The sequence below is a fragment of the Grus americana genome, chromosome 9, assembly GCF_028858705.1.
Source record: "Grus americana isolate bGruAme1 chromosome 9, bGruAme1.mat, whole genome shotgun sequence".
In the NCBI taxonomy this organism is placed as follows: Eukaryota; Metazoa; Chordata; class Aves; order Gruiformes; family Gruidae; genus Grus; species Grus americana.
Window position 1 is genome coordinate 28670123 of NC_072860.1, and position 70300 is coordinate 28740422.

At 50.6% G+C, this 70300-nt stretch overlaps 3 protein-coding genes across 3 annotated transcripts; all 3 read right to left on the minus strand.

Moving 5' to 3' along the window:
• Window positions 1–3319: 3319 nt before the first annotated feature.
• Window positions 3320–10725, minus strand: LOC129210059 (uncharacterized). Its single transcript, XM_054835511.1, has 5 exons — window positions 10691–10725; window positions 9830–10123; window positions 8979–9247; window positions 6418–6540; window positions 3320–5824 (listed from the first exon to the last, which is right to left on the minus strand). The coding sequence occupies exons 1-5, from the start codon at window positions 10723–10725 to the stop codon at window positions 5517–5519; spliced, it is 1029 nt and encodes a 342-aa protein (XP_054691486.1). The 3' UTR covers window positions 3320–5516.
• Window positions 10726–25067: 14342 nt separating this feature from the next.
• SUCNR1 (succinate receptor 1) lies at window positions 25068–29576 on the minus strand. The gene is made up of 2 exons (XM_054835324.1): window positions 29417–29576; window positions 25068–27405 (listed from the first exon to the last, which is right to left on the minus strand). The coding sequence occupies exons 1-2, from the start codon at window positions 29525–29527 to the stop codon at window positions 26461–26463; spliced, it is 1056 nt and encodes a 351-aa protein (XP_054691299.1). The 5' UTR covers window positions 29528–29576; the 3' UTR covers window positions 25068–26460.
• An 11721-nt stretch (window positions 29577–41297) lies between these two features.
• On the minus strand, window positions 41298–52805 carry AADAC (arylacetamide deacetylase). The gene is made up of 5 exons (XM_054836081.1): window positions 52182–52805; window positions 45142–45364; window positions 44833–44902; window positions 44314–44485; window positions 41298–43166 (listed from the first exon to the last, which is right to left on the minus strand). The coding sequence occupies exons 1-5, from the start codon at window positions 52317–52319 to the stop codon at window positions 42558–42560; spliced, it is 1212 nt and encodes a 403-aa protein (XP_054692056.1). The 5' UTR covers window positions 52320–52805; the 3' UTR covers window positions 41298–42557.
• Between the last annotated feature and the right edge of the window lie 17495 nt (window positions 52806–70300).

Below are 70300 nucleotides of genomic sequence, written 5' to 3' on the forward strand. Positions count from 1 at the left end.
GTGACCAAGATGAAGAGCTGCAAAAATGAAGGGGAAATCCTGTTGTTTTGTTAAGAGTAATAAAAGCGAGAAACAGGGCCTCAAAGGTACACATCACCACCGACATCAGTCCCTGGGTTTTTTCAAATTTTCAAAGTATTTATTAACAAGAAATAATCTGAATCGGGGTGTGCCAGCCACGCCATGCCCCGACTCTGCCCACCCGATGGGTCCTGGGGACCCCGAAGGGACGGCGGTGCTTCGGAGGGGCCGTGGACGTGCCACTCGCGCCCCGGGGAGGTGGGACGGAGCCCAAGCACACCGTCTGGCTAAAGCAGCCACCGGAGCTGGGAAAAACAAAAGGCAAAGCTGTGATCAACGAAGTACACGTCGCTTTTGCAGATTAGTTCCCCAGTCCGTGACGCACCGCGTGCTGCATGACAACCTGCTCGCCTTCAGGCTGTGTCCTGCCCTCTTCATGGTGTCCTGCTTGGACGTGGGGAATCGAGGCAGGAAACAAAGCGAAGCAAATGGGACTTCCCACCCTGGCAGCAAGGAGAAGCCGCGGCGGCAGAGACCACGCTGCCGGACCCTGCCACGTGCGAGGTGTCGGTAAGGGCTCGACAGGCAGAGGAATTCCGACGTTCCCAATTTTCAGGCCTGGAACATTTTTGTATTTTGAAAATTAATGATGAGAGTTTTTGAAAACAGACATTTCTGTAATCATTGACTAATTTTTCTTTATTAATATTGCTTGGGAATACGTTATGGTGAATGCTACTCTTAAATATTCTAAATGGAAGAGGTGACCTTATTTAGGCAGTGCTCTAAATCAAAGAACATTTTGCTTGGGTCATTTTTTCTCCTAGTGGTTGACCAAATGATTGATGAAATGTTGTCCTCACCATATATATGGCTTGTCAATCCCCAAATCTATATTAAAACTACTAGAAAACTCAATATTTAGGAAGAGGGCTTTGTGCTGTTTGACGATGGCTGGGGCAGTGCAGCCGGGAGAGCTTTGGTTTGGCTTCTGCGGATGCAGTCGTTATGGTAAAGCCTTGAATTGCGGAATCTCACACTAAATACTCTTGTTAAGGTGATGAAAAATCTACTTGTTGAAAAACATTTTCTGTGCAAGCTACGGAAGGCTGCACGAGGATGCAGGGGAACGCGTTGACTACGTTACTGCAGACGGTAATAGAATTACTTTCCAATTACTCGTAATTAGAGGTTACAAAACATTGCCATGGTGATTAAACCCCTAAATAACAGTCAAAGCTCTATATGTGCTGGACACCAGTTTTCGACTTTCAGAAGAGTGAATTGACTGTTCCTATAGGTCAGAGGGGCTGTCCGCACCGATGGAACGTGCTGCCGGCACATCAGCAGCAGTTCACAGAGCCTGCCCCGAGAACGGGTGCTGAGCGGAACAAGAATTAGCAGCCTGGCTTTGGGGTCTTTGAAATTAAAATAAAAAAATCTATGTTAAAACTGATGTTTTGTCATAGCAGTAGTAGATGGCAGGAGTCCTTATTATGAAAATAGTAAAAAATGTGAGAAAAAGACAGAAAAAGAGAACAAAAGAAGAGAAAGGAAAAAAAAATGGTTTCTGTATCTGAAGAGCGCAGCAGCAGATCACCAGTGCTCTGGAGGAGGCTGTAGACGTACTTTCATTTTGGCGTTATCAGTCCTAGGGCCGCCTGCCTTAGGACGGGGTATTTCTCCCAGCGCACGGGAGCGTCCCCCGGGGCACCCTGCCCAGCCAGCCCCTTCTCCCCGGGCAGGAGCGCGCTCCTCCAGCCCCCAGCAAAGAACGCTCTTATAAACAACGGTAATGCAAAGGGCACGGGCTCCACTCCATCCTCCACACCTACGGTCATCTGGAGACAAAAAATGATCTTTCAGCCTAGGGAAACACACCAAGCGAGGGGGAGAAGTCGGACCGCGGCAGCACGAGGGAATGGATAACTCTCTGCTCTGGGACCGGATCCTTCGTGGGAGATGGGTTAGACCGGGGCGTTGCCATAAGCCCCCGCGGAGGAGCCGACACGGCCGTGCACGTCCCCGCACCCCACAGCCCTCCCGGCCAGCACCACCCGGAGCCGCTGGGAGCAGCCGCAGACGGAGCTTTTTGCTTTACAGCCGACGGCGGAAAATGGGATCCCGGGGCTGAAACCAAATATTCGGCCGTTACTGAGGCGTGCCATTGCAGGTTTGAAGGGAAGCGCTGCGGTGCTGCGTCGGCTCTTCCACCCCCCGTCCCCGGGGTGCCAGGGCTCAGCTGCGGCTCCGGCTACCGGCGCAAAAGTTAAACCAAAATCTGATGTCTGTAGGAAATTTCTCGGTCGCTGCTGGTTGTAAATGCAAATCCCAAGGTGTTCTAGTTCACTCTCCTTCCCACTCCAATCCCTGCCGCCTCCCCTCCAGTAACTCACTGTCTCCTCAGTAAAGCAGAGTCCTCAGTTTCTTTAGAGGATGCTGCTAATTCTCACGGGTCTAGTCGAGACCTACTTTCAAACACATCATCTGCTATGAAATGCCCTCCAAACAAGCCTTTTTATAGCACATATTTTCCTAGTCTGAGGAATTTACCAACACAGATAAAATATTTTGAGGTTGGCGTTGGGTTCACAACATCTCAAGAGGCCACATTGCTTCGTTATGGCAACTCCCCCGCGAACAGCCCTCGTCCATACACACCCACACCCATCCTTTCATCCCCAAATTAAAAGCTATCAGATCAAAAAAAAATGGGAAGACAACAAAAGTATTACTTCTTTCTTCCTCTCACCTAGGATCTGAGTCTGGCCACATCAAAAAATACAGTTTCAGGGATTTCCTTCTGTAATCGCACGTTGCTTGAGAACTACAAACAGGCTGATGTACCAGAACGCGGCGACAAGCACAAACCCCAGCAGACAGGCAGGAAAGCGAGAGAAAACGCGTCGTTTGCTTCACTTTGACGCAACCCAAAAAATTCCGTGATCTGTTTTTACTATGACACAACTATTTGGAGAAACAGCCCTCCCGTTTGTAAAGCGTGCGGGCTCGTGACCGTACTCTGGAAGCGCTAGCCTTTCCCCAGCCCGCCGTGCCAGTGAAATAGAGCCCGATGCGCGCTCACGCGGCGACGTTCGGTTGATGCAGTCGCGCCCACGATGGGGCAGAGGGCAACGTCTCCAGAGCCTTGGGTTAATGATTAGCTTATTCTGTAAACATAAGCTGGATTTTCTAACTCAATATTTAAAGCTGTACTCTTTATATTTAAGTAGTAAGCATAGAAGCGTGTCATAAAAATCATATTTCAGGTAAACAAATGTTAGGTCAACCATTTTTATTTTTTTTTTTAGTGAAAGAGGGGCTAGTCTTTGGGGGATACACAGACCTTCACACCCCGTAAGGCTCCACGCAGCACCGCTGGGGACTGGGCTACGGCAGCGCTGCGGCCATTCACTACCTAAATTGTCAGAGGTATTTCTTCCAGCTGCGAATTCCCATTTCAAAAGCGTCGGGCTCCTCCGCTCCGGAGGGACTGACATTACGGATGCTTTGCCAGCCTCCTCCCGCCCCGGCGAGGCGCGTCCGACGCTGGTGTACGCTGGGAAATGGCCTGACCACTAGACCGATCAGCCTTCTTGCCAGGCTCAGAAATCATTTTGCAAGCTGAAAATAAATTCTCACCTTGAGTATGACCGGAGCGCGTTTGTGTCTCGGTCTGGCCCTGTCCCAGAAGCTGCAGCGATGCTGGCGGTCACCTGGAGCAGTAACAGTGCTGTCAGCGGGACGTGAAGGACAGCAGAGCGGGGGGGCTTCGAATTTGTCCTCTCGGAATAATTGGGTTTGAAAGATTTTGGCGTTTCAGGAAAAAAAAAAAAAAAGGAGCTTCTCATGAATCCCCCACTAGCCTGTCGGTATACTGATCCTGTTCCTGCAAGATCTGTGCTGGACTGTCTCTGCAGATCGGACACACCGCGGCCGATCCGATCAGCTCAGCTGGAAGGAGTCCCACTTTGGAACAATCGCTAATCGGAAGGAAAGGAAAGGTATAAGGAAAAAACCACACCTCAGAGAAGTCAAAGCACATGAGCTAAGGCTGCGTGTCAGCAGGGGAGCATCGAACTGGCCGGTCCTCACTACTTGTTATTGAGATTTGTTATCGATGACCACATTAGGTCAGAACTACCTGAAAGACGAACGTTTGAGTAAACTGGTATACACGGTAACTACCAAGCTGCGGCCAAACAGCCCTGTCGCTGCACGGCAGAATACCGACAGAGCGCGGGAGAGAGCAAAGGTAGATCTCAGGTTTGCGTTTCCATGTTGTCACTCTCCCGCTCTGACGAGCCTATTAAAAAGTACAGGCTGGGGATGCTAACACCGTACTCATACGTAAGTAGTTTTAAATATTATTTATGCTGGGATTTTATCCAATCCTGCAGGAAACAATAACATTCACGGCAGGGTTACGGAGAAGCAAACCCTTTGCTCCTGAGCACAAGAAACTGCTCAGCCGCACATTTTGCGTTCCACGCTCGGTAGCGGCGCAAAGGTGTAACCTCCCGGTTCCTGTGTTTCTGCAGCAGCTGAAGCACGTGCAAGAAGCCGGGGAGCGAGTCGCGATGGGCAGGGTGAAGGCAATCCCAGGGAGCCCAGCAGGGAAGCGATAACGCCGTATCACCAGGACGCACCGCGTGCCACTAACCGCTGACCTGGGCATTAACCAAATCTCCGTACAACCACCCCAAAAAGCAAAGCACAGCGGTAGCCCCGGCAAGCGGCTGGGAGGGGGCAGAGGGCTTTCCTGGAGGAACGGGGTGGCCAAGGTGAACGGCTACGCCGGTGAGCCGGGGGGAAACCTGGCCACCCCCAGCTCAGGCAGCCGCGGGGCAGAGGACGCAGCCGAAACGCCGCCGTTTAGGGTGTTTTAGGGTGTTTTATGCGGTTACCGTTTCAGCCAGCCGGGGTTGTCTCTCGGAGGTGACGGTGGCACCGGCAGCATCTTCCGTCAGCCCGCAGGAACCACGGACATCAGCTGTGGGAGAGCAGCCTTAGAACGGGAGTTCAGCAGAGCGCTGGGTGATGGAAGATGCATACAGGTTTTTTAATTCTTTTGTTAACTCTGTCCCAGCCCAAACCGGCACATTACGCTATGAGTAGAGGGATTTAATAAGCATTGACTTATTTCCCAATATTCCCATTAGCGATAAAAACACCAGTCAAGCTGTTTCTTTCTCCGCAACATTTTTAAGCGTTTAGCTTCCCACTGCCTATTAATAATTATTGCAAGCTGAATGGCAGAAGATCTGGCAAAGCCAGTGGACAGTGCATTTTGCTCGGTGAGCTAAACATGCAAGCATCTGGGGTTTGCTATTTATTTTATAAACAAAACAAAAATATTTATAGCATGAATGTAAAAACCAATTTGCTAGAGTTTTTTATTCCTGAAGATACACTTTCTGTGACTGAATCTGCAGTTATGACGTTAATGGAAGTTTACACTTCAAACAGTTTAAATAAGGTAATTAATTTCTTTCCTATCGTATCGCAATACATTTATCCTTTATTTTGCTATGTGACATGTAACTCGAGTACGTCACGTTTAACATTTCTGAGCCGTCACGGTTTAAACACAGAACAACAGCCTGAGGATTCACAGACCGCAGGCTTGAGTTCGCCTCTCGCTGCCAGCGTGACCTGGACACCTCTCCCGCTCTGTTTGCGGATGCACCCAGCCGCCGAGCCCCCGCAGCCGCGCTCGCGTCGCCCGTCTGCGAGGTCGGATGAAGGCTCTCGGGAGGGGAACGCCTCTCGGGGCGCGGGGCTGGCGGTGGTGCTCTCGTGGCTGCAACGAGAAGACACAGTAAGTGTATTTCGTTATTAATCACGTCTCGGTTCCGTGACTGAGGTTCAGTCTGAGTTGCGCCGAGAAGGGCGAAGCAGGCACCGAGCACGACAAGATCCGCGCCGCCACCCTTGCGCCCACGCCGAAACCTGCCCTGCTCGTGCTTCCTCCTCTGCTGGCTGCGCTGGCCTGCTGCAAGGTTCATATCAACAGCAGGCAGTTTCATTACAGTGTTAAATAAAAAATAAAAAAAATCAGGATTTGCACAACGCAAATTTCCTGTTACTTTATTTAAACATAAATGGATATTTTTCCGACTTTTACAACACTTTTCCAACTTTCTCCATATAAAAAAACCTGAAGAAACACTCCCCAAACCTTCACGCTACCGTAGCGCGTTGTGGTACGAAGCGGCATGGCGGGAGCGAGAAGCCAGCTGTGCGGAGGTGCTCCTCTCGTGGGTCACCACGTGTCACACCCCCCACTCCAAAACACTGGCAATGCCCTGCTGCTTAATTAACAGCCTTCGGCTGGCTGAAGGGAAAGCGGTGAACACGGACGAAGAGCAGGGGAACGTCACAAACGCGCTGTACCTCTCGCCCACGCGTTAACTCGAGCTTCCGGACGCTGCGTTTCCAGGCAGGTCGCCTTCTCCCTGTCCCGGGCTGGTTCGCCTCGTCCGTGGCACAGAGCCCCGAATCGCGTGGGCATCGTTACTTGTACCGTACGTTTTAGAAACGGATGTGAAAAGGTATGAAAGATCAAATGACAGAAAGACACACAAATAAATAAAAATTGCACATCCGGACAGTACGCCCATTAAAACGGATTTACAGGTCGCCTGTTAAAGGCACAGAGCGGAAACCTTCTTTAAAATCAGAAATACGATTTAAGTCCAGCACAAGGAATCAAATTGAAGTACTTCATGCTAAGAAATACCGTTTGAGAAAATTATCTGCAACTACATCAGTACATTAATGCAACAGGTTGAATCATTGCAATGACATGCAGCAGCTTTCATAAAAAGGCTGATTCCTCTGATGTAATTCAGATTAGGAATAAAGCAGCTAAGAGGAAGCATTTAAGTCTGTTTATTTTGATCTTTGTCTTGTGGAAAGCAATTCTGACTGTTAGAGAGAGCAGTCTGAAAACCGCTTTAAGACGCGTGCAATCTTCTTCCTTGCACAGGCAGCAGGTCTTGAAAAGCTGCTTTCATAAATATCACGAGTCACACAAACCTCCTTGGAACCTCATATATTTTACCGTGAGCGGAGGAACTGTTAATGAGAACAGGATAATTATATCTAAACATTAATTCCCCTCTATTTATTTTGGTACCAAGGTCAGTTCCGATGTTATTTCTTCCCTTGCCAAGTTGTACCAAGCGCTACGCCCAAAGGTATTGCAGTCAGGAGAAACCAAAGGCTGTATTAACCGCTGACGGTAACTGGAAAATCCATTTCTGGCTTCTTTGAGGATACTGCGGAAATCACTCTAGGAAAAACCCCAAAATTTCAAAGGAGAGAGAATCTTCCCACTGAACTTCTGCTCCATGCAGAAGATGAAGAGGAAGATGAGGGATGCTGGCCCTGGGTGAAGGCAAGGACGAGGACTGGGACAGGCATGCGGGGGTCACAACGCTCAGCCTAAAGACCATAGACGAAAGCTGTGAATTCCAAGTGATTTTATGGAAATCAAGCCGCCTGAAACCTCTCATCGTGCTTCTCTAAGAGAAGCAAAACTAGCAGCGAGGAGCAGCGCCACGCCGGCAGTCCGATGCCTGGGGCAGGCTGTCCCGTCGGACATCCCCGTGCGTCCCTCCCAGCCGCGCTCGCACCCTTGCCCTTGTCACGCCGACGCCGCGGCCGAGCCGCACTGGCCAGGGCTGCAGGTCCGGCACCTCCGCGGGACAGAGCCCACCCTGCCCTGGCGCGGGGGTCCCTGCGGGCAGCGCCGGCGGGACTCTGCCCGTCCCCGTGTCCGGCTTCTCGGGAGGGATTTACGACAGAACAAGCGGCATGCCGTCTTCACGGCCCAAACGTCAAGTGAAGGTTTGGGATGAGATCTGCAGGCGTGGAGCAGATGAACTAATAAAATACTCTGTCGCAGTGGACAACACCGGCTGGTGGAAAGAACCATGTATCTGCATTATTTAAGCGACACCCCACTGAAGTCTTGGCCTGAGTACATGGAATTTGAATTAAAAACCCCAGAAAAGCGCCTGCCGTCCCCCCAGCCCCGCTGATCGGGGCACTGCTGCGTGCTCCGGGCTGGAAGGCGGCCCCAGCTCCCCGCAGGATTTATTTCCGACAGAGCGGGATGCTCGTCCGGGCAGCTGCCAAGAGCGGACATCGTCTGCTATGCGACGCCCCAGCACATCGCTTTCCCAAGTGGCCTGAAGATCACGTTTCACAGGGCATCATCGTATTGAAACGGAAAACTTCACCACGTGCAGGAAAGCAAAATTAGGAAAACTATCACTACCACCGTGCTTTTATGTTTTAGTCCTTAAAAAAATGTGGAAACAGGTTTCCTGTTCGATTAAAGCAGCTCTCTGCTTTACGCTGCCGTATTTCAAATGGGATAAATCTGCTGAACGCCCACAGAAAGATCCTCCCTCTCGTGCTCCTCTTCCAGCCGCCCCACGCCAGAGCCAGAGGGCTCGGCGGCAGACTGGGACGTGCCAGCGGCCGATCTCCCGATTTGGGTTCGGCAGTAGTTTGGTTCCCAGTGAAGTTCCCCTCGGCGGTGCCCAGGGATCAGCGGTCCAGGCTGCAGCTCCGGCTTCAAACAGGCCAAATTCTTTGCTTAGGAAAGAACCCAGCGACCGGCTCAGCTGCGTTTTTAAAAAAACTATAAACATAGAGGGAAAAAATGTGTCCAGATAGTCAGATAAAAAGGGAAAAACCAGAAAAATCACCCTCATTATGCTATTTCAATTTTCAGGACAGTGGTCCATCAAATCACTCTCCTCAAACGTGGGTACTGGCCAGAGCCCTTTGCTGTACGGCAGCTACAGGGGGAGAGGGACCGACGCACGGAGCACGGCCGCCCCCGCAGCGGCTGCTGCTGGACCCCGAACCCCACAGCACCCCCGGGACCCGGGTGTGCCGGAGCAGCACCCAAGGCGTGCTGTGAACTCAGGCGGCTTTACGTGCATTACGGACGAGAGGACCGCGTGTGCGCCCATCAGATCCTGGAAGGGCTGTGCGCTGACGTGCTTTCGCCGTATTTGAGTGAGGGTTCGCTGCCCTCTCGCAGGCTGCAGGACTCGCCCAATGGACGCGGCCTCTGACGGAGGCAGTCTGGTTTGCAAACACATCGGCCGGCACAGAGCTCAGCGGCGGCACGAGGCTTCCGCGCAGCCTGCTGATGTTTTTTAAAGGCACCGTCCGTCGGTCCTTCCCAGCACCTCTGTTTTCCCTGCGCAGAGATGGTAAAGTTTTCCAAGAGAACTCCCTGCAGAAGCGCTCGTCTCGCCTCCCCTCTCTGCGGAGCTGGGCCAGGAGCTCGTGCCAGGAGCGAAATTCCTCTGCAGGGAGGCTCCAGCCTGCGGGTCCCCAGGACGGCAGGGAGCTGCTGCAGGACCTGCCCCGGGAGGGAGGCTGCCGCGCTGCCCCGCGGCCGTTCAAAGGAGACCTTAAAAAAAGGTGCCTTCGAAACCACGGGTGTTAGCGTGCAAACTGATGCTAAGCTGATGTTACAGCCGTAATAAGATCAAGAGTTGGTGTTTGCACGCCATTCAGCTCCATTTTCACAGGGAATTATTTCCTGCTGCCTTTATATTCACGTCCAAAAGCCCCGTGGAACCGGAGGCACCTTTAAGCCGCCTTCATGCAAATTTCAGTAAAGTCACCCAAAATATCTTCGGGAATCACATGCAAATCATACTCAGCAGCGAGCGTGGCTACTATACAAACTATACAATAGAGCCCCATTTTGACCTTGCAGCGTGACTCCTTAACAGTTTAATCGCCCCGCAGCAGCACGTACGGGGTTACCCACCTTTCCCACGCGCGCCCTCGCCTCGCCGCGGCACAAAGCTGCTCTCTTCGCACCGCGGCACCGTCTCCCCCCGTGCGAGGCGCAGCCCACGCTGCAGGTGTCCTTTGGTCGGACGCCGAGGTGGAGCTCCGCAGGGACCTGCCTTCCGGCGCCGCGGGATGCAGATGTCCCCAGCGCCGGTGCTGCTCCACCTGCTCGGGGCGTGCGGGCGGCTCCTGCGACTCGGTTTCCACCGCCGCCGGGAAGGGCTCTTCTGCAGCGTGCACAGCCGAACCGGGGCGACGCCGGGCTGGGCTTTAACAGGAGGCTTTCATCCCAGCCCCCAGGCGCGGAGGTCAAGCAGAGGAACGTCGTTGGTGCCGGGGAGAAGAACGCGGTGAAATAAGTGAAACCGAGTTCTTGAAGATATGTTGAAACTTGCCACAGGGTGGCTAAATGCGTTGTTTGCGATTTCATAGTGACCTCCCTAAAATGCACAAAAAAGAATTAAAAGGAGATAAGAAAATAACAACCTGAAAACCGAATAGGCACTGAAAAGAAATTGCTCTCTCATATCAGGAAAAGGTCATTTCCCTGCGACAGAACTGTATATGCCAACCTCAGACAAAGCAGTGTTGCTCAGGGTGGTTGATACCTAAATCGCTCCCTGCAAATACACCGCTTTTGAGATGCACAACAGAAACCAGAATTTCTCCATGCACCATAAAGAGAAAAAAAAAAAAGAGAGAATGATAAAGTACTTCCTCTCCACTCAAAAATGTATTATTAGATATAAAATTATGGTAATTGAACCTCATACATAAGCTTTTTAATTCAGGCCTTTGTAGAAATGTACTATAACAGGATAATGTTTGTTTTTACTGGCTGCTGCGCACCCTCGAGAAATCACCAGCCATTGTGCTCCTTCAGGAGGAGGATTTCCTCTAGTAAACCTGCCAGTAAAAGAACAATCAGGCATCCCGATAGCTTTACGTGGTTAGAGGAATGGTAAACTCACAGTGCCGTGAGCTATTCAATAGAAAAAGATGAGATGTGAGCAGCCCAAGGTTCATCGTTTAAAGAAACATCAATTTGAAACTTGCCATTAGCTGATTAGAGGAAACAAGATGCAGGGGGTTGTTTGTTAGTTTAAAGGAAAAAAAAGAGAAAGTCCAATTTTTCTAAAGCTACCTTGCATCAGCTCCCGTTCCAAGGATGGAAAAAGCACACGCGAGTGAGTGACACACTTGGAGTCGCGTGCCCCAGGGGCAGGGGCACAGGCACACGCGTCCCCCCGAGCCCAGGCAGACCCGCTCCCGGCCGGTGGCGGGGTCCGTCTGCCGTTCATGCTTCCATTCGCACGGGATGTTTCGGAGTATTTTCACTTGAAAGCCAGCTCTGTGGAACAGCGGTTTGGCACGTTACCTCCCATTTGTTACATCTGCAGAAATGTACGTGCTGAGGAAAGTGAGACCTTCCAGAAGTTATGATTAGAATAAACATCTGAAGCGTGCACCGGGGACTTGTTGCTGGAAAGGCAGAAGGAAGGAATATACCATATCAAAGTACTCTTACTTCTAAATTTGTACTGAATTTCATACCAATATGCTTATTAAAGCAGTATTTTCCACTGCAAGATATACAGCGCATAATTTTGTACCAAAAATCCTAAGCTTCTCTAAAAAACCTTTAATAGCTTCCTAAACACTTCGCACGCAGCCACGTGTTTCGCAATGTAGAATCCTGTTAAATCCCTCTGCAAATATCTCAGCAAATCATTATTAATCATTATTAATCATACATGAGATGACTAAGTAGCAATCGGCTAAGCTGGATACAGTGCCCTTACATGTTAATTTTCACTGTCAAAAAATAATAAAAAAAAATTCCATCGGAGAAGAAACCGAAGGAGGTGCGCAGGAGGCAGGGACCGTCCTTTTGCCAGCCCAGGGGTTCTCCTCCTTGCCCCACAATACACCACAGCGGTGTCTTCCGCTGGGATGGCTCCGTGCGTCAGGAGATTTATTGCACGTTTGAGTGACTTGCAATAATAACCAAAAGAGCGGTCTCATTAATTGATGTTTTCAGCTATACAAGTGTAAAAATTTACCCAGAATATTGAGCGTAATGACCATCAAGCAATTATTTACAGTTTCCCAGTTCTCTGCAACCTGATCACAGCTCTTCTTTCCATCCTCATTCAGGGATTCCAAAATAGCTTTTTTTTTTTTTAACCTTTGCTCTGTATTGTCACTTTGAAGGTTCTAGAACTGACTAAATTATGTCAGCGGATATGTTGGCCCTCTGTAAAACTGGGTTACAGGCCAGGTAGAGTTTAACACGTTATGCTGTGAGTATGAACGCTGCCTGTGCGCACCACATGTGTCTTGAAAATTCAGGTGTCATTTTCAAAATGCTCCTCCACACGTGAATTAGACAATGATTTAAAATAAATATTTGGAATTACTGCTGTTAAAGCACATGCAAAACTTACGGTCTACAGAAATAGAAAGCAAGCTAAACGTGACTGACAAGCTTGAGCCCGGGGCAATATGTTTTTCTGCCTAATTCAGAAACCTGTAAAAGTCCGAGTGTTGTGGCAATAGTTGCCGCTGCCACCGCCCACTTTACTGCGTTGGGTTTTGCCCGTAATGAAGCTCCTTTCCGAGCTTCGCACTGCGCAGCCTCACAGACCGATGGTAGCTCCATCTCAAGCTTTAGGGTTCAACAAACACCGCGTACCGTGTTTCAACTCCTCTCTCTTACGGACAAAGGGAAGAGGTTCCTCAGGACGGAGCTCCTGGTCACCACGACGCGTGCTTCCAGCCGCGGCCGAGCCCCCGCCGTGCCCCAACCCGGGCATCACCCCACATCCCTCCTCCAACAGCGCCGGCTCTGCCGCTGCTCCCGAGCCCAGAGCTGCCAGCTCCGTCCCACGCACCCTTATCCCGGGGTTCCCCCGACCCTGCGGTGCCAAACCGCTGCGGGTCAGCCCCAGAGCGGGCGCGGGCAGGGAGCGGGCGCAGGCAGGGAGCGGTCAGCGCTTGTCTTGGCACACACACAAAAGCCTAAGGGGAAGAAAAAATAAAAAGCATCAAGTTATTACCACCAGGCATTTAAACGGGCAGAACGGCAAGGGTAACAGCAGTCAGTAGCGTTAAATGACCCGGCTGGCAAACGCTTGGTGGGGCACTTCTTTTTTCTGTTTCCTAAGCATCTCTCCTGTAACGCTGCTGGTCACGACAGTGATGTTAATGGTCGCGTTGGCAAGAAAAGGTTTTTAAATCTGTTTTATTACAGCCCTCCAGTTACAGAACAGCACTGTGTCCTGCCGTCCTCTGGGGCACACCGGCACACCAGGGTTTGCTTCGCTTACAGCACAGCGAATATCCACAGTTTACTTCCAATGCAAAAAAAAAAAAAAAAAAAAAAAAAAAAAAAAAGACTTCACATGGCTAATCTAAAAATACAGTAACATGTTCCCAAGTTTCAGACATGAACATTAGCAAATTCCTTCAACGATATCAAAATAAAACATGCTCCACACTTACGTACGTCAGCGCTCCCCCGATCCAACCAGATCTGATGCTGTTTGACCCCAGCTGTTTTTAAAGGTTTTCAAATTCAACCAAAACTTCATTAGCTCTACAAATAACAGAAAAACTGCTCGCTTTCAAGGTTTCAGATGTCTTTGCAAATTTAGCCCAAGCAGTAATGCCGTGGGGAAGGGGAAGGACGCGGTGTGCCAGCGGCCGAGGGGGGACAACGCCCTGGAAATGCCGGTCGATGCCGGCGTTACCAGAGAGCTCCTGGGCGATGCTCTGAGTGTCCCGCAACAGGGATCTGAGCCCTCCGCTGCGTTTCCAGCGCACGACACGTGTGTTTTCCTTAACCCAGGCTACTCCCTTGCCCTGCTCGGGGATCTCCTCTGCTTCGTTACCGTCACGTTGTCAAAGCCACGAGGCAGTCTCGGCAAGACATGGAAAGAGCACGCGCCGGCCGGGCCGCGGACAGCCTCTGAAACGTTTGCTTTGCTCGGTCGCAGCGGCTCACCCAAACAGCAGCGTTGCTCACGCTCATACACTCACACGTGTATTTCTCAGTTTCACTTTAGCATTTCCTCACCCGCACGCTCAGTTTCTTGAAGACGGTAACAAATCTTCCCACTCCCTGACCCGGCGTCAGACAAACCCGACAAACTCAGTTTGCGTGCCACGGTCACCGCTCCCGTTGAAATAAGCTCAGCAGAAAACGGCACGGGTTGATGTACAGAGCAAGGAGATCAGACGGGTGCTAAACCCGCTCTCCCCTGCTCGCTTACGCCTGGCACGCTGCAGCGGCGCGCAGGCGAAGCCGTGGGTGGGAGCCGTGCTTCAGCGCGACGCTCCCAGTACTGCAGTCCCGACGGCAAAACTCGTCCTCGCCCCAGGGGAGCGGCTCCTGGTGCCCAGCGCGGGGGACGGTGCTGTCTGAGGGCAGAAAAAAGGCAAGTGATGGGCTTAAGAGCGCACTGACCATCGCTCGCCCTCCACTCCAATGAATCGTTCTAAATATTCAAATGGCTCCCAGGACAGATTCTTTTTGAAGCGATTCCTCAAAGGCAAAGTAAATCCATGGAAGGAAATACTCCTTTCTACTCTCTTCCCCTGTACCCATGACAGCATCTTCCCAAGAAGCTGTGATGTCACAGCCACTCAGCCCAGGTGACACGTTCTTATTACGGACACATTACCTTCCTACAGCTTTTATTACAACCTCTGCATCTCCCCTCCCAGGCACGGGCGAGACATTTCGGCTCGGATCTCGGGCCCGCAGAGGGGCTCGCCGGGGCCGCGGAGGAGGACGCCCGGGGACTCCCAAACCGCACGGCACGGGTATCGCCGTTCTACAACGGCCACAGGCCGAGACGTGCCGCGCAAAGCACAGGCCAATGTTTTAAAATAAACCGATGACACATCACTAAGGAAAAGGAAGGGCAATAGCCAAGGATGTTCTTAGTCAACGTCAGATGATAAATCATGGAAAGGCCAATACATTAACAGATCAATGCTTCATTTACTGATTTGGGCATTTATGTTCCATTTTAAGCATTCGCAGCCGAAACACGCTCGAGCTCAGTTTTACACCTGAGACTTGCATCCTGTGCACAAAACCCCTTTCTTCTGCCAGCACCGCCTGGGCACCATTTGCCATGTGCCCTTCTAACAGAGACAAAGGCAGGCATGACACTGAAATACCCTGAAAATAGATCTATATATCGAAATCTTGTACTGTCAAGGTTAAATCTCTAAAATCTTAGTTTATATTGAATACTACCAAAAAAGAAAAAAAAAAAGAGCAGCTACATAAAGAAACAGCAGATTTCAGCATCTTATTCTGCACGAGGGAAAAAAAGCCCAAATTCTTCAACAAGTACTCAACTTAAACATTCTTTCCTTCCTAAATTGAGAGTGGAGAAATCTGTACTGAACAAAAACCTGCAAGTTTAAGTCATCCTCACCCTATGATAAAGGGTTATCATTTTCAAAGAAAGAAGTACTTTAGGCGCCCTTTCCACATAACTCGGTAGTGCATCTTTTCCATCCCCAAAAGCTGCACCTGCACAGGCACTTCAGCTTCTCCGTATCCCAGAAGCAGCCAAGTAATCAGCACATCATCGATCTCTTTACTGATCTCTTTTTATTGTCAAGCCCTATAGCTCAAATCTGGTTCCTAAGAATTACAGTCAATTTTAGCCTTGGCTCTTTCAGTTCCCAGCATCGCAAATAGGCAGCGTAATTCAAGTTAGCAGGTTAACAATTTAAGTGTGTCATTAGAGAACATCAAGGAGCGGTTTCTGTTCTGTCGATATGAAACAGTAACACAGGCGATTACCCAGATTTAGATTATCTTGTTGTTCTGTCAAGTTTTTTCAGGGAGCAGTGCAAGCAGAGGCCAAGCTGCCCTCCCAGGGGCTTCTCCTCCACCTCTCCCGTTTGCAGCGCAGACATTTCAGCAGGCGGCTGAACTGAACTGCCCCCCGGCTCGGCACGAGCGCGCACGAGCGCGGAGCCGCTGCCCTTGCGACACCGCTTCCCCCAGCTTCGCTCGGAGCCCAAGGCCTCTCAGCCTAACCAAGGATTTGCCCAAGGCAAGCGTATGGAGATAGAGCTGAGAGAAAAGCCCCAACACACACCACCAAACAGCCCGCTTACGGAGCGGCGTTTGCGCCTGCCTATTTGTCCACCACCAGCGATGTTAACGGGGACCAAGAGCTCGGAGAGGCTGCAAAGCCACCTCGAAGCACGCTGCCTGCCTGGCCACCTCACAGGCACCTCGACAGCTCTCGGGGCTAGGTACAGCGACAGAAAATACAGCGTCCGAACTGCTGCCGCTGCGTCCGAGCAGCGAGATCATTCCTTAGGCGCCTCTCCCCTCGCCACCCGAGCGCAGGTGCATCCCTTCGGGGAGCAGCTCCTTCACGCCATGCCGCAGGACGCCAGGCTCGGACGCTGCCCCCGGGCTCCTTCTGCTGGCGCCTGCAAGGGCGGCGAGAGCGGCAGAGCCCAGTCCCCCGGCGCGGGGTGGGACAGACGGCGTGTGTGTGCTGGGACGGCATTTCTGACGTTCCCCGCTGGCGCGCAGCCACCAGTCAGAGGCGCGGGCCACCAGTCTCCGGTCCTTTTCACCCACCGCAGGGCCATCTCGTTTCCCGTTGGATAGCGTTTTGACGTAGCGTTGGAAGACTAATGGCCTTACGGTTTCCATCACACTCGCCTCAGGACCACGTTGAGGAGAGGATGCCTTTGAAGGGACAGCCTGCGCCGTCGTGCAGGACTGATGCAGCAGAGACTCAGCCAGCAATATGCCTCTGCAGAAGACCACGGGCCCTGTACGCTAACCCCACTTTCGCTTCCACGTACCGCATTTCACAGTCCTCCCGCTTGTGTCACAGCGAGCATCTTAGCAAAGAGCGGTTCCCGCTCACGTTGCTGCGCAAACACTGAATATATATTTCCGTTGCTAGATAAACCAAACTGGGTCACTTTGTTTCTCTATAACAACCCATATTTCCATCTGATGGTTCACACCACAACCCCCCACACAAAATGCTCATACGAGCTTTGTCTCTCCAGCACATCACCTAACAAGGCTTTTGCAAGAAATGCCACATGCAGCAGTGAAATTTCCTGCTGCAGTTCGTCAGTAAAAGACATTTGAGAAATGTAATCTCATTCTCACCTTTGCAGCTGGCTCTTTCCTCGTGCACAGCTCTCTGGGTGCTCCCACCCGCAGCTTCAGGCGGCGTCGGGCTGGGGGTCCTCGTGCACGCAGGCAGCCAGCATCGCGGCTCCTACGGAATCCCCGCCGAGCTGTTACGCCCTGTCGGACGGGGAGCCCGCGGCGCTGGGCTCGGTGGGATTCATCCCCTCCTCCGGCCGCCCCAGCCCCTCACCCAGGCGGCGGGACGCTCCCCAGCGCCCTGCCCCAGCACTTCGTCCCCCGGCCGGGCAGGGTGCAGGCAGCACCCGCAGCGTACGGCCCCGGCTGCCTGCAGAGCTGGGCTGCGCAAGGCACGGGCTCCATCTGCCCCTCCAGACGGAGGGAATCGAGCCGCCTTGTCTGCTTCCCAGCTGCGCTCCCCAAAACAAAGTGGGTCGCCAGGAAGGAAAAAGAATTCGTGAGACCAAGCCTTACAGTAGCTGAGAGTGCAGAATTTATTTCAAAGTCGGCACGCAACAGCCAAATTGCTTTTATTTATCAAATGACTTAATTATTTCAACTGGCAGGTTATCCATCAGACTTTCCATCCTGCAATTCTTATGTGACTACGTCAGGAAGTGAAGTAAGAGTGCAGGAATAGACAACGCGAGTCAAAAGCAGCAGTCAAATGTTTGGTTTCCCTTATGTGGATCAGAACCAAGACAAGGCACAGAAAAGTACAAAGACGAGTCTAGCAGCCGCCTTGCGCATGACATCGGTCACCTGCAACATCCCGTCCTTAGGGTGTTCGCGCATTTGGGTCAGACCCCTGTGCTGCTGACCGCTTGCTACAAAGCTGCTTCGAACACGCGTGTTAAAATAGAAGCATCTCCGCACGCGTTGTGCTGCGCCCTCAGGTGCTGTCCCTGGACCTGGGGGGTGCTGTCGAGGTGACAGCATTTAAACAAGCGAAGGAGCGCGTTTGGCTGGCTTACAGACTCTCTTACAGAATTAAGTTCCTCCTGGGCTTCAGGAAGCTTATTTAGCTTAAATATTTTTACAAAGTGGAAACCTAATTGAAAACAAGCAGAAGTCAGTGGAATTGATCTCGCTATCAACACCAGTAGTTAAACATCTCCAGCTGCACTGGCAGGACTACACCGGCGTGACTCTTCACGCAGGAGGGTGCCAGCACGCGGCGACGGGAGCGGGGCAGCCACCCGGCACGGTTAAATCACAGCGGGGCACAGCTCGCGTCGAGTTTCCAGGACGTTTTGTTAACGCTGCAGGCAGCCAGCCTTCGCGTGGCACGGCACTAACCCCACAGCCACTGCGGCAGCCTGCGGGCAATCCTGCTCTTCTGGAAAGATATTCTTATAAATAATGATTAAAATAAGGCAGAGCAGAAGCTGCTTTGGCGTAGAGCCCTGCCGGAGAAAGGAGCGGGGCTCCTGTCCCCGGTGCAGGTGTGCCAGGGAGCGGCACTGCCGGGCAAGAGGCAATGGGCACAGAGGGAAATCCTGGAAATTCCCGCAGAATGCAAGAAAAAACATTGCAGGATATTTTACATGTTCTGAGCTGCGGAGGAGCTCAGCTCTGCTTGGTTTTTGAATGAATAAAAAATATACTCATGCATTTTTCAGCCTCCTGCTCTGACAGATGGGTCCGGAGCCAGTTCTGATTCCCATCAGAAGGTGGGTCCTTCCCCTAAAGCCAGGCGTATCCCGAAAATCAACTCTCCCTCTGTCAGACTGACACATCAGGCACCTAAAAACAGTGAATGAAGGCAGCCCGATACCTTGGCTTCTGCATTTGACTGGGAAAGCAGACGGCTCGGAGCATGCCCCAGCGCTGGGGAGAGCCGAGGTGCTGGGACGGGACCCCTTGCTGTACCCAGCATTGCTCCTCGCAAGGAACATTTATTTTTAGATCACTTACCGCCACTAAAACATACTTGGACTGTTTTCAGTCTGACTCACAGCTGAATTCCTCTTCTTCTGGAGGCTGAGTGTTCTGTCCCCACCCAAAACGAGGGAAGACAAAATGAAATCAAAACCCCGCAGCTGGACCCAAACCAAAGCCCGGTGCCGGTGTTTCCCACCCATGCAGGTGCTGCTGCTGCTGCGCCCAGGCGGGGCAGGAGATGGCCGGGACGGGGCGCTCAGGGCAGCACCAGCGTTGGTCCAGGGCCACGGGCACAGCAGTGGCTCTGCCGGGGGGACCCGCACCCACAGCCCACCTCACCTACCCCACACCTGCACCCGGGCTCAGCCCCGCTCGGCTCAGCCTAAGCAATACTTACCCCTGAGAAGAGCTTGTGGTTTGGGTGTTTCTGGGTACATTTGTCTGCACGTCACTCGGTATACTTGTACTAGTCAGTACAAAGACAGAGCACACACGTGCAACTTCAGCATGGAGATTTTTATCTCAGCGTCACCGAGGATGTACAAAACAAAGCCAAAAAGCCTGCAAGGACTCACAGAGCTGGAAGCCCCCTGACACCCCAGGCTGGGGGAGCAGGGCTGTGCCCTTAGGCTGGTTTTTATAGAATTACGCATTTCACCTGTGAAGTGCAATGGGGCTGGTTCATGCAAAGGCCCTGAGACCTCCCGTGAAAGCCAAGCAGGTACACCTGCAGAGAGTAACTTCGGAGGGAAGAGAACAGTCCTCTTGAATATTAGCTGGTTTGGAAAGAAACTTTCATGCTTTTATAGCCAGATGCTACTGACTATTTATTAATTTTCAGGATAATTTCTGTAAGGAATCCTTTTTTTACCATGTTTTTGCTATTTTAAATTGCAAGACCAGAAGCACCATATTAAAATGTGTAGTGATCAGAATTTTCACTAATTAGTTTGGGGAAGTGGAAGTAGCTGGGGATTTTGGAGACTGCCACTAAATCAAAGGTACAAACCAGGATTATCTCGGGAGGTGACAGGGACCAGGGCCCAACGGGCCATAAAATCACCCAAAGTGTCCGGGGTCTGTCCAGGAGCTCCCAAGCTAAGCAGAACGGCTTTTGTGAGGTCCAAGAGAAGAAAAGGGTAGGTCTGCCGCAGCAGCCTGAGCGAGCAGGGCAGGGAGCCGGGGGTGATTGCGGAGAGGAGGACCTGGCTGCCGCTGCTGCTCGTGCTGCTGGTGCTGCTGGTGCGACACTCACGTGCGGCTAGGCGATGCAGAAGCTGCAGGTGTCACAGTTTCGGATTATTGAAAGGCTTAAAATTAATTTGTTATGTTAATCAGCGTCATATAATCAGGATAAAACCAGAAACAGGGTTACTAAGAGGTTATTAAACTTCATTTTGCGTCCCTGCCTTTGCTGTAAGCCCCGCGAGCTGCTGCAGTGCTGCCTTTCAGCCACAGGAGAGCACGGAGAGCTCGGCTCTCGGGTGTGCGACCGAGCTGGGGCGCAGGCTCCTTCCCAGTCCTGGCTCAGTGAAAAGCGAGCGCAAAGCTCTGGGCTGCGCTGCGTGCGCAAAGGGTTTCTTACCGTGTGGCTTTACTTTATAGCTGCAGCTCCATACGATCGCTGCCATCTCTTCCCCGCTCCTATGTTTTCCAACGCCAGTGATGTACGCAGCATGAACGTCCTCTGCCGCATCTTCCTTCCGGAAGGAGCTAATCGGTACTGCTTGGCATTTAGAATTCATTGTCTTCTTCCATTCTCGATAGATTGGTTCTAAAACTTCATTATAGAAATAACATGGATTTTTATTTTGGCTATATATCTTTACATCTGTTTTATATCTAATTCTTCACATAGAGTGACATCAGACTTGCCATTCCCCGTAGCTGCGGATACGCTGGTCTGACCTCACGGCTGTCTGCTTTCAGCAGGAGGTTGGATTAGATGCTCTCCTGCGGTCCCTTCTACCCTGAGTTGTCCTATGACCCTACCATAGTATGTATTTTTATATTATTAAATAGAAAATATTTCCTGGGATTAAACAACAGCTGGTCTTAGAATAAATGGTCAATAAAATCTAAGTTCTTCTTCCTGCATCTCGGGAGGCCACAAGCCCAACTGCTGGAGTACGCAGTGAAGACATTAAAAAGAAGGAAACATTGAAAATGACAATACGAGACACAAACCAGCTGTCACCAGTGTGGAATTTTGGCAAAAATATGTGAAATGGAAAATACTACCTGCCATGAGACATCTCAGAAGGTGCTGGGTTTACACGCTGCCTGGATCCGTAAGTGCTGCAACCCAGTACAATAGGTAGTGCTGGGAGGGACGGTTTGCAAAAGCGTTGGGATTTATAATCCCGCGTCTCAAAGCAGTTTCAGAGATTTCAGCAGACAGTTTGTAAAGGCAAATACTGCCTGCTGCCGGTTCCGTTACAGCTTGGACCCCCGCCTTGCAGCGGGACGCGAGGTTACCTGGGCCAGGTCCGCCTTTGGGGAGCGTCGAAAGGCAGAGCCCGGCTCAACCCTCGACAAACCAGCCGTGCGCGCACGGCGCGGGAAGCTGCTGAGCGTGGCCAAGGAAGGTGCCAGCTCCGGGGCTTGGCCTCCTCTTCGGGAAGGGAGCGAGCGCTCAGGATGTAGTTTGCTTAGTCAGGGAATGCAAATATTTCCAGTTTCTTGTTCTGCGGCTCCAGATCCCGCTCGCTTGTGGGAACTGAACGCAGGTTTTGGGTTGGGCTGCAGGACCTGGGTCCAGAGGGGAAATGCGGGGCACGGAGCCTGCGCCCAGCCGAGCCTGGCCCCGCTCACGCCACGGCCCTCAGACCCCGCGCCGGAGCAGCAGTGCTCGGCCCTGCGTCCCTGTTAGCAGCTTGAGGCTACCACGCATAGGAAATCGTTGGTCTGGTTTTTGCAGGTTATTCTTGCAGTTTAATTGCATAGAAACAACAAAGAGCTTAACAGATGCCAGCCTGTTCCTGCTGAAGTTAGAGCTATTGCAGTCCTTCCGAATTTCAGCTAAATGCAATTAATAACCAATTTTCTAATTAGCTAGCCTGTGTCTTTTAAAATTTCATGCACCATGATATGATCAGTACAGATACTAGAGAAATAATAGCATCGCTATTATAAAAAACCCCGTGGATATAACGTGTGGGAGTTCTAGTAAGTAGTGCTGGGCGCTCAGATGCACAGGCACTAGTTTCTAACTTTGCACCTTTTTTATGACGGATATATAGCATATATTAATAGAAAGAGTGTATATTTAGAGATGGTGATTACTTGCTGGGTACCAAGCCGACGGGGAATGGCCGTGTGGGTACACGCGACACCGCTGTGTACACAGGGCAGTATCCTTAGTGATTCAATGCACTTAAAAAGGAGCAGATGACCCTGTTCACCTTAATGGACACAGCAAAACAAACAACTGAACCTACTAATCCATGAGACCTGTCGCTACGCATTGTTTACAAAGAAAAATATCACCTCCTGGACACCGATCACCCGGCCACGTGCAGTACAGATGCATCTCTGGTGGGGAGCGGGCAGTGGCACCTGGCGTGCCCGTGGCTCCAGCCCTGTCGCAGGGCTCAGGCTGGCCTCTCCCCAACCCCGGGCAGGACCGCGGAGCCGGGCGCTGGCCAGAGCTGGCAGGACCAGGGCAGTGACGCCTGGGTGGCGTTGGGTGGCGGTGCCTCCTCTTCCAGCAAAGCCAGCCTTGAGAAGAACATCTTAACCCAGACCTTCCACGCAACGTGAGCTTCTGCACAACTGTTTTCTGCTGAAAACCCCAAAAGCAAACCCATAAGTTTCTTCCTGATTTATATGCGGAGCCCAGAGTCACCGCCCTGGCAGTACCAGAATCGCTGCCGACGCGTGCCAATGGGAAACCCAGGCCTTGCTTTGACCGCGCTGTGACAGCACCGTGTCCTCGTGCCTCGGCGCCGGCGAGACGCGCCTGCCCGGGAGCATCCCGTGCCCACACGCGGGCAGGAACGAGCTGGGGCCGGCGTCGGGCAGGGTCAGCCACGCACCCCGGCAAGCCTTGCCGCCCCGCCTGCTCGCTGAAGGGGCAGAGATGTGTTTTCTGGTATCGTTAAAGCAGGCGGCGGCTTTACCATGTCAGATTCGTACAGGCCTAATTAAATGCATTCAAATTACCAGCGCGGCTGGAGGGGAAGCTGCCTGTCTTCATCCGCCCCCTGCACCCGCAGCTGCTGGGGGGGCCGGGCTGGCAGAATACGTGAGCTCGGCGTTGCACAAGCTGTTAGCTGGAAAGCGGCTCACAGGCAGACGTTTTATTTCTCTTCTGCCTTCCCCTTCCTTCCTGCCCCGCCTTCAGCGTGGGGCCTGAACCAGCGCCCCGCAACCCCTTCCCTCCGCTTCCCCCTCCGCCGCGAGGCGCGGTGCCGAACCGGCGCTTGCACAACGGGGGCTGCTGCCGTCCCGCTGCCCGGCACGTACGGCCGTCGCGTGGCAGGAAGGGGACGGCCGGTATCGCAAAACTGCCCCGTGACAGCAAAAGGTGCAGAAAGATGTTTTCATACCCTGGGAAGGGGATGGTGATCACCAGACGAGAAACACGGCCGCCGAGAAGGACGGGCGCACGCGGCAAACTGCCCGCAACGGGCCGGGGCACCGGCACCCACAGTGAGCCTCCTGCCACGGAGCCGCCTGCGTAAACCCGGGAACACCGCGTGGATCGCAAACCGAGCCGAGCGTGGTACTCCAGGATTAACAATATTTACCACTTTATCACACGAGTGTTGTGAGCAACTCGGCTGCGTAACAGGCGACAGAAGGTGCAATCTGCCGCGCCGCGGAGCGATAGGCGCTGCATTCGGTTTGGCAGGTTCCTACGTGAGACGCACGTAAGGACTGAGGCTACACAGAAGGTGGGTTTGTGTTGAAAACGACAAACCACTCTTTTCACGTCCTCTCTGAAGCCCCAAATGGATGGCAGCAGCGAACGCGAATACAGACAGTCAGAGGCGGGAGCTGACGACCACAGACCGCTAATGCAGGAACACGGTTAAACGCAAACAGCGTGTCCAGACGGAGCGTGTGCGGCCTTTCCGCTTCTGCTATGGGATTATGTACGTGTTTTAAAAAAACCAAAACCCACCAGCTCCTCTTGCGCCCCACGTAAGCCCGTTCACAAGAAAAAGAAGCCACTGAGCTGATACGGGAAAGCCCCAAATAGCCACAGTTTTAGAAAATAAACACTTCTTTGAAAAGTCCTCTTCTGTCAACCTGAAAAGGCAGAGGTGAGCACAGCAAAGGTGTTTCAGCTTAACATGTATTGCTGTGGGGCACCTTCCTGGGAAGAAAATTCCCTTTAAGGCATAGACTCCAACTGTAACAAGGGAGTATTTGGCCCAATGTTAGAAATTCTGCTCGGAGCTTCCTCTGCATTGGGCTGAGCACGTGCGACGTCACACCCGGGTGAATAATGGCTCTTGGTGCAGGTCCTTACAAAAACAGGACGTATTTCTAACGGAAACTCAGGTGCAGCCCTGTCTGTTCCAGGCCATGCTGCCCTAACACACAACAGATCTTTTTTCCACCACCACCAGAGTGATTTAGTGATTTGTGTGCAAAGATTTGTTACAAAAGAGAGGGAAGAAAATAAGGATTTACCCACATTTCTCTCCAGTCACAGCTTTGGTTAGCGCTCCGGACACCCCTCTCCCCGCCGGCGCCGTTTCCACCCCCAACGCTGCGCTTGTTCCAGCGCCGGAACCGCTGCCGGGGCCGGGCAGCAGCGTTGCTGGGGGTGCGGGACCAGCCCTCCACGGCAAACCCACGGGCAGCGGCGCAGGAGACGCTCGTGCGAGGTGACGGCAACCTCCTTCCCGCAGCATCGCCCTGAGCTCGGGGATCTCCGCGGGTGCCCCGAGGGGGCCTGGGTGCAGCACCCAGCGTGTGCCGCGGGCACCCCAGGGGAACGCTGGCACGGGTGTTTGTGTGAGACACTCGCAGAGGAAAGAGGCTTCTTTATCCCTCAAATTGAGCCAAGTGAGTGCTTTTGCTCACAGACTTTTAGGTCTTACTGTGCACAGGAAAAAGGCAGGTAGAGTGGCTCCGTGGAGGTTAAAGAGAATAGCACGTGAAACAAAATACGCAACACAAAGGAGGGTTTTTTGTTTTTTTTTTTTAACAGGATTCACAGCTTATTTTTCAGGCAGGTATCAATGAAACATTTAAGTGTATTGCAGATGAACGACACATCAGAAAGCAGAAATAAAGTGGTCTCTGATGAGACACGACCGGTGGTCCTTCCTCCATGCCCGGGGGAGCAGCGAGCCCCTGGGCAGCGCTCGCCTCGTGCATCGCCGGGGGCTCCTCCATCACCGGCTGGAACACAGGCAGAGGAGGGGCTGCCTGCACCCTGCCCGCACTGCTGCCCCCACTGCGCCCGCCCCGGCGCTGTCCCCGCTCGGCAGGTCCTTCCCGAGCCCAAGCTCGTACAGGCTTATTACTCCGTGGCTCTCTGCCCTTAACATCTGGAGTCAGGACAGTCAATTGGAGAGTAAGTGCTGCTGCTGCAACGATTCTGCAGGGATCTCAGGCGGAGAACTGGCTCCTCGTTAGCTCCCGGTTCATTATTGGCACTGTTAATGAAGTTTGAACTGTGAGGTCCAAATTCTGCTTCAAGCTGTGCATTCTGCTCGCACTTACAGGCAATTAAATTATGGTGAAGTAAATCTATACTTTGACAAGTGAATGCAAAAATGCCAGTATGAGCTTGCGTAGCTGTCCCAGTGATGTACAAAGGCAAATCTCAGCTAAGAACTAAACCGACAGATTTTCTTATTTCTACTTCTGCAAGCTTAATCTAGCTCTGATATCAAAGTGTGAGAGAACCTGTCTGCACACGCACACACCTCCGCTGTCTCGGGGCTTCCATGAAATGTTCGTAAGACCGGCAGCCAAACGTTACAGCTTCCTGCACTCCTCATCACAAACAAAACCCCTCCTGCAGTGCCGACACAGCGTCCCGCCCAGCCGTTCGCATACCCTCCTGCTTTGCCACATCCGAGGCGCCAGCCCTCGCCAAATCAGCTGGAAATGGAAATTGTCCCAGCTATGTATTCTGAAAGGTAAACCTCCCGGGAGATGCAGAGTTTGCAAACGCTTCTACAAAGAAGACTCAGCCTTGATCGACCACGTGAATTCGTGCCCCTGGCACATTTTATCCATGCCTAGGGCCAGTCCCGCATCAAGTTATGGCTCATGAAGAAGCCGTCCGAGAGCAGCGTTATTCTCCCTCTAAGAACCACCGTGATGACCTTCTATTTACAATATTAACAGGCCACAGCGTATGCTGCTGTGAGAGCACGGTTTCCTGCTGTACTGCTGTGAGCGAGCATCACTTCTGGTTTGCTGGAGTCAGATTAGCAGGAGGAGGTCTCCTGTGCAATAAGATAACAAGTGCATTTAGAGGAACACAATCAGCTCACGCATATTCTAGAGCACAAATAAAGTTATCTAAAAAAAGGGCACTGTACACTGGTGAACACTCCCCCCCATCTCCCACTGCACGAGCTCTCCTTACTGGTTCATTTCTGCGTGGTTGTCAGCCTGCTCCAGAGCTGCCTTATTTTTGCCATCAGCATCTCTCTGAAGTGGTCACCCATTAAGAAATAAAAAACAGGATTAATGGCACTATTCAAAAACGCAATGGGTCTCATGATGATGTAAATGATGTTGATGACGTCCTGCGTGCACACGGGTACGTTCAGAGCTGGTATTCGGGAAGCAAGTCGGACGTTGCGCATTACGTGATAGGGAGTGAAGAGCAGCGAGAAGATGGCCGCTGTGAGGATGACTAGAGTAAGAGGCTTTTCGAGTGTCAGGAGAGAACGGAGTTGCTCGCTCCTGTTTTTAAGAAAAAGAACTATCTTCACAGAGAAGCAGCACATGATCAAGAGAGGGACAAGGAACCCAAAGACAGTCAGAAATATGCTATAGCCGAGGCTTTTCACGGGGTCTCCAGAGCTCGCGTAATCGAGACACTTGTTGTTGGGCGTTACAGGCTCCAGGAAATACAGTAGCGGCAGCAGCTCCAGTAACACCCAAATCCATATGGCAACAGACACGAAAAAGGCCGTTGCCCTCTTCTGTAGAAAGTGTTCTCTGAAAGGGTATTTTAGGAGCATGTATCGGTCAATGCTGATCATGGTGAGGAAAAGGATGCTGCTATAGAGGTTTGCATGCAACAGGAATCTGTTGAAGTGGCACCAGATGCTCTCCTTTGCCCAGTAATCTCTGGAGTAGTTGTTAACGAGCATTGGAAGAGTACACAGGAATAATAAATCTGATAACGATAAACTAAACAGGTAGATGTTGCCACTTTTCCAGTTTTTCAGGCAGAAGATATAGCCGAACATAACAACGGTGTTTCCAACGAAGCCTAAAATGAACTCAAGGCTGTACATGGTGGAAAGATAATACTTTTCTAGCACTCTGTCCGTCAGCAAACAGCCACCTGTCTCGTTCCCAGCCTGGAAAGTCAAAAGAAAAAAAAAACAAAACTCAAAAATTAGTCAAAGATCATTGCAGGGCTATTTTTATATTGTTGCTGTAGTAGGTGAATATAGCATGCCATTTCCTTACGGCTTATCTGGTAAGTAGAGACTGGACCTCGAAGAATGTCCCTTATGCACACGAGATTTCTACTTTCAGCTACTGAGCAGAGTTACTGAGCAAGATGAAAACTTGCGTGAGCAAAAGCCCGCGTCAGGCGTTTGCAGAGCATCACCTGAAGGCATCTGCCATAACATGCCGCTGGCGCTTGTCTAAGCCCACAGCAGTCCCAGAGGCTAGCTGCAACCGGCCTGTCACCGCTTTGTCACAGCCCTTGCTGGAAGTCATCTGCCTCCCTGTTACCCAACCCCTGTCCCGTGGTCTCCTCACTCATCTCTAAAGCAGAAGTCAAGATCGATAAAGGATCAACTCATTAGCTGCAATATGCCGTGACGGCGTTACTCGGAATTCAATAAGCAGTCGGGAGATGACACGTTTATTAAATTAATCGAACCATTCATCACATGCTTTGTACGGTTTTGCCAGTAACTCAGTACCAGAATTGCACGGAAAGCGCCGTGAGGATGAAGCGCGCATCCTGTGCATCACGGCGGGCATGCCGGAGGATTTCCGAGCCGTTCCTGCAGACACCGGGCATTTCTGCTCCTGGGGTTCTACAACTCTCTTCTGTTTTCTACAAAAAGCCCTTTCAAGAAGGGAAGGTTCAGCTACGACTGAGTCCTCGTGGATACGAAAGCGGCTGCAGTCGAGGGGACAGCGCAGCCAAGACCAGGACAAAACACCTTCCAAGCCAAATTCACTAACTTAGGTCACTTCTGCTAGTAACCTCCTACGAAGCGAGAACAGCGCGTGCGATTTACTCCAGCGCAGCTCACAACTTCTGTGAGCACACGCCCCGCGCACACGCGGTGCCCGCAGCAGCGGCTCTTCCCTGCCGGTGCGACGCGGAGCGATGCGCTGGCGAACGCGTGGCTGCTTGCAGCCGGGAGCGCTGCCGGCAGGGCCGCCAGCACCGTGCCCCCGTCCCGCGCTGCCAGGTCATTTTCCCTTTGGCTCCCAGCAGCGCTGCTCCTTTCCGCTGGCGGTAAGCAGCACGCTCGGTATTCTCTCAGGAGCAAAGCTTTCTAGGAAGCTGCGCCAGGTGTGAGTTTGCCTGAGGACAAATTTTGCTTTCTTTCTAGAGGTGGGCTGAAAAAACCCCTGTGTGCCTCAGGGGAAGAAATAGAGTGGGATCTCAAGCGCTCCCTCCTGTCCCTCCTCAGGCAAAGGCACCCGCACCCCCCGCAGGGGCACTCCCGAGCTCGGAGCCGGAGCCTGCGGCTCACGTTAGCGAAACGGTTAGAAAGCAGGGGAGAACTAAACGTTAGAAAAATGGGATATAGATTAAAACTGAAATCAAGCTAAGTCTAAGCTCTCAAAGAGCAGCAACGTGACTGCCACAAGATCTGCTAAAGACAGTCACCACAAATCGTGTAATTGTAAGTATTTTAAAGTTTTCTGGTGTCTGGAATGCGTTACGAGTCTCTGCTCTCAGAGCACCGCATTTGTGCTTAAGGGTAGATCAGGAGGCAAAGCACGGCACGCACAACGCGTGGCAGTCACATCCAGCAGACAGCGAGGCTCGCAGCGAGCGCTGCAGGAGAGCCGTGATGGAGCCAGGGACGCTGGCTCTGGCCAGAGCCTCCTCCCGCGGCACCCGCCTGTTCCCGCTCCTCAGAAGAAACTCGGCACTTCAGTGAGATTTTAATTCTAGGAACCGCTGCACGAACGTTAGCACTTTAAATACCAATAATAATTTTTGAAATTACTGTATCGACAGATAGATTGAGTTAGGTAGCTGTCAGAAAAAGACTGATTAATCAGTTTTAAAGCAAGCAGGCAGGGTAAAACAATGACAGGGTTCATTCAGCCACGGTCTCGCCAGAGTCTCCTCGAGAAGCCGCGGCTCTCGGGCGCAGGACACCTTACCATCCCCAGGGCTGGGCGCTGCGTCTCCATCAGCACTCCTGGACCAGGCTTGGCGAGAACTTTGGGATCCCTGGAGCGCAGCGCAGCATCGCCGTTTAGCCTCGTTTGCATATGATTCAATCATTAATGAGTCAAGGCAAAGGAGCGATTTGTTTGGCTGAGCAGCCCACGGGAGCAGTTTTTGTGGGAGGAGAGCACTGCAAAATGTGTGCCGAGCCAAGGAGAGCAGCAAAAAACACTTCCTTCTTGCACAGGGCTGTTTGGAAATTGCTGGGGGGGGGCTCGGCACCGTGGGTCAGCGCAGCAGAAGCGGCAGCTCAGTCACCTTCTATAGGTAGCAAACCATTCAAAACAACACGTTGTAATTATATTAAAGCAGAGCGCTAAAGAGCAGCACTTAGCTTTCATATGGTAACGCATTTTAATGCTTCAAAGCTTATTCGTCGTTGCCATGTAATAGGGACTAAACGCCGCTAATGCAAAATGACTCCGCTCCACTGCAACTAATGCGCCCGAAGCAGTTTGTAGCAGCACAAAAATCCTTTCTTGGTCTCAAATGACACAGCGGTATTTTTACATGTGGTTTTGATTGTATTTTTACCTGCAGACCGCTGCCTTCCACTCCTCCGAAGTTTCCCATAAAAGATGAGGTTTGAATTCCTTGGGGCAGGGCATGCCCCGCCTGTGCGTCCCGGCTGAAAGTGCCGACTGTTGGACGAGAAAGTGAGGGTGCTGCAGCTTTCTTGCATAAAAACGAGCAGGAGAGCGATCTCAGCTGTGTTTTGGGTTGCACGTGATCGGGTGGCTGACCCACGTCTGGGATTTCCACTGCTACAGGGCAGGTTTGTATCCAGGGGAGGATTTTTAGAAAATCCCGCACTGTGCAATCGAAGCTTTCATGTACTTCCATTCGACTTTTATTGCCGTGCATAAGCATGCTCTAAGCGAGGTTTCAAGCCCAAAAGCTGCTGCCGCGTGACCTGCCGATATACATTAATGACCAAACACAGAAGGATCAGTCTTTCTTTCCTGGCTCAGGGAAGAAGTGCAGCTCTTTTCAGCCTGCTGCGGAGAAAACGTTTCGCCCTGTACGCAGGCTGCGGGACTGCATTTACAGTCGCAAGGTCTACTTTGCAGGACAAACAGAATCCCAGCACTTTGCAGGGCTTATTAATTGCCCCTTTAGTAAACAAGCCAAACCTGCTTTAGTCACCCGTTAACGGCAGCTTGCTCAGAATCGCCGGCAGACACCGAACCAGCTACTACTGCGCTCAAACAGATGGCCGTGCATTTGCAACGCACGCACCGACACCTCATTGCTTCATCCGATCCCAGCAAGACCAGGCCATTTGTGCAGTATTTAGAGCGCACGCGGCATCTGGAACACACGGGCGGTGCCCACGCTGCCGTGAGCTGGGTGCGCGGCTCCCCACAACCCCGAGCTGCTGCTTCATCCCTCGCAGGGGGCCGGCAAACTGGAGCGAAGGGCCGATGTTGAAAGTGCATCTAAAAAAGCTGGGTTAGCCCTTGTACAGCTCGGGTGCTCGAGGGAAGGCCACCCTCAGGCAGGAGCGCAGCCCCGGGGATTGCAGCACAAGCCGGGTGACGACAGCGGTGCTGTGCTCCGGCTGGATGGTCCCTGCCCTGGGAACGCAGCGGAGGTCGTGCCCAGGAGAAGGGACGTGGCAGCCACAGGCACTGCTGGGGTGGGTACCCCCAGTTCTCGGGTGGACCCCTCGGTCTCGGGGTTGTGATCTTCCCAGGCTCATCCCCGCTCCTGACACTGCAGGTAACAGCGCACGGTCACATCCTGACCGGCCCGGGATCGAGCCATCTCCAGGGGGTCACTGCCATGGAGAGCATTTCAGAGCAAAGCTCTGCGGTTATCTGCAAACACGGCTAACTAAAATCGCTTTTGAAAGCGTCTTCCTTCCTTTTCAGAAGGAAATACGAAGGACTGAGATGATAAGGTTTGCTTCTTTTCTCCTCTCCATGCACGCAGTAGCCCTGCAGCACTGAAGGAGCTCGACGAGTGGGCGCTCAGGAGAAAAGGATCCAACGCTCCAGACAAAAAGTGCATTCTGAAAAAGTGCAAGAAGAAAGAGGAGTGCCCGTGAAAGACTGAGCTTTAAAAGATCCCTCTGAATTTCTGCTCCGAGATTAACCAAACGAGGCAAGAAGCGCTGGGCAGGTTCAGGACCAGAGGCAGGGACCTCCCCACGCGTCCCGTCCCATCCCGTCCCGCAGCACCAGCGGTCCCCGCGGCACGGGCAGGGGGTCCGGCTGCCGCCCCGGCAGGAGCATCGCTGGGGACAGGCAGGCGAGGTGCTGTGGTGGTGTCTGAGCGCTCAGGCCAAACGGGACATCGCAGCCGAAATAGGCCCGCCAAGGGCAATCGCCTGCCTCGCTCTTTAAGTCAGAGTCGCGGGAACCAGGAGAGAAGACGCCGGTTCTACACCCAGTTTTAACTAAGGGTGCTGGAGGCTGGGTGCAGAACACGCCACTTCCCCGTCGCACTTTTAATTTCACAATACGGGTAGCAGGAGCAGCGAAAACGCGGCAGTTTGCAACGGCTGCGGCAGCCGGGGACGGCGCCCGGATCCCGGCCAGGGCTCAGTCTCGTCCGCTGGCCGCAAGAGAAAACCCGAGCTGGGGCCGGGCAGCACCCCCAGCCAGGCACGGGGGGATCAGCGTGCTGCAACCACCCCACGCAAACGGCTGTGCATCAACAGTCGCTGCGGACCGGAAATTACTGCTAGCGTTCATCTGGGAACGCGTGCCTCCCCGCCGCACGCTGTGTGGCAATTCCGACAAGCCCAGCTCGTTTTGACATAGCTGCGTAGGACGGCTGCTTTTAAAAAATACTATTTAGAAACAGCTATATCGTTCGCGTCAAATACGTTTGTCAGAAGTCAGAATTCCTGGAAATTGTAAGTTTAGCAAATATAACTGAAGTACAATTTCAGTTCTTAAATTTAAGCCAAAATTTGTATTTCTCCTTTTTAAAGCGCAACTAGAAAGAGAAAGAAGCCACAGGTCCTATGTAGATAGCTGCAGAAAAACCATCATCGGCTGGAAAAAAGCTAAATGAAACAAACTGCTAAATGACACACCAGCTTTCAGGCCCCAAAATTTTGGGAATACTCAGCACAAGCATGTATTCGCCATCACTTCGCCTTGGTGAATTATACAAAAGAGCCGTTTCCAAATTTTACCAGCACAATGAAATTAAATTTTTAAAAAGATAAACCAGAGAACAAACAGGCGTTGAAACCGCTCGTTAATTTAGCAGCGCTGTGGGCCATGCTGATGCTTCCCGTGGAGCAGCTGTCTGGCTTCACAAGAGCCAGGAGCTTCTGCTGCTCCCTCCTGCGACGGCTGTCAGCGTACACGGAGCGGTATGGCAACGGCGAGCAGCAACGACTTCATTTCTGCACCAGTATCGTGATACGTGCCATCAAAAATCCAAAACGGAATGGGCACTGGTAACGTAAAGAACCCATCACAAGCGAGTCATCGTACACGGCTGCTGATGGAAGAAGTTTATGGCAGAGATGAAGGGCTGTGAAACAATTTAACGCACGTGTGCAGAAAGCTCAAAGGAAACGAGCAACCGGAGACTTCCCGGGATGGCCGGGTAAAGCATTATAAAAGGTAACGCATCAACACATCGGTTTAGAGCGCTGCTTTGTGTCAGTAGCGATTTGTGAGGAAAACTAGTAAATTAACTGATCTTAGATCGCCACACCTTTCATACAGCTGTATTACAAAGCCTGGAGGTTTTCGGGGAGACCTGGTAGGTCATGCCAAGGCGTGATGCTTGAAGCCCTGGGCGAAGGGTGGTGGTGACGATACACCTGGCTCTTCAGAAAGCCTTCGCTGAGGCCCCACCCGCACCACGGACTGGTGAAGAAACCCATTTACCGTGCGCGTGTGTCTGGGTGAGTCCTGGAAACCCCCACGGGCACCAGTGCCACCCCCCAGCCCGCTCCCGTGGGCATGTGGCACGAGCCCCGGGGCACGAGCGCCCGGCACGCCGCGGCGCTTCACATCCCCGGGAAGGTGCTTCTGCCGCCCGGCTGCAGCCAGTGGCTGAGGGTGCCACCACGGGACCAGGGCTGGAAACCCCCCTCATCAGCTCCTCTCTGCTACGGCCACGTGGGCCTTTCCGTCCCCGGACCCAGCTGTGTCGGCAGGGCGGGGGGATGCCAGGCTGGCACCGGCGGAGGGGCCGCGGCGGGGTGCGGGACGGGAGCTCGGCAGGCAGCCTTCAGCCCTGGCTTCCTTCAGCGAGGTGGAGGCAGGTCCAGCTTCTTTGTCAAACGAGTCGACGCTTCTGCTTTTACAACTGGCACAGAATTCTGACCGTAACATTTTTCATGCACTGTATTTTAATGTCATGACTAGCTATAGCAAGATCACTCATAATTCACGCTTCAGGTGAGCGGTTGCCAAAATGCATTCAAGGAAGCGCCAGCCTCGCGTCTTATCACTGACGCGCCTGAGGACCGAGAAGAGCCGGCACCGCCGGCGTGCTGGGGACGTCGCAGCCCTTCCAATAAGCATCCGCACAACGGTACGTTACTGTGAACTGGATTAGTCTGGGGTTTACTCCTAGCAAATGCTGATCCCAATGCAGGTTCAGAGACAAATGCCCTTCTGCAAAATGCAACGATCGGAATTCTCCCTGCATCTTTTTTTTTTATATTTCTTTACATAATTTCTGGTACTTTCTAGGCACATCATGAATGGTTATTCAGGACAGACTAGAAGCATTCAAAGCAATCAATTGAAGTTAGGTAGCTTTATACTAAAGCAGATCTCGTACAGCTTAATGTTAATTAAAGGCCATTGCTTTTTCCTCCTATAACAACAACAACAACAAAAAATCAAATATTGGCTCAGAAGAAAGGCTGGCGAGCAGAGCGCAAAGTGTTTTCCCAACAGGGATTTTCCCCTCTGGCTGTCTCCTCCTCTACTGACTCGTTGCTCAAGACGGAGGTTTAGACCTCTTCAAAATATTGAGGCCAACTCCTACAACGCGCCTCAGAAGAACGAAGGTGCTGGTGGAACGGACAATCCCCTGTGCTCTCAGCCCCGAGCCCCCCCAAAAGGCCACGGGGGCAACCAGCTGCCCCCTTGCCAGCGCCCGGCTGGGGACAGCCACGTGCCGGGGTGACTGCGGTCCTGGACATACGTTTTTGGGAAACGATGATCCCCACAGAGTGCTTTTCTCTCAAAACGCTACAGAGCCATCATCCCCGATGATCATTTATTTAGAAACCGATTCAAAAGCAACCGATGGCCTTTTCCTACACGCCGGGCGTTAGGCAAGCACGGCCACCGACATTCCCATTCCGTTCTCTGCTGCAGGCTGCGGTGGATTCTTATTCTGTTAAAAACCAACTGCGCGCAAACAACCGATCACAGCACCCAACAGAACCAGCGTCTGCAGTGAAAATCGTGTCGCACGGCCAGAACACCGGGGTGCACCTGGAGAGACCTGTGTTTGCCCAGTAAGGTTTCCAGCATGGGTAACGAGGAAACCTTAATTACACAATGTTTATCCACCTCAAACCTCTCAATTCTTGGGCAGCTGGCAAGTGTCCCCACTCTTCCACTGAAAGGCAGAGGGATTTATTTTTCAAACAAATTGTGCTTGTGAAAGACGATGTTCAGCCTGGCAGCAGGTCGCAGAGCCACGCTGCACCCCGCCGGGTTGATTTTGGAACCCCATTGCTCTCCCGATCTGCTAAGGGTACCTCTCGTCACCCAGCGGGCTCTGAAGGGCGTTCCGAGGAGCACGGGGCTGCTCACATACAGCCGCACGGAGAGAACAAGTTAATACAAGTTGCAAAGCCAGCGCTGCGGCGTTTACATTGACGTTTGCCTACACAGGTCTGACCTTCCAGAACAGCTTTGGGTCCAGAAGAGAGGAGAGAGACAATTTTGGGCTGGGGGCACACTAGAGAGGCTCACGTGCCGAGCACCAGCGCTCCAGAGTTGCACTAAAAGCCTGGTGAGCGGGAGAGAGACTGCCGGCGTGCAAGCTGCAGCATCCCGCGGGGAGCACCGAGCGCTCCGGTAGCGTGCAGGCAGCACCGGGAGCAGCCGGAGGCGGCCTTGGCCACCGCGCACAATTTGCCAATCCTGGGTACGTGTCCATAGCGAGCTGGCAGGAGGGAAATTCAACCCTCGTTCCTGCAGCACCCCAATAACACGCTCATTTATTACAGTCAGCCCGTCTGTCACGAGAGCCCTCGGCACGAATCGTTTCACTGAGAAACAGCCTAGCGCAGCCGCAGAAGGCAAACAGCGCTGAGGAGCGCAGAACCGCTCAGCGCTGGCCGGATGGCGTTTCTCAGGCGAGCTGTGGAACTGGTGCTGCCCAGGTTTCATCCTGCAGCTCCCAGGCAATTGGGAGCAAGTTTGCAAGTCTGGGCGTTCAGACTGGGAGACAAGGGTGGGCTGCGGCCGTGAATTAACGCCGTGCCATTAAATTCACTGGGTTCGTTAGCATCCTGCAGGCTTTAAAAAAGAAATGCAATTGGAGCCAGGCATGTTTGTTGTCGTTAAATACCCATTAGTCAATTTATATTAGGCTGAGGCCTATTAAATGAGTCATGCATATTTAAGAGTTTATGATGATGTATTTGCGTTTGACTGATTAGAATGAGTCATTAAGGTTGACCTGGAGCACAACACGGTGCCTTTCCTGCAGAGCCCTTTAAACCGGGGATGTTTGTCCCCACTCGGGATTCGTCTCCGTGAGCACAATGGAACACGGGAACATTCATTTAGGTTGTAACGTATTACTCGGGGAAATCAATTAAAACCTTGCCCTGGCCACCGTGAAGCAGTAGAACAGAAGCGCGGTCGGTGCCAGCGGTGCAGCGGCACACGCTGTGCTGTACGCCAGCCCGGGCGGCGTAGGGCAGAGGCTGTACAGCTGCAAACGCGACAGCCTAGGGCTGCTTCTACCCTTGGTGCAAAGGAGGGACAGAATTCAGTGTTTGCTTCTGCTTATCTGGGGCTTGTTTATATTAGCCCAGCCGTACCTGGTTTCCCCGTGCTCCGGAAAAAACGTGACCTGTTTCTCCTCTGCTTCGGTGGCCAAGCCGAAGTCATCATGTTTGGGCTCGGGTGCCTGTTTGCCAGCCCTGCCAGGAAAACGCAGCGTTACGGTCGTGCTAAAGAAAACAAAACAAAAAACTATCTTAAGGTGTTGAGCGTTCAAAAAATCTGGCGTTCCATCAGGAGAGGCAGCTCCTACCACCGCACAGTGCCCGGCCTTTGGCCACGGTTGTGCCCGGCCGCGGGCAGCTGCCCCCAGCGAGGCGGCGTTTCCCCCGCAGCACGTGGCGAAACTTGGTGACTTTTCTCCGTAGCGCGGTGTCTGTAAGAGCTGAACCACCAAAGCCCCGGGAGGATGATACTGCATGGGCCTTTTGCAGCCATTTCTGTAAAACAGAAATTCTTTTTTCCCCTTGAAGAGGTGCCGGATGAGTCTCTCCGGCTCCTAAAATCAGTATGATTCAGGATGTCGGAGAGTAAACGGCAGGCTGGAGGCGTTGGAAAACCCCGCAGCACCGCAGCGACTGGAACTGCTGGAGGAGAGGGGTGCGGAGGCAGAGGGTGGCCCCAGCACCCAAACCCACCCCAACCGCACGGTGCCGGGTGACCCGGCTTTCACGAACTGCTGCTGCAAACAAGCAGCACATACAAAGAGCAGATAAGCCCCAAATGAATCCACTTCCACCCGCTTATCTCCGCCACAATTCTGCTTTTACGACCGCAGCTTCCGAGCCAGCCTGCAGTGCAGTGCTGGCTGCAGGGTGTTATTTCCATAAAATGCCTCCGTGATACACATCTCATACAATCGCTCCCCTTAGCACTTTGCCTTCTGGTTTTGGAATTGTACGAATTATATGCAGGGCCTGAAAATGAGGAAAGACATGAAATTGCTTCAATTATTCAATTTTTTTTTTCCCCCTTGGAGGAATAGATCTTCATTAATAACGTATGCTTCAAGAAGTCCAACACAGATTTCTTTTGCTTCCCCCAAAGCTATAAAGCCCTTTTTTCAACCTCCACCTCCCAGGAAGAGGAGGAGGAAGGGACCTTCGCTGCTCTCGGCTGCTGTGTGGAAACTTCGCCCTGGAGCCTTCCTCCTCCTCCTCCTCCTCCTGCTCGCAGACCAGCCCAGCTGCGCAGGGTGGGAGAGACCCGGCCTGGGCTCTGCCACCCCGACCCCCCGGATCGATGCGTTCTGGGGCTCCTTCCCCACACAGCCGCAGCTGTGCAGGGAGCTTTGGGGTTTCTCTAAAGTACAACGTGGATTTTATTTAAAATGTGAAATTTTGGTGGATTCATACAAAGCAGTGCACATAAAATATATCATACTCCTAATAAATGCATTTTTTTTTATAAAATACAATCAGCAGCTGAGCGTAATAAGCCCAGTACAGAAGTTAAATGCAAGATCATGATATACTTCAATGAAAAAGTCTGAGTATCACCATGATTATTTTAAAAATGGAGAAATAAATATGCCTTGGTTACTAAAAATATCACTTCCCCCCTTCCCTTCGCTGCGATGTATTTTAAGATTAGTGAATATTAACCCTATTAGTAACTGGGCTATAAAAAAAGTATTGTAGCTTTCTCTGAAGACAAGGCCAGTAAATCAGCTAATATTGAAGCATTACAGAAGCTACTTGAATATTCCCTGTGTGGCTGATAAATAATGCTGGCTTCTCATTTACCAGCTTTTAAATGTTTTGTTCATTCAAACAGCTGCTGAAGGATAAAAGGAGGCTGAATAAATGGAGCGTTTCTCTTCCACGCTGCAGGAAAGCTTCAAGGAGCCGGTAACGGAGCAATACAGACATAAACCTCCAAAACCGCACCGGCCCTTGCCGTGCCCGTGCCGGCTGTCCGAGCGTTAGTGTGGCAGGGCTGGGCACCGCGCCGCCGGCAAGAGCGGCATCCCAGGCTGGATGCGTGCTCTTTGCAGGTAATTAGCAACTAACGGCACCTCGGCACCTTCTAGTCACAAGTAGCGGATTGGTATAGACTGCGCCCGAGAGCTGAGGCTGAGACAAAGGCGTCGCACGCAACTTTTTGGGGCTGGGGTTTTTCTCAGCTCTGCCGATGGTGGGACAGCCAGGGCGCTGCCAGGAGAGCCGAGCCATGCCAGGGGCCCCGCACCTCTGCCCTGACCCCGGGATCCCACCCCCCCCGGTACCCTCTGCCAGCGCGGCCGAGCCCCGGGAGCGGGGACGGGGAGGTCTCCCATCTCCCATCACCAAGGGGGTCCCTGCAGGGCCCTGCCCAGGGCCCCCGCGCTCTGGCACAGGGGATCGCCGGCGCTGGGGACGCTGGGGCAGAGGCAGGGAAGGGCAGGTCACAGCCCTGGTCCTGCCTGACACACGCTCTGCCTCAGGGAAAACTGTACAGCAAGGCACAAATATTTCAAAGAAAAAGACGTTTCTAAAATTTCGAATAACTGTTATAGGTAAAATATTCTTAATTTCAGTTTTTGTCCCAGTTTAACATCTCTATGAATATTGCATAGATTCATTTTGTTTCTGAGCACAGTTTTCCAAACCTTGATTATTTTGAGGCCAGAGACATGGCAAAGCTCTCTTAGTCGGATGAGCCGGCATGTGCCATCACGCTGTCCTCCGGCAGGCTTACCGATAAGGAACACCGGAGCGAGAGGGTCCCTGTGCCGACGGCTGCGGTCGGGCGTCCCGCGCAGCATCGCCTGGTCTGGGCGCAGCGGCACCGGGCAGCTCGGGGCTGAGCCGGCTGTAACGCGGGTTTGAGACGTGCTGTCCTCTGCTGGGGAGCCTTCGGCCAGACCGCGCCGGTGTTACGGGTTAGCCTTTAAAGGGCGCCTTTGGAACTGCTGCCATCGAGCAGTTCACCAAAATAACGAATGTGCTGAGCAGCACCAATGCGGTTGGGTCTTAAACTGAATTTACCAACAGAGAATAACTTAATCAACTGTTCCAAAAATACTAGAAAACCAAAACTATTTACCAACTTGTGGGTTTTGGGGTTTTATTTTTCAAGGTTTTTTTGTTTTGGTGTTTTGGGGTTTTTTGTTGTGGGTTTTGGGTTTGGTTTTTTTTTTAGACCAGTATAGTACTTCAGCAAAAAGTTAAGGACTCTCAGCAAACTGGTAGAGGGTGACACCCGCACTGGGGGCGGGGGGTGTGCTTTATTTCTTCCTCCACTCACTTGCAAGCATGAAATAATTTCCTTTTCTCCACATACACCTACCACTGTCATGTTTTATAGAGGCGACGGGGAACTGGAGAGTCTGAGAGCAGCCCCCACGGGTGCCTGGGCACCCTCAGAAGGTTTGGTCTCCACGAGCGGAGCTGACTCCCCCGCGAGCTCCAACAGGGCTGCGAGGAGCAGCCGGGAAACGGGGGAGCCGCCAGCGAGGAGCCAGTGCCGCACCCCGAGCACACGCCGGCAGGATGAGACCGTGCCCGGGACCCACGGCAAAGGGCACGGCACCCACGCGGTGTGCGAGCACAGCGTGCCGTGCAGGAGGGGCGTGAGCCTGCCCGCACCTTGGCCGGGTTCAGCGGTGGCCGGGCAGAGCTACAGCATGCCGAGCTGTGTCTTGTGCCACCAAACAGCAAATTTGGTTTCAGCCTCTAGCGGGAGGCAGACCGCAGCCCTCCCTTGGGGCGGTGGTTACCCTCTTCTGCTCGGGATAAATGAGCTGCTCACCGCAGCTTCGCTCTCTCCTGCCAGAGATGCTGACGTTGCAATTTTCACTGTCTCATTTTGTGCCTTACCAAGCATGTCCAACTAAAAAAGACTATTTTAGGAATTTAATCAAAAGCATATAGAGTCCAATCAACCATTAATCCATACTTGGGTGCTGGTGGTTCGAAGACATTCACTGCTTGCTCCAAGCAGAGTCCTGTAAGAACACGCGGGGGAGGCTGTAAGACCGTTGGCGTTTTTGCTTAGAGCATAAATCTGTCTACTACCTTACAGGTATAAAACCTTTCTAAAGGTAAGAAAGATCACTTCTAGAGGTGTCTTTCACTCTGTTCCCCTCACTGCCAGCATCTTCGCTGCGTTATCTCCTCCGTGCCTGCTCGGTCAGATTCCCCACTAATTCACGCCTGCCGGGAACAGCCCCCTCCTGTCGTCCCCGTCCCCCACCGAGCGAGGGGTGGGCTTTCCCCAGCACTCCAGCCTAACACCGTTTTGTCGGTCCCAGTGCCCGCAGGGAAGGAAAACAATTCAAACCACTATCAGCGACAGCAGCGTACTCCGCTGAGGGACGCCTGCTTTTGTATCCCAGCTTTGTGCACGTCCCTCCGGCACACGCAACATAACCGTCCTCTCCAAACGTGCCCTGAAGTCTTTTTCTGCCGTTTATATGGAAGAAAAAAATAAAGCAGCCTGTAAGCCTCAGAGAAAGGATCGCTTACAGTGACTGAAGGCCAACTCAGTTCATCCCACTAGCACTTACAGCGTTGGAAATTCCCTACCAGGGGAATATTCTCCTGGACGTGACCTGGCGCTGCGTAGAAAGTCAGACCTAAGGTGTTACTGAGACAAAACCCCAAGCCCCGACTTCCTCAGGAATACTAAAGCTGCTGGTAATTCATTCCAAATGAGAACAATAAAACTCCAGTCCAGATGTCTGCCGGCAGCAGACAGGAGCCCAGCCCCGTGCGGGAGAGCCGGGAGCTGCGGGCAGCGCTCTGGAGAGCGCCGTCAGAAGGGACTTCCCAAATACATCTCCCCGGGTTTGGTCCTGGTTGTTTGCAATAGCTCCCGTGGGTACTAACGCCAGCTTGTTATTCCTTTCCGATAAACGGGATACTTGAGTGACAAAGAGTACATTGCTGGAATCAAAGACAAGTTTAATGTTTATATTCAACATAATAAAGATGAAAGAAAAACATAGCAATCATTCCATAAACGTTCCATCTCAACTGGCTGCACGCACACTCAGAAAAAATCAGAATTATTCAAGACTCAGTATCTTTTATGCAAAAGAAAAAAGCAGGATGCTAGAAGTGCACGTTTGTGGTGTGTTGTGATCAGTTTAAAACTAATACCCAACCAATGTGTGCACTCATTCAAAACTTTTAGGGTTTATATTTAATACACAAAACACATAGAGGATATTTGTTCAAGACTGACAGCTGAATTGTGTTTCTTTTTCAAGCCTATAAAGCTAATTGTATTTTTCAAAATTCATCTGTAAAAGCTGCTAAACAGTTTTAAGGATAATTAGATTACGTAATACATAGCTTATTTGATAATTAGAGCATAAAACACGCAGCAATGCTATCGTAAGGCTTCACAGTCTTCCTTTACCTGATGAATACCCAGTGCTGTTTTGTTACATTATTTCCTTCTAGTGCAGGGATTAAAGAAAGTGATTACCTAGCAAGAGATACTTTTTAAAAAAACCCAAACAAACCCAAAAAACCCCAAACATCCGCACCATTGCTGCCATCACACTCAGTTTTCAAGCACGTCCCTGGAGCTGTGCTGGAAAGAGCCAGCGGCTCAAACCCCGCAGCCACGTGCCACGGGCAGGGTTCACCACCGCCCGCCTCGCGCTGCGTCAGTCGGGTCCCCACGTCTCCGCTCACCCATCGCCCCACGGCGGCAGCGGGGCCTCGCCGGTGCGTCCCACGGGACAAGGGAGCGAGCGGCCACCGAGCACCTCCCACGTGCAAACAATGACTGTGCCCATTTGCACAAGCCTGCACGCTATGAAGACATTGCGCTAGGAAGAAACAGGAAACAATCAAGGCAAGACATCAAGTCTCAGGCAAGCCCCGGCAGCGTGCGGGCAGGGCTGGGGACACCAACCCTCTGGTCTCGGCCAGGAGAGAAATCCCAGGGCGGCCCCGGCGGGTTATGGGGTTCTGAGCGCAGACAACAGCACCGAAAGAACACTCAGGTTAGAATCAGACTGATTTTCCTGCCAGAGAAGATGAGAAACACTGTGACCCAGATGCTGCAGGGCAACGCAACGAAGACAGCAATCATGTCCAAAAACTCACGTAGCTCCTGATCTCCCACGCTCCTCGGCCGCACCCAGTGAACGCGAGTCAGGCATAACCAGAGCAACATTCCCAACTCACAAATTCTCGTTCAACCACTCAATATATCTGTTCAGCAGCCGGTGCCCTACCGCTAGGTTGGCTGGGCTCAAGACAAACATCATTGCCCCGTGAAAGGCGTCCTTGGCGTGGTCATGCGTGATGGGAACGCCCACTGCCTGGAGGCGCCTGGCATACATGACTCCGTCATCCCGTAAGACATCGTGCTCGCAGGTGAGGAGGTAGGTGAGGGGCAGCCCACGTAGCCGGGCATCGCTCGCCAGCAGCGGGGCCGCCCTCGGGTCCAGAAACCCCGGGTACTTCCGTGCGAGCTCGGGGCTTCCGTAGGTGGGACTGGTGTAAACGTGATCCTTCTTCAGCTCTTCAGGCAGCAGATTGCTCCAGTTGACAAACTGAAACAAGTGGCTGGATTCAAGCGGGACGTGCCTGTTGGAGGCCATCGCTTCCCGGAGAGACAAATCAGAAGTGAAATATTCACTCCAGAACTTGACCATAAGCAACTTGGGCAAAATGGGCTTGTTTTCATTCTGTCGGTAAGATGGTAAATTCAGGTCAAGGGCTTGGAGAGCAGGGTAAAGCAGAGCCTGGACTTTGAGTTTAGTTTTGACTTCAGAGTCCTCTAACAGCTGTAGAAGAAAATAGAAAGAATTACAGAGTCAGTTAAAAAGTGCTGGTTCTCTCACACTGACCAAAGACCTTAAAAGTGAGGAATTAACATACACATTACAACATAAGCAAAATAAGATTATCGATAAACCCAGGATAGATTAATTTAAAGAAATTCTAAATTCATGGCAGGTCACCTAAAACAACACGTTGCATTAAAAATTCTCCAACATCAAATATATTTTCATTTTATTTCTTATGTTGAAGGACAACAATATTGGAGAAATACTCTTTTTGAAGCACTGAGACTTTGAGGCATTGATACTTTCCTAAGTAGTGACAAATGCTTTTTCTAAAACTGCAGAAAGTTTCTATTCCTGTAGCTTAAAAAGTGCAGGTTTCCGAGGCTCCTTCAATCGTTTCACACACAATTTAGAGCTTATCCATCTGCTGAGGTTTTTTAACCCGGAGGTGCTAGAACTCAAGCTTACGATTCTGTGCATTTTAGACGCGTGAAAAATAAAGTGTGATGAATTGAACACTGACATTTCTTACACGTCACCCTTTTTCCCTCTCCACTAATAAATTTCCATCTTTTCCCTCATCTTCTGCCTTCAGCATCCACAGCAAATTCACACCCTTTCCAAGTGAGATTCGTTACAATCCAAATAACTTCTCAAGAGAGCAACAACATTGTGCCGACTTTATTTAACAAACCTGAGTGAGAAGTGCAAAAGGCACTAACCCGCGTGTGATCCAACGGCACTGGAACGTCTTTTTATTTGCATCTACACCCGCCAAATTGCTAAAATCCCCTTCTCAAACAACATAGCTAAAACAGTCAAAACGTGCTCGAGGATAGAGCAATATATGCCATAACTACAGGGCAGAGAGCCTTTTTTTAGGGTACAAAGGTTTGGAGGACGTGATAGCATCAAAGCTACTTTGATGCCATTAAACGGCTCAAGTAAATTCGCCTGCCCGGAGCCCTCGCCAACAGTCCTGCCGGCTGCGCGACGTCCCGCGCACACGGACCACGAGGGACACTTGGGACATGCGCTTGCTTTGAGCAGAGGTTTTTGTCAGTCTTTGGTAAGCATCCACAAAGTGACCAAAAAAGAAGAAGAATTTTGAGCTAGCAAACCAGCTTTTTTTTTTCCTTTTTACCTGCTGTGCCACAGCCGCAGCTAAGTTGCCACCCGCACTGTCTCCTGCAACACAGACCCGGTCTGGGTCCACCCCGTACTGGGAGAGGACGCTGCTCTGGAGGAAGAACTTCGTTACAGAATACACATCTTCAAACTGAACGGGAAAATGGTGCTGAGGTGCCAACCTGTAGCTGTCAGAGGCAAGAAGCGTGTTACTGCCTGCTGTTAATAAAGGGGAAGGCTTGCTGGCGCCTGCCCCACTTGGTGAATGCTTATTGCTTTCTGTGCCCAGAGAAATGGGAACCGGCTGATCCTGGGGGATCAAATGCTTTATTATCCACCCAGCTTCATAAAGCAATAGCCAAAATAACCACCAGTCACAATTCACCACTGCAACCTTGACAGCTTTTGTTTACAAATACTTAAAACTAGCAGGAAAGCACACGATCAAAAAACCAGATATTGCAAAGTTAGCTTAATTGAAATAGATTAATTTATTCCCAACCCTCATCCCATCTAGAAGGAGAATCTCTCTTACTTGACTGATACCACGACAGCATTTAACCTCTGCGAAGTCTGCCTCGTCAGGTAATCGTAGCCTTTCATGCCTGCAAGGAAATGAGTCACTTAGAGCACGCTCCAGCACGTTTGAGAACGGACACGTACACAGCAGCGTGCTCCTCTTTGCAGAAGCTTTCAGGTGACCTTCCAAAACCTCCACCTGGTTTTACTGGTGAAATACCATTTCCCTGACCCTCTCCACGGCAGCTCCCGTAAAAGAAAAGGCAGCGCTCCACACGGGCCGATGGATCTCCCACACAGACCCGTGGTGCTGAGAAGAGCTTACCTGCCTGTCCTACGCACCATCCTCCACCATGGAAGTAGACCACCGCCCTCCTCAGCCCGTCAGACGCCTTTCTGGGCAGGTACAGACGGACGGCAACGTCGCTGAACTCTGTGTCCATCACAGTGACGTTTTCATCGGACGTGGGTGCGACGTACTCGGCAGACGTGATCAGCATCAGAGCTTCCATGTAGTGCATCAGGCCCAGCTGATCGGCAACCTCAGCCTAGAGCCCAAGACATGGGAAAACGGTCTTTTAAACACAGCCGTAGCCGCTCTGAGGTTACATTTCCACAAAGCTTTTCATGCTCTGTACGAGCCTGTAAGGTTGCAGTAGAAGTCACTAAGCCAAACGGTGCTGGCTCGCAGGCGTCACCGTCTTGCCTGGCCACGCCGCCCAGCCAGACTCCCGTACGTCCCACCACTCGCTGGGCAGCCCGGGGCCACCACCCCTCCGTGCTAGGAGAACGGCTGGAAGCACGGGCACCGGGCGTAACGAGGACGCAACAGAAGAACGCAGAATCAGCCGAAACTTCCCGATACCCAGCACGTAGGGGCTGCTCAGCGAGTCAGACCTCATCTCTCCAGACAGCTCCCACAGAACCAAGTAATAGCTGCTCCTGTGCTGAACTGCAGAAGCAAAACCAGCCAGTACTTTCAGGATGCCAAGGACGCTGCTGGCACAAATACAAGGATGTAGCAATTCGACTTCAAGCTGCACAATAATTTCTAATGATCAGTTCCATCCCAGTAGCCAGAGAGCATCCTTTAGGATCCTTTATTAAAAGGAAATATCTTCTCTGCTTTGAGGTGTTAAAACAGCAGAAGTGTATTTTTGCCACTTTACCACAGTCCGGCTGTTTCATTTCTTCAGTTTACATGTAACAGTTCCACTCCCGTGTGTCTCTATATAATGAGGCGCTCCTACTGAACAGCAGAACAAGAGCCAAGCCACGTGGTTATCGTCCATTCCACGTGGTCAGACGACGAGACAAAATTTCATCACGCTACACGTGCCGCTACACCTTCTGAAGCTATTTCCTGCTCCATCATCCTTGATAAGGATCCAGCTTTTTCCAAGCCACATGAATCCTTTCCTTATATTGGTTTGATATTTCACAATAAAAGAATAACCCTGGCACCGATGTTCCAATTTCCAGCAGCCCTCTGCCAACAAGGCAGTTCCCTGCCGAACGAACCGACAGAAGCACAGCTCTGGTGTGGCATCACCCAGCGCTGGCTCCGATGATCCCGGCGACTCCTTTATCCAGAGAGACACCGTGGGACCAGGAGGAGCATCCTCCAGGAGGGGAATAAGGATGATGCTAACCGGGATCTCTGCCTGCCCAATACGTGCATTAGTCTGGGATTCGTAAGACGCACCCATAGCGTTAACTGTTTTTGAAAGGTGCTTTTCTGCAGAAATCTCGAGCGTACCCCAGCTGTGCGGCAGCGCTGGAGCCCCAGCCCCTGGGCAGCCCTGCGAGGCCATCGGAGCCCCCGGCAGAGTTACGGGAAGGGCAGGAAAGCTTTCCAACCCGCTCCACAGGAACTCCCTGACAGCAGAAAAGGGATGTGGTTCAGCGAGTTCAGAACCAAGGAACTGCCAACTTTTAATACTGTTAAAACCGTTTCCTTTGAAATTCAGGTTTTAAAAAGATTTGTTACGAAATGCTATGGTTCTAAATTAGATTAAAGCTATTCTAAGATGCTAAACAAAACAAACCCCCCAAACCCTAACAGGTTAAAGCTGTGGGTGAAATGCAAGCTCCAAAGAGTAATATTTGGCAGCTTTAGCTCTGACATCGTGACAATTTACACAGATTAAAGCATTTCAGAATCCCTTCCACTCACAGATTATTTTAAACCTTGAACATAAAACTTTTTTTTTTTTTTTTTTTTTTCAAAAAAATTGTGCTAGCTTTCATTATACTGAGTCTTTGGTAGACAAGAGCGAACCCGAGTGAAAACGTTTCTAGAGGCGTTTGCTCTGGACGGTGCTAGAAGTGCCGATCCCAAGGACTCCTTCCAAAACCAACCGGTCCCCCAAGGAGCCACCACGTTTCCTCACAGCTGCCTGGGGAACCACGACAACTACAGATGTGAGCGGTGTTCGCTTATACACGAATCTCACAAATTTCCGCCCCTTTTTTTCCTTCTTCATTGGATTAAATTGTGTTTAAAGAAACTAAACTTCTCACGTCGCTTTTAGGATATTAGAAACATATTCTAAAAAACACATTAAAAATTTGTAACATGCTACAAAATGACATAAAAGAATAACGTCACAATGACTGAAAGAAAAACAAAGCCTTTGTTTTCTATACTGCGGAAGATAGCGGGAACGCCTATTGAAGCAAAACTCGAGCCCCGCTGGAGACCGGCCGCGGGCAGCGCGTGATCTCGGCCGCACGAAGTGCCGGCGGGACGAGGAACGTCCCCAACGCCGCAGCGCCTGGAGCTGCCTGCAGCGGGAAGGTGAAGGAGCACGGGCCGCCTCGTGACTTGGGAGCGTCGCATTGTCTAATTCCTAACGGGATACTAGGGAATAGCTCGGGGGGGTGTGGTGGTTTGGTTGTTTTTTTAGATGATAGAAGGTATGAAGAATACAACTGTAATCGCACCTTGATATAACTGATCAGAACGCTCGGTTTGGAAGATAACTGAATTAACAACAGGCCTAAGCTTTTTAAACTGACTGGAACTCTTTAGTAAAACAAACACTCCCGGGTGTTTCACCTTTTGTAATTTTTTTTTCTTTAAGCTACATTTAAATCAACTCTTTAATCATCTCCTACCATATAACCTACTCTCTCAGAAGTTAGAAAAAAGCGAATACAGCTAAGGCCTTGCTGCCACTGCTCGATGGCGATTGCCACCGCATTTCAGCGGCCTCCCCAAGGGCTTGGACCAAGCGATGCCAGGAGCACGGCCGAGCTCCGGGGCTCAGAATTGAGGTGAAGACAAGCGGGCAGCAACCGACGCAGCTCAGGTCCTTCCCACGAGCTCGTTGAAGACAATACGCACATGCCAAAACTGCTTATTTTTATCCACAGCGATTACACAGTTTACATAAATATTTCTCAGCTGTCGTATTTTCCCTGAGGATTAGCATCTTGAAAAAATAAATACATAGGTCAAAGTGAGTCCTGCTGTAATTCCACTGAGCTTGTGAAACTCCCCCGCGTCGGGAGGAATTCCCTCAGCTTCAGGACTGAGGCTGTCGATGCTCTCCGAGCTGGGTTTTCCACAAGCGGACATTTTACGTTGGAGAAAACCACCGGCCTACCACCTGTGGTTTCACGGCCAGTATCATCTAAAACCGAAAGGAAATCACACCCTCATCTGAAAAGCCTCGCTGTCCCAGATCTGAGATTACTGCACCTTACGGCCTAAGAGGAAAACCAACACCCTCAGAGTCGTGTTCCGTGTGCTTTGGAAAGCATTTTCCACAGTCGCTTTCTCCGTCGTCCCTGCGGGGAGCGTGGCGGCAAGGACAAACCCCAACATTTACTGACGGGGCAGGCGGGCAGAGCGCCCGGCGCTGCTTTCAGCGGCTTATTCATCTGAACGGGCAATGGTTCAGGTGGAGGCGTCTGTATTGCATCTTACACTTTCTTCGTGTGCTTTATCTTAGGCTGCCTGCACATGGTACTTTCTGAAAACACGTGAAGGATTTTGTGCTCCAGCACCACAGGAACTGGCTGGTCTATTCTTAGCAGCTATTCCCCAGCTAGACAGCACGTAGACGTGAGACGTTATACCAAACTCACCAACGGAGACCTTCCCAGCCTCCCTTCTGCCACGGGGTGGGCACGAACGGACTCCAGCACGCCACAAAACCCACGCGTGGCTGCAATCCCCCGGGCTGACCCAGGGCACGGTCTAACCATCAGCCTCCGACCAGCCCCTCGGCGCTCACCACCATGCCCGGCAGAGACCTCAAAAGCAGCCCGGGCCTGGCACAGGTTTTGTTCAAGCCATTTACTCGCCCAGGCCAGGAAACCCAAAATCTTGCACAATTTGGCTCAGGGGCTGGCGAGCTCCCCAGGACCTATTAAAGCAGAGACAGTGAAGGAGGACAGAGATTGCCATTTCATGGCTTGCTTTGGGTGCTTGAAGAGACCCTCCTGGTCAGGAGTGTTTGAGGGGGGCAGTGGTACTCCCCCTTTTTCAAACCAACATTAGGGAGTCAGAAAGACTAAAATAAGGTCCCTCTGCAAATTTAGACCTACTATTAAGTGATTATAAATCATTGCCCCATAATCGGATGACCGTTCAGAACGTATTTAGGACGCTGTAGAGCCATCTCAAATCTAATTTGCACCAGTGCAGCTCCAGGGAGGCTATCTTCGTCCAAGTGCTTTAGGATTACGGTTCTGCGTGAGATTGGAGCACAATTACAAAACACACTTGCCCTGCACCACTGCTGCTGGTAGTGGATTTAGGCTTAACAGGCAGCCAACGCCACAGCCACAAAAGACACCAACTCCATGTTAAATTGCAAACACGCAATCCTCCAACGCTGAAAGAAAACGGTGCTGCTTGCCGGGCACGGCTGTGCTGAAGGCTGGGGGTCTGAGCGAGTGAGCAGACACGAGGTGTTCCTGGGGAAGTGAGCGACCTGCACACGTACCCGCCTTGCAGGCTACCTCCAAAAGGAGATTTAAAAGGGGAAGCAGCAAGGCAGCCCACAGAAATCTGGCAGAGGTCGTGCTTGAAGAGTGCCAGGAGCAAACTGCCCATGAGCACGGGCTGCGGCAAGGGTCCCACCAGCTCACCCTTCCCTCAGACTGCTCCGCTGGTTTGTACGCGTCACTCGCTGCTCTCCACGTCGCCAAACTTTGAGGGTGGCAGGGGAGCCGGGGCTTGCTCTGCAGCATCAATTTCTGGCCTTCAAAGCCACAGAGCCCAGGCTGAGGTCTCTGCCAGGGCCCCAGGGTCCATTCCCAGTGACCACGCTATTTCTGAGTACGCGCGGCGCTGCGTCGGTGTTTGGCCTTACGTTGCAGATAGCCACCACGGGCACGTTTCGTTAGTGATACAATTAACAGCAGCATTGCAATTTTCCTCATTGCTACCACTTGCGATACAGCTGAATAGATGATGATAGCAGATTGTCCTTGTATCAAGAGCACAGCAGAAACCTAGAGCTTTCTTCCGAATATGATGTTGTATGATTTACACTGCTTAATACATTACCACAGAAGCAATGCACCATCTGAAGACAAACATACGAAACACTTTCACCCTGCTGGAAATCTCAGGTGAGATCTATTCTTTATGACTTTCTGAGCTATTCTGCTCTCAGGCTGTCCTACCGACTTGTCACCCTTTAACCCTCCTCTCCTGGTAGCAATGGGTTTACAGCTGAAGTTGGAACAGGCACTCGATGCAGGTCATGACAAACAACCCCCAACTCTTCTTGTGCCCAGCTGCAATATGACTAATGACACCAAACACATCTTTTTCTTACTCCAATAGCCTTAATTAACCAGTATGAAGCCAAATCTCTCAAAGAAAATTGCATTTCATGTACGGAAAGACTGGAGAGAAGCTTAGTGGATTCTTATTTTCTAGTTGTTTTTTCCCTTGGGTTTTTTTTGGGTTTTTTTTTTGAGGGAGTAGGATTTGGGGGGGTAGAGGGAGTGTTGTTTTGTTTGTTTTTCTCCCAGAAGGATTCCTACCGCCTAGTTTCTTTGGAGAAGAAAGATCTCTCCGGTAGCCTATCTGCAGACTCACTGCTTTTTCATCTCCCACCACTCAGACCTCAAACCACCAGGGAGATGCCAGGCATAATGAAAACACACTGCTGCCTTCTAAGCTGCTGTAATTTCTTTATCTACTCCCTTTGCACATGGGAAAACTTGGCATTATTTTAGGCTTAAGATTTTTACACCTTCACATAGGCTTTTATAAACGCTTTGAAATTGGCTAAGAAAATGAGAGCAATCCTGAGCACCAAGGGGAACAGAAGTCAATAAGCAAGGTAATACTAGAAAACGAGATACAAGATCATCCAAGGGAGCAGCAATCTATTTTATAGTGGAGAAGAAAGCAGTCTCAAAACATTTGTAGTCACCCAGAAAGATGTCTGCAACTCCCAGCCCCCCTCCTCCTCCAAACCTTCATCTTTGACCTTGTTTTCAGCTTTCGGTTACGCTGCTGCAGCCACTGCTGTATGTTAAGTACAGGCTGGATTCAACGCAGCTCCCAGTCTAACGTACTGGAGAGCTGGGAACCACAGCACCGTTATTTCTGCACGGCACGCAGCCTCACAGATTATTTACGTATGTCTGAAATGGCCATATAACGTGACTGAAATGAAGCGGAAGCCGGGGATGTAACATATATAAAAATAGCGTGGAGAGACATAAGGACGCGTTGTCAGTAAAGATTGCCATACAACTACAGACACTGCCTTTCCAGACTGCGACATATGGCTCTGTGCTCCTCGGCTAGATACCATTTTTTGGTAGGCAAGATTACAGTGGTATTAAAAGACAGATATATATATATTAATGCTAGAGCCTGTTGAAACTGTCATCCCTATAATTAGCTTTGTGTAGTTTTTAGGCTCATTCTGCCAGCAGATTCCTATGAAACCACAAAAATTAATAGTTTTTAAGCAGCGCTCTAGTTTCCCTTTCCCTGACACCCAATACACCACTTCTGAGGAAGCTCGATATACAGGTTCTGGGAAACAGGAAGAATTCAAGGACCAGTGCTCCAGCTACAAGGGATCGTAAAGCAGGATAAACACGTTTGCACTTATCTATCCATACTTACATTACAGATCACATTTCCAGTTACTCAATGTCCTTTTTCAAGATCGCTCAGCTAAATCTTTTCTAAGTTTCTTTATAGTCATACAGTTATTTATGGTCATAGTTACAGTAAGTTTAATCCTTAACTTCAGATGCTACTGTCCTTCCCTTAGTATATTCACTAAGCATGACACTTGGCCAGGTACGACATATATCGCTGTATCTCTGTTAGCCGCGGAGCCACCGAGAACGCCCTCCGCCCCGCGCCAAACTCACCAGATGCCCGACAGCCCTGAAGCCAGCCGTGATGAGCATCACTTTCCAGGGCTCCTCGATGTCCTCGGGGAGGGGGGTGTAGATGTAGTAAGCAGCGAGGGCAGAGGCGAGGAAGAGGCAGAGCAGCTTGGCTCCCATGTCTCCAGAAACACCTCCTCCCAGGCTGACGGGGGTGGACGATCTCGCCAGCTCTTAACAGCCGCAAACCAGCACGCACACATGCAGGGCAAAGTTAATCCCATGTTTTGTTTGGGTCCCGGCCAGGAGGTGATTTCTCATCGGATCACCCGGGACAGAGGTTACTCTGCCTTGCAGCTCCCGAGAAAAATAACGTTGCTTCAGCAAGGCGCTCAGCCGCTCAGAGCTGACCCAGCCAGTAGTTCAACCCCAGATTAAACATCGGGGCTGCTACACCCCCCATCACCCCCTTTCCTGCATGTGGCAACACCGGCCAGCAAGAGGGCTCGGGAGGAAAGGGGCAGTTGAAAAATAAGGAACAGAACGGGCCCTGTGAGCTGAGGGCTGCTGCAAGGTGACACTCGAATGCAAAAACTGCGTTGAACATCCAGGAGCTATCAGCTGCCGCCTCCTAACGCGGCCGTCCAGACACAGCCCAGCTTACAGAGATACCCCATGGGATCAGGCTACGGCAGCGTGTAACCCACTGGCCTTTCTCAGGCAAGAACAAACACCTCCCGCTTTGGCAAAGCGCACCCCCCGTCATGTACTAACAGACCAAATCTGTTGTGCAATAGCAGCTTTGGCAGAAGCAAAAGTCTTTCACAGGGCTTCTAGTTAATATTTAAAGATCCGATTTAATCGCCACTGTTCTCAGGATTAAAAGATTTCTGTGCATCTCCCAGAAGCAACCACTTCTGCACAGGGTGGACTCAAACAGGTAAAGATAATTCCACTAAGGAAACGCTGCAAGCACAGGCGCACACACAGAAGGAGGGGTAAAAGGAATGGCTGCAGCACCGAGAGCCCTGCTTTAGAGAGAAACTGAAGAGGTAAAAAGCTCAATTAAAATTTGAGGTAAAACTTCAGCAAAAGAAATAACAAGTGCAAAGAAGCACCGCCACTTGTTCTCAGACCGAGCAGCCCCTGGGGATGGAGCATCCTTCGGAGGACCAGAGAGCACAAAGCATCACAGGAGACCGAAAGCTGACCTGTGTGTCACCAGGGCAAATGCAGAGAAGGAGCAGTCAATCTTCCAAAGCTTTTCCTTATTTAAGTTTTGGGCACCTCCAAAACATTCAAGTGTTCTAAAAATCCAGCTGTGCTACCCCTCCTCAGCCCGGGGCAGGACACCCTGTTCTCCCGCCTCGGTCCTTCTGCAGCACGACAGTCGGTCAAAGCCTGACGTTCTCGACACCACTCCACCCAAGAGACAACACCCCTCTATGGTCGCTTCTCCTGTCCTGGAGGCCAGTGCCGGGTGCAGGGGAGAGGGGTGGGCGAATAGAGCCCCACGGAGGTGACACCCCCCACCCAGCGGGTGCACGCACACTAGCACACGCGCAGGGCTGGACACGCACGCAGATCAGCAAAGCCCATCTCCTCTTTTTTAGAGCTCAGATCACCCGTTCCTCAGGGGCTAGCTTTGGGGCTGCGAGGAAAAACACGGATAAAGGAACCGGATTTCAGGCAGGAGGGGAGGAGACACCCACCCGGTGAAGGAACGGAGGAAGGAGCCCTGTGCTCCCTCTGTCCCTCCCCAGGAGTGACACGAGCTCTCAGGACAGCTTGCTCTGCCCCACCACCACTCACTGTTTCGGCACTGCAGACAGCACGGAGGAAGACATGGCCAGACCTGGAACTACAAAACTAGTCTTTCATTTTGTCATCCTTAAGGAATGTTTCATCATCTTCCTCCGTGCCACCCTCCAGCTGAAGCACGGCCGTGCAGTTACAGCCCCGACTATGCAGGGTCCTTACCCCGAGCTCACCTTGGGCTTAGGCAGGAGCTCACAGCGCTTAGCCTTTGGACACCAACATCTGCTAATCTCTGGCAGAGCCAGCCCCCCTGCCCTCCAGTGAACCGCCACAGCAACCTACCCTTTATCACAGCGATACTGGATAAAGACAATAATAAATTGAATTCACCATTTACCCAAGGCACTCCCAAAGCGTCAGCTTCTATAGGGGAGTACCCATCTCATGACAATTTTAGTGGAGCCCTTTCAGTAGAAGGGACCAGCTGAGACAGCACACGACCCCTCTCAAACAGGGGACGGGTGCCAAGTGGAACACGTGAACATTCAAATCAGCTCCCATGCAGCGATCACCCTTCGTGTTCCACCCCGTCCAGCCTCCACGCTGCTGCTGCTTTTCAGAGCCCTGCACCAGCCCCACGGCCGCCAGCTGTGGTTGCAGCACGCAGTCTCTCGCTACTCGCTGCTTTCTAAAGCGAACAAGCCTCACGCTCCTGCTCTTCCCGCACGTACTATCCCAACAAGAGAGTGCTGCAGCACGCGTGCCCTCCTTCCTACCTTCTGCATTTTCATGTATTCCAAGCTACTGGTGTTTCAGAAAACAAGGAAAGAAAAAAAATTAACGTAAACTTAAGTGGACTAAAGCCAGGGCTAAACCTGCAAAGGAAAGAGCAACAGTCGGAGCGCAGCCCTGCCCAGAGCCAGCATCCCCTGCAGCCACAGCCGTGTGCTCCGTGACGCAGCCGATGCCGGTCGGGATTGCCTGTCACTGCGTGCTGCACAGCCATGGGAAGACTTGCATGAACCAGCTCAGACACTGCCTCGCTACCTCAATAAATCAGCCCTGCTAAAAATAAGCATCAGGACAGCAGATTGAATTTTCAAGCTGTGGCTTGGAAGGAAGAAATATGTGGGGTTATAACTTACATCTGTTCGTAACAGCAATACCTCTTCACCTCTCTCCCACTCCTGTTGCATTTCCACTGACTGCACTCTCACAGCATTACTGGGAAAGAATCACCCAGGCCAACCACGTGCTGCTCAAACAGCTCCTAGGACACCGCTGGCTTTAGGAAAACACACCGGGAAATAAACCTCTTCAAAGCAGGACACGTTTGCAAGGCTGTCCAGCAAAAAAAAAAAAAAAAAAAAAAGTATTGTCTAGCCTAAATGGGAAATAATTGAGTATAACCTGGTTGTGACTCAGCCCCTAATAATAATATAGTCCAAACTATAAGACCTAAACAAGCGATTGATCAAAGACTGTAGTACAATCCTCTCATCTACATTTAATTGCCATTGTCAATAGGATCTATTTCTAGAGAAGAAAAGATGAGCAATTTGGGTAAAGTTATTAGTGTCAGACTAATTGCAAAATAATTCTTTGTCCTTGCCCGTCAGCGCAGGTGCAGTAGCCGTAGTGGGGTACGGCCCTAAGGCAGGGGTGCAGAAGGGCCATAGGGCACACCCGGGAAAGCGGGGCTCTCACTTGGGGCTTTCTGTCAGTGAAGTGGAAGGGCGCTAGAACCTTATTACGTTTATGTATCTATCGTTACATTATTTCATGTCTATGATTTTATTGGTCTGCTGCTTACGGAATAACGTCCTCTCAGTTTTAAAGCACGGGCCGCTTTCTTCTACCAGCTGTAGTGCCAGTCCTGCGGGTCACCCATACGTACCCGCAGGGACACGTCCACCTCGCTCACCCCACCGCTGCCTTGAATTTTTCCTTTGTTTGTTTTGTGGCATGGTAATTTGCATATCATTTGCATGAACTGCACACAGCTCTCCAAGACTGATCGTCTAAATGGCTCTCGTAGGCAGAGCCCAACTGGGAGAGGTTTAGCAGATGACGGCTGAGCCCTGGGTCACACAGGACCGTCGCCTGTGTCTGTCCTGGCCCGGGGGCACTAATGGGCACCGGTGGCCCCGACCAGCCGCACCCAGGACCCCAGTGACCTGCAGCCCTTGCCCGGGCTGTGCCCTGGGGGTCTTGCCCTACCCGTGCGCTACCTCATGCGCCAGGCACCTCACCGGCCCCGTGCTGGTTGGACCGAGGGGTGCTCCTGGCAGTGACAGCACCCCCGAGCTGCTGTTAAAGATAGACACTAATTTGATCCTGTGACGACCACGCTGTTTTTATACATCAACGCTGAGAAGGGTCACGTCTTCACTGGGGTACAGAGTAACAGCTTACCAAAATAGCAGCCAAGGGCTCCGTGCCTCAGCAGGTTCACAGCGCTCCGGTTACCCACCTGGGTGGTAGGGGGTCAGGGCACGCCACCGCCCCGCGCCTGCCGGGAACAGACACGTTGGGTTGGGGACGGCCAGCCGCTGGCGCCCGATCACCCAGGCAGGGCTCTGGGGGGTAAAGGATGGAGACACGGGTGTTGAAGGGGGTGCGGGAAAAACAGCTGCAGCCCCAGGGACAGGTTGGCAGCGTGGGCAGGCAGCTTGGCAGGGCACAAACTCGTCCCCAACCGCAGCGGGAGGAGGCCAGATGTCCCAGGCACCTCTGCCAGCCGCTGCTGGTGCTCATGGCTGCAGCCACTGCGCTGGGACGAACAGAAAAGCATAAATGCTCTAGTTAGGTATGCCATACACCAAAGTGATTTTTTCCATTCCAATACAATATTTTGGGACATAAACTGAAAAGCCACCGGGAGGCAGCACAGCACTGCAGAAGTTTTCCTTTCCACCGAACAACAGTATTCCAGAGCAAACACAACCCAGTGAGAAATGCGGGTTCTCCAAGTCCTCTCTCAGCAGGGCAAGGATCAGCGCTGCCTGCCACCCAGAGACTCCAAGAACAAGGGGAAAGGGTGAAAAGCAACACTGGAGCTAGTAAACACTGTCCACATCTGCCTGCACTGAGACAAGTCACAACCTTGTAGCAAGAAGCAAAAATTTCCTCTTCTGTCCTTTAATAGTGGATTGACACCCACTAAACAATCAGTACCACAGAACAGCGTGGGGCTGACACTGCCCTTGGCAAGGCAGCAGCACCTCGCCTGCTCCATCACCCAGCACACGCACGAGCAGGACACGACAGCTATTCAGGAACTAGCTTACCAACGCAAAACATTAAAGCAAACGAAAGAAAATCCACACCAAGCCTCAATATGTAGTTGTTAACATCAATAACTTAAGCAATGGGTATTTTGTGGTTTATCAAGCCATCCCACCCCCCATGCTAAACTGCTGCATTTTGTTCTGCAAACTGAAGTGTTGCAACAGCAAGTTGTCCCGAGTCTCTGGTGGCTCCAATGGCTGCATTTCATACCAACCACTTTGAGAGCTTCGTGGGACCATATTGCTTGTCCCACCACAATCAAACTGTCTTCCAATCTGTCTCAGCAAACTAAGGCTATGGTTCATGCCCTCCCCACAGGGAATTAAGACTTAGCAGCAGAGGCAAAACAGGATTGTTTGCCCAAAGGCGAGGACAAATCCTTTGCATGCCAAACTTCAGCACATCTGCAAGGGGAGAGAGCCAGGGCCTCAAGTAGGGGCACCAGCAGGAGATCGGAGCATCACAAGACCAGCAAAGTCCTCAAGGACCTTCAGCCCTCAGCTGCAGACAGGAGGAGACCTGCTCCCAGCAAGGCGACCGCACCATGGGAAGCTGGGCACGAGGAGGAAGCATGCCCCAACCCTGCTCGCCAGCTGCAGCAGTTTCCCCTCTTGTGTCCCCCAGTGCCCTGGGAGCAGATGCAGTCACACCCAGCTGCCCCCACCCACCCCACCTTGTGGGGACATGCCATAAAGCAGGTTTCCCATGGGGACCTCAGGCAACAGGACGTGGATCTTTGCCTTCCCCAGTACTGCCCTGACCAGCTCCGTCATTTGCCGGTCCTCGGGCAGAAGCAACAAGTGCTCAGTGCGCAGGAGAAGCCCCGGTGCTGCTCCCTCTCCGCGGCTCCGGGCTTGGACTTCCAGACCAGAACTGCCCTGGCCAGCAGAGCGCTGAGCTGGGAGGGGGCTTTGACAGGATGAACGAACAGTGAATCTGACTTTTGAGAGAGAACACAAATTGGCTTGCTTATCTTTGGGGGCAGAAAAAGGATATGAAAGACTCTTGCATACCTCTGCCCATGCTCTACAAGAGAGGTTTGGAAATTCCAGCTTTGTGTGGAATACACGTGGTGGGATTCACTGGGAACTGAGCAGCTTCCAGCTCAATTTTCAGAAGCTGGTACTATATTTTGTATCACTTAACTGAGCTTCATTCAGTTATTTCTACTTTTACTTCTTCATTGTTATTATCCATACTTTTTAATGATGCTTATAGAACTGGATATTGGCCTGTTTTTATAAAATAAAGAGATGGCATTCACGAGATGTTTTATACAAGAGACTCTGGATACTGGTTTTCCATCTGTTGTTTATTACTGAATTGTAAGTTGTATAAATGGAAACAAATGTCTTATTTGAGAATATATTTATACTCTGAACTGAAAAAAGCAATTTGCTGAAACAAATAAGCTGAAGTTTAACACATGCAGTATATTTCTGAATACATGACAAAGCAGCAATTCCAGAAATATGCTAGGTTCATAAGAGGATTACAATATCTGATCAAACATTTTCCAGTTCAGTCCAAAAAGCATATTATCATCAGAATAACATAAGATTTCAAGTCAGTATTTTATTTTGATGTTTCAAAGTGAAATGTTTTGTTCAAGCATACAACTTTTTACCGTTTGGAAAAAAGGTAGCAATATTTTTGGCTTTTTTACTGTTCTGAAAATACTGATTTCCAGTTTTGCTTTCATTTTTACCACTGACTTGAAAAATCAACTATTTTCTCAGTTCTAGTAAGCATGAAGTCATCATGAATACTGGATGGAGGGATAGTCAATACGTTATTTACCTGAATTCTTCCTTCACTTCCTCCTTAGTTACCTGAATTCTGATGGTTTTTCCATGACCAAAAGTAAATCCATTTAAGATTTATGTCTACATATTAACCTTAAAGGTGAAGTTACTGGTCCATAACTGATAGAAACACAGCGAAAGGTGAGAAATTACCACCCGATGTACCAGCCTTTCATCAGATACCCAGGAGAACGACGACACCCAACTGAACATGATGCCACTCGCCGTAGGTCTCCGACAGACTGTTGTGCCGGTGGTTAGCCCAGAGCTCGAAGGCTGTGGCAAAGCACGCACAGGTTGCGAGAGGACTGACTGAGAACAGCCCGTGGCGACTGACGCACACCACCCATGGAGGCAACAGCCAGAAGCCTTTGCCGCCTCGCTGCTCCTGCTCCATGCGACCTCGCCCCGGAACGCTGTACAGAGTCCCTCTGCCTTGGAGGTGGCACGGAGGAGGGCTGCGATGGCCATTTAGCTCGTTCCCCTGGTGAAACGAGTCAAACAGAAATCTGCAGCAAGTGAAATTCATTTTTTCACTCATTGCATCCATATCCATTCCTCTCTCAAGTGAGGAAACACCCTCAGAGGAGAAAAGCTGCAGAACTGTGGTGTGGGCACTATTTCACAAGAGCCATCTCGCTCTGAACCAAAACAGTCGCTGCTTTGGAGGTAGATCAGGTCAGTAAACCCCCCCACATCTCAGTTAACCAGAAACCTACGCATAACTTTAAACCACCTTCACCGACTTCTGTCCTACCTTAAGTTTCAAAGTTCAAAACAACTTAAGAAACCCAAACTTAGAGCAACAGATCCATTTTGCTCACACCTCTAAATTTCCACCTTTTCAATGTTCACATAGTTTCTCATTTTTACCACAATAAGCACTATTTTTGAATTGAGGATCCAGAAGCAGATTGCTGAAAAGTTAGCTTTGCCATCCCAGGGGAACAGAGACCAGCAGAGAAGAGAAACCTGAGAGACAATCAGCAGGAACCTTACATAAAATTAAAGCAGTACTGATAAAATTTAGGTCCAAAGCAGTCATTTGGGAAAGTGGAATGACTGCCTGGCAGACCACAAACAAGGAAAGAAACCATTTGGTAAATGTTTTCAGCAAATGAGTGTTTAGATTTGTTTACTCAAACTTACATTTGAATTTATGAATGTACAAATATACACATGCAGAAACACATATTTAAGGCTGAATTCTGACCTTAGTAACGCTTTGGGATTGCAGAGTCAATGGGCACACCAAGGATAATGAATGGAAGAGGCGTTACTCAAACTAGAGGTCTAGTCATCTTTCCAACTGAGTTGCAATGGCAGCTGGGGCAGGAAACCACTGCTAAAGCAACAGAGCAGCTCTGAAATGTAATTTCAATAGCAGATTGAAGAAAATAGCATGATAAAACCAGGATTTAGTTACTTCTGCTGTTTATCTTTCAAAATGAACACTTGGAGAGGTTTTTGAAGAGTATATACAAGATTATATGAGTTCCCATTTGCTCTGGGGTGCAGGGGACTGGTTCTTCCCCCTGCTCCAGACGCCCAACAGGACCATTGACTGGGGGCAGCCCTGTTGTCCTGTGCACGAGGTCAGAGAAACAATTGCAGGTTCTTTCCTGATGTAACAGCCAACAAATTCAGAGAGGGAAGCTTGTGGTATTCCTGACTCACACAGATCCAAGGGGTCAGAAGAGCCATCAAGTCTAGTGGGACGAGTCACTCGAAGGGCATTGCAGACTGCCGTAGCCTGACTGCATGCAGAGACACAGTCTGTCCTGCCAAGGCATCCCTCCAACTCTGCTGGGAACGTCCCAGCTCCTCTCCAAACCAGCTGTGGAAGGCAGCCAGCACTGTACAGCTTGAGGACACATTGCTCTCACTGCCCCCGCTCCCCTTCTCCAAAATTAGGAAAAAGGGAAAACAAGGATGGGGATTTCCGTGTGCTGGAGGGACTCTGATGCTGTTATTAAGCAGCTAAAGCCACAGTGAACAGGACTATCAGAAAGCAACCATTTCTGTTGGATCTGATATTTATTAAACCAAATATGCAGTAGTATCAGCAATTTCATTGACAAGGAAGTAAGAAATGGTAGTAAACTGTTCACAGCTTGCTTGTACCGATACAGACCAAGCAATCCTTGGCCAGCAGGGAAACGCTCAGCAGAAACAGTTCCCAGCTGTTTCTCCAGCAGATTGTCTTCACATTGGCACCTCCTAGACCTTGGCCAGCCTTTACCAGTCAGACTCTTCAGCAGTAAGAAATGAACAGCCCTAATTAAAGTAACCACTAGAATGTGTTCAAACACCCATGCGAATCTGTGTGCTTTTGACTCCGCAAACGAAACGAGGAAGAGCCACGCTGCCAGAAGCGGCGATTGCTCCACAGCTCCTGCAGCCACACCGGGGGTTTGTGCGGCGCTCAGAGCACCACGTCCGCAGGGCAGCGCACCAGCACGGGTGCTCTGCTTTATGTCCCTTTCACATGAGCGTGACAGGTACGGACCGATTTCTGTGCCAGCTTTCCTGTCAGCGTAACGCTGTCTGAAGTCAGCATGGCTGTGCATGACCTGCTCTGAAAATCTATACTCAAGCAGCCAAAACACAAACCTGCTTCATTCTGCTGCTCTCGGCTCCTGAAAGCTCTGCTCTGGGCAGCAGCGATGACAATGGCGGCAGGGGAGAAGCACGGTTTGGTGGAACCTGAGCCTGGCTGCATGGCCGTACCAGCACCCTTCATCGCAGGCCATCACTACCTGAGCAAGTCATTACCCTCGGGACTCCGGCACTTTTCCCACTGCCCACATAAATACAGCCTGTGTAACTACCTGCTGCCAGGACACCACTCCGTACCAGTCTGTGCGGTGTAAATGCTTAAATCTCAAATTTAAGCATACTCAAAGGAAGTGAGCCACTCTGAAAAACAGAACAGGAGCCAGACATGAGCACTTTCCCGAGAAAACAGCCTTGCTGGGATGGACTGTCAACATGGACTAAGCTGATCAAGGCATCAGCACCTTCCCAGAGCTTGTAAAAATAAAGACAGTATATAACCATGGCGCCAAAGGCAAAAACCTCCAGCTCCTTGACCGACTTCTCCACATCACCCAAAGTGTCTACAGAGAGATATCTGAAAACACAACACAAGTTGTCTATGGTAACAATTCAGCATTTCTAGGATTTGCAGTGTTTAGTTTATGAAGTCTAAGCTGAACGCCTTCCTGTCAGCAGCCTGTGCATCTGCTAACTGTAGAGCTGCAGGAGTTCGAGTTAAAGCTCCTGCGTGCTAACGCCGTCACTTGGGAGCGGCAGCCGCCAGCCCAGTTTCCCTGCTTGGCAGCACTTTGGAAAACGTACACTTACAAAAGTACCGTTAGCAGCTGAAAAAGGACACGTGCACGCTTCCTCTCGCCTCCCTGAACTGTCCGCTCCTGAGATTTATACTGTACACAGTTTGACAGCCGTACATACATTAATTACTATTTATTTAAAATTGTATTCCACTAATGTCGACAGCGTGCTCGGCAGAGTCCCAGAACAGCTAAAGATGTCTCCCGTCAGACTTGGTCATGTACACTAGCTAGTCCGCATTAATTCGTACAGCTTGCTAAGCTACGCAAACAGAACAAAACAGGAGGCATGTTCAAAGATTGTAGAACATAAATTAGAACAAAAATGAGTTCAGTGACTGTTCCCCATAAATCTGCTTCGAAATGAGGAGCACTGCAGTTTAAGACACCACGGAGAGACGGGAGCATTCCTGGAGCAGTCCTGACTACCCACGGACCCTCGCAGCAGTTCCCAGGGAGTCAGCAGCAAACCTGCCGGGGAGCAGAGGCAGAGCTAACGTGCAAATACCCTTAAAGATATCCCCAGCTTGCGCTTCAACGTCCCCTCAACATCATTTGCATCCACTTTGAATTGACTGGCTCCAATCAGAAATTTAAAACTGTACAGCTCCAAAAATAAGTGACTTTAGAGCATGAGCTGCCTGGTCAAAGTAAGGGGAATATTAAGGAGTGCAGATAACTGCACTTGCTTGTCTAATATTCTAAAATTATTTTGTTACACGTGAACTAAGAGAAGGCATAGGGTCTGTTGTTCAAATTACAGCTTGATTCATAAGCAAAGACAATAAACTATTGAAAGCATCAGTCCTTGAGCCTTGGGTCTGGACATCATTTTTCCCATATTAATGTTAATTATTTATTTCCCATTTTATTCTCACAGGAATGTTTGCAGTGTATTTTGTGATACCACTAATCTGACCCCAGCATTTGTCAGCTCTATCAGCACGTTGCCCTGACCATACCGAACTATTTCAGATAAGTATGAAAAGTCCATAAACTGTTAAATTGAAGATACAGTGAAGAAATTGTTTAAGATATCTTTTGAAGGTATTGCTTTACTAGATAGTATCCCTGAGTCTAAAATTCATTACATTACTTGTGCTGAATGAGTACAGTGCCTTCAGGAAAGCGTTGACTTCTTGTGTACTTACTATGCCTAACGGTTCGCATTGTGTTAAGCTTCCTCAGTACCTTTGCTGTGGATTTTGCTCCCCAGTGCCCGTACATCTGACCTGCACTGATTAGCAAGCTATTCCTTAGCCAGAACGCTTCCGTTTTCTGCGCCGCAGATCAATGACGCTGCACAACAGACTATCTGCTAAAAAATACACCCAAAAACAGTCTCAGGGGAGAATATACCATACCCCTGATCACCACAGGGAAAAACCTTAACCAGGAATTCTTTCTGAAGGTTGTGAATGCTTTCCCCAATTGCCTCAGATGTTTCAGTATGTCCCATGATCAGCACAACTACTCTCTAGCTGAACCTTTACAGCATTTAATAACAGACACACACAGCCACAGCAACATTCCTACAAACATCAGGAGCAAAGCAGGCAACAGCCTGTGCTGCAGCTTGGCACTCCAAACGTTGAAGGAAAAATAACTAGCAGAAACAGTTCCGAGTCCTATGATTGTAGACACAGTTTGCCCCTCACCGTACGGTGTATTTCATGTTTTTACCCCCAAAGATATTTCCTTCCCAAAGATATCCTTCCAGCACCTGCAGCAGGGGTGCCACATGCACACCTTTCAGTAGGGATCTGCAAAAGGCGCTCCCCATCATGTAAACTAGTCCTGCTTTTTCAGCAAAGTTTTCTTTCATTTTTGAAGCAGAAAATCTTGACTTTCTTAATTTGTTCCTCTTGTGAATAGAGGAGGGAAAGGAAAACAACCAGGAGTAATTCTCAACAGCTGCTGAAAACACTAACACAAAAGGCTCCGGAGACATTTCTTTATGCAAGAGAAGGTTTAGCCAGAGTGCCACAAATACTTGGCATTTATATTTGCAAGACAAAGGTTAGAGAAAGCTAAAAATGTTGGGCTACCAAGTGTTCCTCACCTGAAGTCATACCTGCATCAGCTCTCTGCCAGGGCAGTATGCATTCAAACTCTTTCTATGCCCAGTGGGAAAACGTAGGCTCAACCGAGGTGAAGTTACACAACTCTGAAAGGTGGTAAAATCTCTTACTGATCTTCAGAACATCTTAATACTCTGAAGAAACGTGGGTCGCATTCAGTTTGTGCCAACAGAAGGTCCAGCCTATGACAGCATTTGAAAGCAGCGTTACCGTGATTAAATCACGGAAGGGCTCTGGAAGAGCCTGGGTAATCTCCCTGCCTGTAGGAACTGGTTTTAGCAGCAACTTCACATTAGGAAGATTTAACTGCAGGCTGCTACTAACTTTCAGTTAGAATTAAATTTGAAAGCATGAGAAATTGAGCAGTAGCTGCATGTCCCACAGGTATCACATGCACAATGCATTCACAGAACTGGCAAATCTAAATACTTCATCTTTGTGTTTCCACAAAGATTATCATTGTGAAATTCTATTTTCCCCATAAGTGCATTCTTAAAGCCGGTCTCACACTAGCATTCTAGTTTTCATTCTCTCAATTTATTACAAACAAAACCATTCAGTTAAAATAAAACACAAAACTTATTTAAAACTAGAACCCAAAATAATCTCATTTGGATACATATTTTCTTCTCCCCCCATCTGTTTTTCCATGTCTGCGCACCGCCTGCTCTCAGCCAGACCCAGACATACTGAACCAATGTTCTCCCGGCATCCGCGGCCAGGCTGGAGCTGAGGAACAGCAGAAATCTCAGGGAAGTCCAGGCCACAGAGGTTTGAACGAACCAAAATCATCACAAAACTTTGGCCAGTTACTCAGAACAAACCAGCTGATGTTCACTCATTGCGATGAAACGTGCAGTAAATGCTAATGCATTACGGGAGGCCAAATGGATCTGAACAACTCTCTCCTTTTCAAACGTAGCAGAGCTGAATGCCAATAGTCCTACTAGATACTAGCAGTATATTTTCTCAAAATACCCCGCAAAGCATTCAGGATCATGGGTTACTTCTGTTCGCAGAGTTGAGCTGATGGAAATCCCTCCAGGAACAGTCTCACCACTGTAAGGTCCAGAAGAGCGAAGATTCAATCAAGGTCCATGTACAGTAGCTCCATCTTTCAATCTGCCAGAGCTGTATGAAAACCAGAAGAAAATAGTGCAGAACACATTTGGTTGATGTTAAAAGTCAAACCATTTAAAGCCAAAGCAGAAAATACATGACCTCAATAAACACTATTAGGGGAAAAAACCCCTTTTGTGTAAGTATAATCATGTCAATGTACTATGGACATTCACCTTATTGCTTCATTTTTATCTTATGCTAACTTGGACCCAAGCAATAACTATAATGTGATAACCGATAAATAAAAGTTAATGAAATAAAGAGGAAAAAGAATAAATCGAGTGTTATAACACCACCCACAGTTTGATATTTCAGAGATTTCCCCTGCCGTCCTTCACCTCACAGCCACCCTCAGTCAGAGCAAGCTCCTCAGCACGCAACTCCTGGCACCTTCTCTTCCTTGCACTCTTCCCAGCTTCGTCCCCCGGTCTCTGCGTTACCAGAAGCACCGTACCTGTACGGGCCCCGGGCCAGGCAGTGCTACCAGCCACGGACACTCATGCAGCTGCCCGAGCCCAGGTGAGTAACACAGATCACACCAGAGGCTCTTCCGAGGCCAGGGCCGCACCAGGCGCGCAGGACCCGTTTGTGCTGCCCGACATCCCGCTCCAGGAGCGGCAGCGGTGTATCTCCAAGCACACCTGTGTGCGGCGGGTACCACGGCCCCTGCACGCAGAGCACAGCGTGTCCTACGGCAGAGCCAGCCGCGTTTCCTGCTGCGCTCCTGAGGCAGCTACCTCCTCCAGCTGTTGGTGGGGTTTTTCCGAGTTAATTTTGTTAGACTCACTGGGGTGCCAGCTGAGGTTGGAGCACAAGAAACCAAAATCTCCCTTCTTGTTCTTTCCTTTCTTCTTTCTGTAAAAGAAAACACATTGATTTTTCTTCCTGTCCTGCAATGCATTTTTCACTTTTTTAAAGTGATTTCTTACGAGTCTGAGATGGCCATTATGAGCCATAATCATACCAGTCAACCCTACGTACATGCCTTTGAACATTCATTTTAGCATCAGAGCTCCATACATGACATGGCAAAAGGACAGAACAGATCCCTTTGTACTGCAATATGTTTCATCCGTAAAATTCAGCTCAAGCATCAACCCAACCCGTCTACAAATGCCAGCATAAGGCAACGGTACAGCGATTCCCAGCTTCGTGTACCATCCTGCTTTCCAACAGCCTAATCATAACCACGGAGTGCTGCAGGGATTTCTGAGCTAAAATTGGCCCTGAAATGCAAATTCCAGGGCTGCTTGTAAGAAAAGGAAAGTGGTGAGTTTCCATGTAGCAGTTGTTTTGTCGTTATTTTAGTGGCAACTTCTGACCTACAACAACGTCCCACAGACTAAACACGAGGCTTTCTGAGCGCGCTTCCTTCACACTTCATTACTTTCAGAGCTGCAAATACTGAAACAATGTAGTGACAGGCATTTTCACTACAAAAACAATATACTTAATACAAATATTAAGTCTTCTGTAAAGTTTGAAAAATATTTAGATATTCCATCTGTAATCCTTATAAATGGGAATTTTGTTCTTATTTTGTCTTTATTCCTATTTTACTGCTGACTGAACATAAGGAATTTGAAAAGAGTCACAGCATGCATTACTTTGATGTCTCTTTTGTAGCCAACCTGCCTTTTCGAAGGGATAACCAGGTGTATCTCTCTACTATACTTGCACAGTTTTTCTGGCAAGCAGACAGAAGGCCAGAGTAGTGCATCTGTTTTCAGCGGGAAATATGTTATTCACGCTCAGCAAATTAGTGCTTTGAATGAATACACACAGGGTTTAGCCTCAGAATAATTCTGAGAAATCTTGCAATATCAAATACTTTTAATATGCATTAATGACATGGATTTGCAATAACCGATTGTTAGTGTTTATTAACTGAAGGTTCATTACAGAGACATTTATGTTTTGAAACACCTACAGCACCCAGCTGGTTGCAGTGCTGCTGCAGAATTCCTGCTCAGTCTCCAGCAAGAGACTCAAGATGCTCAAGCTGAAGCGACCTCAACGTACGTGCCGCTGCAATAACGCGGCCGAGTCCACGAGGCTCAGCAGCTCTGCGGCTCAGGTTCTGCCGTTACAGCAGAGCCAGTGCCCGTAACTCCTCACTGGGTGTTTTGAAGTGAAAACTACCTACAACTATAACTTGCTAAAACCTTTAAAAATCATTTCTGACTCCAATAATAATAGTGCAAGCTAAGCAAATAGCTCTCAAACCACTTTGCTAAGTGTGAAATAGGTTCCAAGACTCTGCATCTCACCTATGGGAAAGCGAAGGCAGGCACGCGAAGCGACTTGCCTCTTTGCACAGGCCAAGCAAAAAAGGCAAACCTGAGCGTCAGCACCTGCCGACTGCCAGGCAGTTTTCACGCTCACAGCTCAGACTGCTTTGTGGCCTGACAACAGCATTTTGGAAAGTGCATCCCATAGTTTTCTCATGTGCAAGAACATCAAACAAGCTGCAAGAGAATCCACGGCCGTTGCCAATAACCAACACAGCTGAGTAAAATACTCAGAATACTAACAGACTGAAAATACTGCTGGGATTTTCAAGAAGTATTGACCAAAAACTTCATAGCAATAGTCTTAGAATGGTGTCAAAGATTGAAGAGCCAAACACCCCTTGCTTTTTAAATAATCCCAGTGATTAGCAACCAGCTTTTCTCATCTCACCACAGGCTACTGTCCTTCAGTGAGCTGCTCGTAACATTTTCCTCCAAGGCGTAACGTGCAGCTATCACCAAATCCCTCGTCCCTTGTGCTCGCAGGGAAGAGGAGCCACGTGTGCGCGGCAAGCGCTGCCTTCCAGGGGCTGCTGGGGAGGCCACACAGGCGGCGCGGGAGAGGTGGGCAGTCGCCAGATCTGCGGGAAAAAAGGGCGTCTTGGAAGCCTGCGTGAAGTATGTTAGTTTGGGGCTTCATCCAGCTTTCACAGGAGTCAATGGAAAGTGTCCCCAGGGTGAACCACATACCTGCACCACAGTTCACACGTGGCAAGAGGGTTTTTCATCCTTAGTAAGCAATACAAAGCTGCCAGTTTTTAAGTCCAGTGGGATTTAATCTAGAGTAATTCTGAGTCACACAGACAATACACCTAATTTTGAAATAAAAATACCTTTGCCTGCAGTTTTGTTAACTCTAATAAAATGCAATTCTACAAGAAAAAGTATTTTTAAAATTGTAAAATGCATTACAGAAGATTTAGTTTCTACACAAAACAGAACAATCAGCTTATTGAGGAATCTTACTTCAAGCCACAAAAAGGCAAATATGAAATTATCACAGTGTATATTTAAATGGAAAGTCTGAGTTCCTGAGAAACTTCATCCCTTCTGTAATCCTGCCATGAGCAGGAACTTGTACTGTCATCCCTGCTGTAATCCTGCCACGACCAGAAACTTCTACTGTTTCTCCATAGACTGAATCCTTCCTGGCTAGAAACAGAAATTCTGGCTTTAGCTCCCTCAGCAAGTTTATTCTAGAGGCGATCACAAAGCCAACATTGAAGTGGAGAGCGCAGCAGAGTACTTTGCTGGCAGCCACTTCCAGCAGCAAACTGGCCATTAATTACAGCAGCCTTACGACACAACACGGCTCTGGTTTCCCACCTGCCTCGTACCCAGGAGGGAACAGCCACCTGGCTGGGGACTGACCCATCGTACCTTCTGGGTGCTGCCGGGAGAGAGGAACATCACCTCCCGCCAGACAGGGACCCCCGGCATGGCCGCAGGGGGCTGGGTCCCGCAGGGAAGCGGGGAGGAGAAAATGTTGTCGGCTCCTTCAATGGAGCAACAGACCGGGGGCCCTCGGCGTCTGACCCTGAGTGCCAGGCGGTGCTTGTCAGGTGGTGGCGACACAAGCAGCAGTCACGGCCTCGCTGGAGCTCCCACCATCCAGCCCTGGGGCTCCTGTCCGTGCCAGTTCCTGTGAAGCAGACATTTTCCGCATTTAGTTCCTTGGCTACTTAAAGAAAAAGCAGGGAAGGCCTGAGCGTTGTCAGTCCATGGATTTGCACCAGCAGTGGATCTGACCCAGTGTGTTTTCCCAGGACTCGCTGCCCTCCGCCCGCGGATCCTTCCCAGATACCTGCCCGCTGCGCAGGGCCTGCGTGACCCGACATTTCAGCAAGAACAGCACTTTTTGTCAGATTTTCAGAAAACAAATGAGTGCTAGATCCCAGTCAACCAAAGCCAAGAAAGCTACTACCTCTGGGAATGAGCTAATGTGTTAGACATGTCATTCAGGCTTCCTGGCTTGTCTTGGTCTTGAAATAAAAGTTTTTTCAATAACTACATCTGGAAACGTAACACAGCCTCCTAATGACTCTGCATTACACCAGGCGCCTACAAACAATGTAAGCACAACCTGCTTGTGCAAGTGGAAGAGGCTCGCTCTCTCCTCCTAGCACGTTTGCACAGGCCCAGGAGGAACACCCCCACACACACCCCCCCCAAGTTCTGGGCTCTGCTCCACACCAGAGCAAGGAGGGGCAGGAAGACACAGACAGACCCCCAAGGGATTCCCGTGCAGAGGACACACCTGCTGCTCACCAGCGTTCCCACGCTGGCCGGCCATCCAACACGGCCTCAGCTCGCACTCGCCGCTGTCAGCGGTGGGCTTTAATGGTTTTGTAGTTGGACATGTTGGGCACAAGTCCCTCGCCTGCAGGTGAAGCTGGAAGGTTGGGCACTGCCAGGTGGAGGGCAGCAGCTCTGACCAGGCCATGGAGCTGGGAGCAGGAG

Bases quoted from the DNA above. Each gene is read 5' to 3' on its own strand.
- AADAC (XM_054836081.1), bottom strand. From the start codon at position 52,319: ATGGGAGCCAAGCTGCTCTGCCTCTTCCTCGCCTCTGCCCTCGCTGCT. The intron at 45,365-52,181 runs GTGAGTTTGGCG...CTTGGGCTCTAG, and splicing joins TCAGGGCTGTCGGGCATCTG to GCTGAGGTTGCCGATCAGCT. The intron at 43,167-44,313 runs GTAAAAAGGAAA...TTTCTTCTACAG, and splicing joins CTGCGGCTGTGGCACAGCAG to CTGTTAGAGGACTCTGAAGT.
- LOC129210059 (XM_054835511.1), bottom strand. From the start codon at position 10,725: ATGGCTGGTGATTTCTCGAGGGTGCGCAGCAGCCA. The intron at 6,541-8,978 runs GTAAAGCCGCCT...GTACGGTACAAG, and splicing joins TCCTCTCGTCCGTAATGCAC to TAACGATGCCCACGCGATTC. The intron at 5,825-6,417 runs GTACAGCGCGTT...TTCTCGTTGCAG, and splicing joins AGTTAACGCGTGGGCGAGAG to CCACGAGAGCACCACCGCCA.
- SUCNR1 (XM_054835324.1), bottom strand. From the start codon at position 29,527: ATGCAAACGAGGCTAAACGGCGATGCTGCGCTGCGCTCCAGGGATCCC. The intron at 27,406-29,416 runs GTAAGGTGTCCT...TTGACTTTCCAG, and splicing joins AGCGCCCAGCCCTGGGGATG to GCTGGGAACGAGACAGGTGG.